This window comes from Peromyscus eremicus, chromosome 5 (genome assembly GCF_949786415.1).
Source record: "Peromyscus eremicus chromosome 5, PerEre_H2_v1, whole genome shotgun sequence".
NCBI lineage: Eukaryota > Metazoa > Chordata > Mammalia > Rodentia > Cricetidae > Peromyscus > Peromyscus eremicus.
This window is the reverse complement of record NC_081420.1, coordinates 136,225,072-136,294,210: the sequence shown is the minus strand read 5'-3', so window position 1 is coordinate 136,294,210 and position 69,139 is coordinate 136,225,072. Positions and strand designations below refer to the sequence as shown.

The window sequence follows — 69,139 nt, the reverse complement described above, 5'->3', positions numbered from 1 at the left end:
CATCTGTTCTTCCTAAGATCTTTCTACTGAGAGTTTGAGTTTCTGATGAGTAGAGGTCACTGCGGGTCACAGAACACACCTTACTGGCCACAGCAGGAATGAACTGAAAGAGCACGCTAAGGGAAGGAAGCCATTTCCTGAGTCCTGGCTGTAAGCTGGGCCCTTTTGTGGCATCCTGGTGAGTTTTGGGTCCTTTTGCCTAGAGGCCAGAGCAGAGCAGAGAGGCAGCTACCACGGCAGTGATCACAGCAGAGACAGCCCCTGAAGGCTTTCTCTCCCCCTGCCCTGCCCTCTCTAACCAGCCTCTTTGGCTCATGAACCCAACCTCGGGCCAGCCTGGGCCATCTTTGCTGAGCAGCTCCATGGTGCCTGAAGAATTACATCCTATCACATCTCACCTCCACCCATGTCACCACCCCGGATCCTGCCCTGAAGTCCAAGCAATCAGTCTAGAGTGCAAAGTTGACCAAATCCTTCTTAACTTCAGACATGCCATGTCCCTGTTTTCCATGACGGTCTCGTTAACACGGTCGGTCACTCCTGACTCGCCGCTTGTGTTTCCAGTTCTGTCCTCCGCCTGTCCCATCTTGACATGGTCCCCTCTGTCCCCTGCACTTCTTTGCGCTCTCACAATTCAAACATTGTAGGCCTCCCCTGTACCATGAAGTTAAGCAGCCATATCACACACCCTGTGGGTCCGCTGGAAAACTCTTCTGGGCTCCTCAAAGCCCTTTCCCAGGCCGCCTCCTGGAGAAGGTCTTGGCAGACTGCCTCTTCTGTGCTAAGCAGGCTCCTTGTCCACACTCTGCCTGGCCACACTCTGGAGTCATCACTATGTGCGTCCCTTTGTCCCTCCACTGCTCCCAAGGCAGAGATAGGATGATTCGTCTCTGCAGCCCCTAGTCCGGTGGTTCTTAACCTTCCCAAAGCTGCCCACCCTTTAATACAGTTCCTCATGTCGTGGTGACCCATGGTGACCCCCCCTCCAACCATTGTTTTTATTGCTACTTCATAACTGTAATTTTGATGCTGTTGTGAATTGTAATGTAAATATCTGTGTTTTCTGATGGTCTTAGACCACTCATGTGAAAGGGTCATTCAACCCCCAAAGGATTCATGACCCACAGGTTGAGAACCACTGCCGTACTCAGCAGGGACTCTGATTGCCAGGGTGGGGCCAGGCCAGGGAGAACATGAAGGGGTGGAGAAAGGCGCAGCATGTTCTAGGGCCCTGGGGACCTACGGCCTTACGGTTTCCCAGCAGACCACTCCTCCCATTCCTCCCAGACTCCTCTCTCCTCACCTCTGCAGGTTCCGCACATCACAGGGGCTGTGCGCCGACCCCTTGCACATGGTGAAGCACGTAGCGATGTCATTCAAATCGAAGGTGCCATACTGGCGGTCTTTCTTGAATTGGCAGGGGTTCCTTGGTTCTTCAGTGGGCTTCTCATCTAACGGAGGAAGCAGAGTCAGACAAGGCAGGTAGCGGAGGGCCAGGGGACTAGGAGACGTGGTAGCTGCATCTGTCATCCCTGTCATCCAGCTGGCTGGCCTCCAGCAGGCTCCACCCTCCCCAATCCCTGAGTTCCCAAGGGAAAGAGTCGCCCCTACCTCACAGGGCTGCTGGGGGTGACTTGGGGGAAAGCATGGCATGCGAGTCTCTAGACAAAGGCCTTGCATGGCGCGTGATAGTGTGCAATACAAGGCTTTCTCCATCAGTCACTTTCGAACTGCATCCTCCACAAAGCCTGCCTAGTTTCCTCCCAGGCCCGGCTGCTGTGGCCAGCTCTAACGCACAGTGTTCTGGCTTGACCTTAGCCTCCCAGCTTTGCCTGGAGCGGGTAGAGGCTGCAGCAGGCTGAGGTGCGGGGGTGGGGGGTGGGCACACAGAGTGGCTCCAGCGGTCAGCAGGTGGACGCTGCTCCGAGACTAGACAGAGACTGGCTTCTGTGACTTCTCGTGCAGAACCTTGAGCTGTGGAGCACAGAGGCTTCCTGTCACAGCCTAGTGTTTGTCCTCAGGAAAATTACTCAGTCTCTCTAAGGCTTGGTCTTCTCACCCTTTATGTTTTAGGGGATGAAAACAGATGATATACCTGGGCACATTGTCCGTCTTATGTATGCTGGACAATGATGGGGCTTTTTTTTTTTTTTTTTTTTTTTTTTTTGAGACAGAATCAGTCTGTCTACATAGCCCTGGCTGTCCTGGAACTCACTATATAGACCAGGCTGGCCTCAAACTCACAAAGATCTGCCTGCCTCTGCTTCCCGAGTACTGGGATTAAAGGCGTGCGCCACCACATCTGGCTACAGTGTGACTTTTAATTGAAATAAAATTGATGTGCTTGAGTGTGTGTGTGTGTGTGTGTGTGTGTGTGTGTGTGTGTGTGTGTATGCCTGTACAGGATATACTTGCCCACAATGTCGATGGCTTCCTCTACTGCTCTTCATCTTATATATTTTAGGCAGAATCTCTCAACTGAACCTGGAGCTGGTTTCAGCTAGACTATCTGGCCAGAGAACCCCCAAGATCCACCTGCCTCTGCTCTCCACAGCACTGGGGTTACAGATGTGTGCTGCCATGCCTGACCTTCATATGGGTGCTGGGGATCCGAACATGGGTCCTCACACTTGAGTAGCAAGCACTCTCTCACTGAGCTGTCTCTTTAGTCCCCAAAGTCAGTTTATTTATCTCCACTTCTACTTATGTGGGATGTATGTGGGAGTTTGCCTTTTTATCTGCCCTTGAACAAAGGCAGCAGAGTTCCAACACCCAAAACAGAGCTGACAAATGGCTCATCTGTGATGGCGAACGGCTCCGCAGTGCAAGCGCTTTCTGGGCAAGCGTGAGGACATGAGCTCGTTTGATGGAAGAAGAAAGCTGACTCCCCAACGCTGTCCTTTAACCTCTACACACACACCACGGGCAAGCACCCCCGATAATAAGAAAAAATTAAATCATACACAAGGGCATGAAATAGGAAGAGGAAGTCCCTCTTCCTCCAGGTCCTCAGCCAGTTTGGGGTTTGTTCAGACTTGCAGACATTTGCCATGTCCACTCAAGCACTGGTGTGTGGGAATTTATATCAGAGATACCGTGGAGCAGTGTAGCACCGCGTCCTCAGACCTTTCTCCCTTGTTCTTTTCACTATTGGCAGATGCTCCCTCCCTCCCTCCCTCCCTCCCTCCCTCCCTCCCTCCCTCCCGCTGCCTGTGTTGTGTGTGTGTGTATGTGTGTGTGTGTCTACCTTCCATTGTCTGTATCTTTGTCAGCTTCTGCTAAGACTTCAGAAAATGCTCATATCACAGGAATCTGTGCATCAGATTTTTATCAGGTGTGTGGAGTTGGAGTGTGGCTCAGGAGAGTGTCTGCCTGCTATGTGCAGTGGAGCAATCCTAGCATCCAAGGCAGTGAGTGTGGGCAGGGATGGGGCTCACTAGGTATGCAAATCAGCATGTGGGAAACCCTGTCTCCAAAAATAAATACAGAAACCGCTATTGCTAGGCTTTGTCAAATTTCCCTTCAGAAAACACGTGTACGCACTCCCACTGAAGGTGGCAAGAGTCACCATTCACACACATGCTTCCAATACCTATATTTCACTAGACCTTCCAGTCTCTGCCAGTGCAAAAGATCAAAGCCAGCCTCATTCTAGTGTAAGAAATCAAGTGACATCATTCTGTGTATTTGCTGTTCATTTCCATGTCTCTCTCTGGGAACTGTTGGTTGGATCCTTTGCACTCTTGGCTGTGGGAAGGGTCACTGCAGTCTGTTTCTTTCAGGCTGGTCCACCAGGAGCTATGATAGAGCTAAGATGTGGAGTCCTGGAGAAGAGGAGAGGGCTGGGAACTTGCTTTTTAAATATCCTTTGCTGGTGTTTGATTATATATATATTGGACATTACTACTTTAAATTCAAAGGAAGCTGGTTCATTTTCCAATATTAGGACAGAAAAGAAAACTCATGATAAAGGAATGGCAGAACAGAGTAAACAGCGTAAAACTCACTGGAGTATGTGTTATAAAAGTCAGGTCTGTAAGTGACTATGTTGTTTAAATTCGCTTCAACTTTCAGCTAGGAATTGGAGCTATCGAAGATGCACTGAGGCTGGGTGCCAGGCTTAGATACAGAGCTAGTTAACATTTGTGTTCACACAAAATTGGAGGAGGGGTGGAAAGAAGGGGTGGAGAGGAGGAGGAAGGACCCAATGAGGAGGAGGAAGGATCCAATGAGGAGGAGGAAGGACGCAATGAGGAGGAGGAAGGACCCAATGAGGAGGAGGAAGGACCCAATGAGGAGGAGGAAGGACGCAATGAGGAGGAGGAAGGACCCAAAGAGGAGGAGGAAGGACCCAATGAGGAGGAGGAAGGACCCAATGAGGAGGAGGAAGGACGCAATGAGGAGGAGGAAGGACCCAATGAGGGAAGGTAGTCAGGGTTAGGAAAGGAGGCGGGGGCCTCAGGGTGGGTGAGAACACAGCTTTCCTCCATCCTGCTGTGATTCCCAGCAGGGCATCTGTAGGGGTGGTTGTCTGTGCTTCACCCCTGAAGCACCAGGTAGGCAGCAGGTAATTGCTAGGTACCTGCCCCTGCCCAGGGCGTGGCAGAGACGGAGACCCCTTAAGACCTGAGACGTGTATATGCTCGCTCTCTTGGCTACCTCGTGATCCTGGATGCTGGATGCTGGACCACAGACCAAGTCAGAGTTCTCCAGAGAATTGAGTTGGACTGCACCTCACCTCTCCTGGATCCCTTAATGGACCCCTTTGCTTGCTGTAAGTTTACCCAAAATAAACCTCTTTTGACTATCAGATGAGCTACATGGAATTGCCTCATTAATTGCCACTGTAGGCATCCAAGGGAAGCTCTTAGTGTCCAACACAGAAGTACAGAGATGAGCCCTTGTGGTTCCGCAGCTTCATCCCTGTTGTATAGGCAAGGCTGGCCTCAAACTCAAGTTCCTTTGGGAGGGCTGGAACAGCAGGTGTGTACATCCACACTCAGGGGAGAAGACTTAAACGTGTGTCTCATGTTTCCTGAGGACTTGGGAAAGTCTAGCTGGGAGTTCAACAGCTGTAGGTACAGCAGGTGGTGGCAAGCTAGAGGTCAGAGGCCAGAGGTGGCCCATGTGCCCCCTGTGTCCCGACCCTTGTCCCTTCAGCCCCTCCTGCACTCACCACCAGCCTCTCCCTTCTGCAGCCACAGCCCATTCCTCTCCCTTCAGGCTCAGGGAGCCAAGAGCCTCCCTCAGGGAAGCCGCTACCACTTTTGTGCCCCCTTTGGCCACCGCGCATGCTTCTTGAGTGTGTGAGCAAAGAGTCAATGGGTAAACGGACAAGTGGCATCTGATGCACCAGTGACCACAAGGGACAGAATAAAATGTCTGATACAAATCTGCCAAGTCCTGTGTCACTCAGAGGATTGATGTCACCCAGTCCCAAGCATCCCTGCCACCGCTGGATTCACATCACCGCTTGGAGAAGCCTTGTTGGCCAGCCCAGGGTTGCCTGACAGTCTGCTCTGCCCCACAATGTCCTCTGGCCACGAGGACAACACTGTCGCTTTCTACCCAGAGTCTCCAATAGCCCAGGCTGGCTTCAGACACGCTATGTGGCTGAGGCAGAACCCAAACAACGGATCCTTCTGCCTCTACCTTCCAAGGACAAGTATGCATCACTATACCTGTCCAGTTTTGCGCCAGGAACTGACTCTGTCCTTTACTGACTCCATCTAAAGAGGAGATTTTTTTGAACCGAGAGATGCTGATCCATGTGGCCAGTCACATGTCCACAGTGACAGACATGCAGAGAGGTGGGCACCGAGGATCCTTGTCGAAGTTGGAGCAGACAAGGAGAGGCAGGGTACTGAGACGGGAGCACCCCACCACTCCACAGAGCCACCAGTCAGCAGCCGAGAAGGACACGGGGCCATCCACGGAGGTGAGGATGGTAGCTGGCTGTCCTGGGCAGAGGCAGGACCAGGAACCCCATGTTGGTGTCCGAAGCCGAAATGTGTATGACAGGAGTGGTCTGGCTCCTGTCTCCTCTCACTGATGACACTCAACAGTGCTGACAGAGATGAGGAGCCTGTGATGGATGGGCTATGGAGCACCCACCCCTCCAGGCTCAACTTCCAGCGGCCCCAACACCTCTGCCTGGAGCCCAGAGGTCAACTGAATAGCTTGTTTGGCCTGCCGTGTCCTAGAACCAGGTTCTAGCCAAGCCAGGATGGATGGACACTTGTCTTCCTCTCCTCCTACAGCACATGTGGAGTGACAAAGGGAGCCTGAGACCCAGCATGATGGGATTTGTGAGGACGGGGATGACCCAACAGCACAGGCCAAAAGAGAAGATGAGGTGATCACTCTGATTTCTCACTTTCCAAGCCTGTCTGAATCCCTGGGTCTTTCCCTATGCTTCCCAGGGCCCTTTGCAGCATAGGATCTCGCAGGCTTAGCAGGAAGGTTAGAGAAACCCGCGCGTGCTCACCTGAACCCAGTAGCAGAAAGAACAGGAGGCCCAGGCTCCTGGCTGGTGCCATCAGTAGTCAGCAGAGTCCGGTGGCTGTGTGGCCGCCTGCTCTCAAGCTCTGTCCAACTGGCCTTCCTTCTGGCTGACGCGCGGCCACTGTTTCCTGTGGCCTCTTTCTTGTTCTTCCTGCCCAATGAATGGCGCCATCGGTGGGTTGTGAAAGGTGGATGTGGGGAACTGGGCGGCGCTCTGTGACTCACATGTCCCTGAGACCACTTGCAGATGGAACTGGGCTGAACTCCCATCACTCTGCCGGTGGGCACAGTGGAGGTGAAGCCCAGCAGCCACAGGGGTCTCCGGCCAGAGAAGCCCTCAGGCTGAGAGTCAGGCATACCTTCCCCATTTCCCTAGCAAGGCTACCTGAAGCTCATTCCTGCCTCTGCGTGTGTGTAAGTGTGTACGTGTGTGTATATGATTCCCCTTCTTCCTGCCTGAACCAGCAGTGACCAGCTCGCGGAGAGGGTGACTGTAACTTCACAGAACTGATAACCATCATCTACTAGAGCTGGTTAACTGATTATATATGCACCTCCTCCACATAGCAGCTCCACACACCCCATGTCACAAGTCCTTCCCATGCCTGTGAGAGAGGCCAAGCAGCAGACAGCTCGTGTAGGGTCTTGCACAAGCTGATTGTCAGTGTGTGGATTTGACGAGACCTGTAACCAGCCAAGCACACCCATGAGGCCAAAGACACGGAAGGCATGTGAGTAAGGCCAGATGCAAACCTAACCTTCTGGGCCCTGAGAAGAGAGGAAAGTTGGCAGGAAAACAGAATAAACTGCTGGGCTAGCATCAGGAACAGGAGCGTGGGCCCTTGTGGAGGTAGCCAGGGTCTGGGGGAGGGGATCAGCCTGGCATATCTGTTGTGGCCACTACCTGGCCTGGTGACCCTGCATGAGCTGTCTGCTGCTTGGCCCCCCTCATAGGCATGGGAAAGATTCGTGTCATGAGATGTGTGGAGTTGCTATGTGGAGGAGGTAGCCAGCCCCAGCATGTGATGGTAATCCGTGCTGTGAAGTTACATCCTCCCCAAGCTGGTCACTGCTGGTCCAGGCAGGCAGAAGGGGAATCATACACACATACACACAAACACATTCACGACATACACACGCTTAGGGAAGAGGTGGACCCTACCACTCTGCTGACCCCAAGGAGGTCATGGATAAGGCCCGGCCCTTGGTGTCACAGCCACTCAGATGGACAGAAGACCCTCTTTTCTAGCTCCCCTCTCAGATCCAAGCTAGCTCTGCTCCACTCTGGGGTCTTTCTGGGGAGCTGTCCTCTGACTCCCCTTCCTTCCACATGGCTCCCCTGCTGGGCCCTGTGGACCTGAGGGGGTGTGAGAAGGGATGATGGGTCACACTCTTGTTCTGCAGAAGGTGAGTGGGGAATATAGCCTGGATTCCCAGGTCAAAATCCAGAAGTTCCTGTGTCCCCGAGCTTCCTCTGACGGGAAGATGAGCCCACTGGGCCTGCCCCTCCTCCACCCAGCCTCCCCTGGCTGCCTCTGCCCCCTCTCCTAGCTTCAGGCAAGGGCAAGGATGTGTGAGATGGTGGGCCCTGACATGCTGGGACCACCCTAGAACCCATGCTGGCTCCATGGGCCTCATGGGTCCCTGAAAAAGGCCTGGTGATCTGCAGACAGAGAGAGGCATGGTGTCCAGTGTTCCTGGGAGGCCGGACAAGGACAGCTAGGGAGGTGGAAGAGCCAGGCTCTACAGAGCTTCTAGAAAGACCCCATGAGACCAGGGACTGGCCTGGGGCCCCCACATTTCAGGGGTAATAGAAATGTAACAACCTCTTCTATCACTCCCACCCCAACTTATCCCAATGTCTCCCGATCAGCAAGGCCTCAAGCCCTCTGCCAGGCCAGTCAGCATCACCCGGCTACCCTGGTTGTATCACAACCCAGAAAGGTGTCTTTAGAGGCTCCTTTGCTTGTCTTACTGGGAAAGTGTGTTGTCTACAGACCCCCAGCCTAGAAAGAGCCACCAGGACCAAAAGAGCTCCTTAAAGCCATTAGGGGTCCCGTCCCCTCATCTGAGCCAGCCTTGAAACCAGAAAGAAGTTCAGGGAAGAGGAAACTTGAGGCGATGCTTTCTGCTTGTGAGGGGAGAGTGTGTCAGTCAGTGGGGCTCAAAGAGACCCTCTCACAGAGACCTCAAGGCCTCCAAGCACTAGGATCCTGCTGGGTGGCCAGCAGGATACTGTTCAGGCAGAGGGGCTTGGGACGAGTTGGTTCTTTCCTCATGAATAGGGACCTAAGAACTCCAAAGCAAGCCAGGCATGGTGGCAAATGCCTTTAATCCCAACACTCTAGAGGCAGAGGCAGGCAGATCTCTGTGAGTTCGAGAGCAGCCTGGTCTACATAGTGAGTTCCGGACAGCCAGAGTTACATAGAGAGACCTGTCTCAAAAGACAAACAAACACACACCAAACAAACCCAAAGTAGAATCAGGAGCCACTAAAGTTGTGGAGCAAGATCGGAGAGATACGTGGAGCTCCCACATGCCAAGATCCCTGCAGGTCCCCAAATCTGCCACATTCATGCCATGGTGTGGGAATTACCCGTATATCTAGAGCAGCCAAGACAACTTCCCACTCACCTTGTCCGGTCACAGAGTACCTGGCCTAGTTTACTTCCCAGCTTCTCCTGGAGCATCGAAGGGTGGGGGTGGGGGGTGAGTGTGGACCTGGGTTGATCTCAGGCTTCAAATACAGAGGAATTACCTTTCTCCCTCCCTGCCACCATCCCTCCCTCCCTTTCTTGACTGCCTCACTATACAGCCCAGGCTGGTCTTGAACTCTCAACCCTTCTGCCTCAGCATCTCAAGTGCTGGGATTGCAGGAGCACCACACTCTGCTTTTTATACCTCTTTATACTTGAACACAGATGGGGACAATCACACATGTCTAATGCGTGTTGCATAAGGGGGAGGGGAGATTTGAGGTGCAGGCTGGAAGTGGGGTTGGGAGAAAAACTGAATCATTTCATTTTAGCAGCCCACCTGCTCCAGACTGATGGCCAAACTGGTCTGTGTATCACATGACCAGTCAGAGTCTGAACTCAGCTCTCAAGAGTGACCTCTTTGGCTGGGGGACGTTTCACAGGTCCAAAATTGTAAGATCAATGGATTTTATGTCCCAGTCTGGACCCCATGAAAGGCCAATGATGTGGCTACCTAGGTCCTCCTCCACATCAGCAATGTCCAGCTACAGCCGATAGTCATGATCTCCAGTGCACTGTGGCCAAGCCTCTGCCCAGCACCACCCCAAACAGACACCAGCTGCCCATTTCTCTGTTTTCCTGACTGAGAAAGTGTCCCCAGGTGCCTTCTTTCCCACACTGCCCTCTCTTCTTTCCTGATTGGCCAAGACATCTGACTCAGCAATGTTAAAAATAGAAGAAGCACAAAAAAAAAGACAGAAACTCTCCAAACTGTGTTGCTTTGCCATGGCAGCAGATAACGGCTTATTTTTATTTTTCTTCTTGACAATCTCCTACAATTTCCAAACTTTCTACAAAGATCTTTAATATCAAAAGACAAATGAATTGGTATTTAAAAAAGAGCATTCTTCCCAACTTGAAGGCTGAGGGCAAGATGAAATGCTACCTCCTGCAGGAAGTCCTCCTGGATTCCCAGTCACGAGCGGTGGTTCTCCAGCCCTATAACTAAAGCTCCAGGACATTGTGGAAGCTTTCAAGGGCTACTGCCAGGTCTGGTTATCTATGTTTTTACCACCCGGCACAAGACCAATGTGTGTTAGTGGGTCAGAATTCACAATAGGCAGTGAGTGTCCTCAGCGCCATCTGCTGTGACTGGAAGATCTCCCCTCAGGAGACCATCAACCTCCGCCAATGTCACCAGAGAGGGCTGTCTTGCTCTTCAGAATGTTGGGTTGAAAAAAGCCCCATTTCCCACAGTTCTTGCCGGAGGGAGGCGTCAGAGAGGCGGAAACTCCTCTGAGGTGTGAGCAAAGGAGGGGCAGCTTGGAGAGGCTCAGACAGGTTGGCCTGGTCCAGCCCAGGAACCTGCCCTGAGCCAGAGGTGGCGAAAGGCCAAGGTCCACAGCAGATAGACGTTTATAGCAGCTCCTGGGAACTGCTACCCCAAAATCACAGCATTGGCCTGGGACCCCAAGCTGCAGGTGGGGGCTAGGGGACCACAGAGGAGGAGGGGGGTGTGGAAGGAAGAGGAGGCCTGGCAGGCAGGTGGGGGGAGGTGCAGAACCTCCTGAGGGGTTCTGGCTTCAAAGCTTCTCCCAGCCCATCAGTGCCACCCTGGGGATCAAAAGTCAGAGGCAGGCAGAGGGCTGCATGGCGACCACAGGGACAGAGCGGCAAGAGCCAAGGCAGCTGTGTCTCAGGCAGAGGCAACAGTTAGGATGAGTCATCCTCCAAGATCTAACCTGACTCTAGCTTGGGCCTGCCAGTCTCAACACCCATCAGCAACAGCTGGGCCCAGAGGTGACCAGTAAGGCAACGCCTCAGCCTCAGCCTGATACAGCGGTGAGGACAGCCCCACAGCCAGCATGGCAGTGTGCTTCGGGGACCAGATCTGGGAGCGGAGTAGTCCCCAAGGCCAGCTAGGTGTCTATCTATCAGAGCAACCGCCCTATCCTTCCAAGGACCAGGGCCTTCTCTAGTAATGCCTCTAACCAACCAAGGCTGGGCACAGCACCGAGCCACAGACAATGTGAGCAGACGCCATGCATGTGTCCTCCCACGGGGAGGTGGGGCGGTGGCCTAGATGCGGCTGGAAGAGGTGCTGCCGGAGCTGATGGGGAGCTTGACGCTGTCCGAGTTGCTCTTCAGAGGGGAGGGACCACCTCGGGCCTGGAGCCGCATGGACCAGTACCACAGGAAGATGAGGAAGCCTGTGGGCAGTAAGGCACATGCACCATCAGTGGCAAGACCCCAACTGGCCCTTGGTCCCTTCTCAGAGTCCCTCTGTGCCAAGGGTCCAGCCATACACTCATGGCCCTGGAGCCACTCAGGATGATTCGACACACCGAGACATATCAGTGGTTCAGCATTGGCCTTACTCAGAAGTGCTGGGAATCTCTGATCCGTACCTCATAGGGGACAAGATGGAGATGTCTAACAACAGGACTTTGGAACAAATCCCCTCACCCCATTCCATCCCACGGTGACTCCATTGACTCCGACATGGCCATGTGACCCCTGTTCAGTCAGCACAGCCAAGTGCAGAGATGTATAGTCCTTTGTGTCTGAATATGGGAGGCACAGGGTGGAGGGGTGTGGACCCTACTGGTCTCAAGCTGGGGCCTCCAGGATCCTACCTCCAGCCCTCACTGCCTGACCTTCAGCCACACTCCCCTCCCCATCCTCCCAACACTTGTTCTAACCACAGGGCTTTTTCTTTGGACCTGGAGCTCCTATACCAGAGCTCCCTGACCTCTACCATAGACAGGACGCCCTAGGCATCTTGTTAAGAGGCACAAAGGATCAGTGTGTCTGAGTGAGCTACAGTTTGCCTCTCCAACAAGCCCCCTGTGATTCTGTCACTGTTGACTCAAGACCACTGTCCACTCCAGCCTGGATGCCACACTTGTCATGGCCTACCACAACTCTCCTACTCTCTGAGTCTCATTGGTGGCTGCACACTTTCTTGACCACACTGTCTCCTGCATGAGGACTGAGTGGGCTGCTCATGCCACGACCCTGGGGCTTAGCATGGGGCCTGCACATAGTAAGTGCTCAATAAAGCCCTGTCCTACATGTGGCCTGGTGCACTCATTTTGGAATGAGACAGCTGAGGCCCAGAGAAGGGAGCATTTGGGGTTCCCTGGGTATCTCTCCCCTTTGCTCCACGTGTGGACAGCATACACCAGTTGGGGGAGCAAGGGCAACTGAGTAGGGGCAGGGCCCTCATCATGCCTACCTTGGAAGGAAGTTATGATACTGAAGAGGTACAGGATGACAAGCTGGAAGGTACCGGAAGCAAAGGAGAAGAAGATCAAGGCCCAGGGAAGGCCGAGGACCAGGCTGAGGCCCAGCAGAGTCAGCATGTGGGGCCACTTCTGGCTGTGTGAACGAAGCCGCAGGATCTGCACCACCATGGTGGCCAGCATGGCCGTGTTGAACAGGAACACCAGGCTGAAGAGGCCCAGGTTAGTGACGTAACTAACCAGCGAGTCCCGGATCCAGCACCTGGGCGAGAGTGGGAGGCTCAGCACGCGGGAGGCTCAGCTTACGAGTGGGAAGGGCGGCCGGGCCCTGGAGGGTGCTGGGCTAGGCGTTGGGGCTACTCATCGGTTACAAGTATCGCTGGCTTTCTGTCCTCGTGCCATTTTTAAAGTTAACTTAGCTTTATTTTTATTATTTTTAATTATGCGTATGTGTCTACATGTGGGTATGTTCCCGTGAGTGCGGGTGCACATGGAGACCACAGAGGTCAGAGGTGTCAGAACTTTTGGAACTGGAGTTACATGTGGTTGTGAGCTGCCTGATGTGGGTGCTGGGACCCAAACTCAGGTCCTCTGCGAGAACAGTACGCACTCTCAACCACGGCCATCTTTGGTGGTGTTTTTAAAGACATACCTAGGTATCCAGTCAGATAACTTAAAAGAAGGAAACCACGCTCTTGACAGTACAAGGTTGAGGCAAACCCACCAGGTCTGGTGCTGGGGTGGGGGAGCACAAATGTCATCTACATGGACCCAGTGGAAAGCATTCCTTCCAGGTCTGGTGCTGGGGCAGGGGAGCACAAATGTCATCTACGTGGACCTAGTGGAAAGCATTCCTTCCAGGTCTGGTGCTCAAGACCCCTAGCTTCAGGTCTAGTTTCAGGACGTCCACTGCCAGCTGGCATAAATTAGGAGGGCAGAGAAGGGCTTCTCCTGACCCCACCTCCACATCAACCCCACTTCCGTATCATCTGAGCCACAACGTGGCCAAGAGTAAGCCCCCATGCCCTCAGAACCAGTGGATGTGGCAAGGGAGCCTGGAGGAAGGCCGTGTGGCCCAGCACCTCTCCACTGAGGTTCAGAGAAGGGCCAGGCTCTGCGCACAGGCACCTGACTGCTGAGGGGCAGACTTGGCCCCTCTTAGTCCCTGTGGTCCTTGGCCCTGGGTTCTGGCCACTGCCAGGCCCATTTCTCCAGTTCACTGGAGCCGATAGCTTCCTGGTCAGCGTGACAGGTGAGGCTGCTGTCCCCGTCCCTCCCTCGAGGCCCACACTCCTGCTCCTGCCACAGCTACTCACATAGAAGGGTAGATGACACGCTCCGGAGTCCGGCGCACAGCCAGGATGATGGGGCCATAGTTATTCACATCGACCAGCGCCACCAGAGTGACCAGGAAGACAGGAAAGCCTGTGGGCAGCAATCAGAGGCTCTGGCTCCACCCTCTGAGCCCCTTTCCTCTGCCCCCAGTGGACCTGAGCAGGTCCACTCTGGTTTCCCATAACGGGTAGGTTCTCTTTCAACTTTGTCCTGTCCCTTCCTGAGTCTCCCAGGAGAAAAGGCCTGTGGTTGAGGCATGGTCAAACAGGGAAGATGGGAGGATGCTGGGGCTGTGGGGGTGCACAGTAAGAGGACACCAGGGACTCTGGCAGGGAGGACAACTTGGACTCACTAATAAGTAGAAATGGGAAGTGCCATGGGAGCCCCTTCACAGAGCCAAGGCTGCCATAGCCAGTGGGACTTTGGTGAATCCTCGGGAAAAGGTGAATGAGAGGGACACAGGAAGAGCAGCCAGTGGGGTCAGCGGTGTGGGGAGGTCAAGGTCTGTGCAATGTCCGAAGTGACCCACGGTAGGAAACTCTGGGTCGCAGTCTGACTTGAGTAGTCCGGGTCACAGGTAAAGTGAATTGTCACCAGCCAAGAACAAAGGCCAAAGCCACAGAAACTCTGCCACGTAGGTTTTTGGGGATCCATTGGAGTCATTGCTAGCCTAAGTGTCCCCAGTCCAGGTGGAGGAACTGGTTGGTCTCCCTCACAGGGAAGGGCAGAGCCCGCTGTCTGTGCTTGCCCAGAAGCCTCGTGGACAGTGGATGAGATGGTGGGTTCTGGGGTCCACTCTCCCCTGCCACTTACCCCAGCCCACGATGCTGAGCTTGAGCAGGTAGCCAGGGACGTAGGTATCGAAGACCTCTACCACCAGTCGGTAGAGATTGTAGCCCTCGAGGCCCATCCAGGAGAGACAGGCGAGCAGGGAGAAATGCAGGAAGATGGCGCTGGTACGGCAGGCTGCTTCAGAGCCTGCCAGTGCCACGGGCTCGCTGAGCAGGAAGCTCACATCCAGCAGGAAGACAGCCAGCAGCAGGTTCATGTGCACCTTAATGGTGTAGTCACGCGACTTCCTCCTACAAGGAGCAGGTGCAGGTGGGCCGGGGCGGGGCCGGGCCGGGGCGGGGGGTGGGGGTGGGGGTTGGGGGGTGGGGGGGGCCCGGGGGCCGGAGGCGGGGCCGGGGGCGGGGCCGGGCCGGGGGCCGGGCCGGGGCCGGGCCGGGGCGGGGGGTGGGGGTGGGGGGGTGGGGGGGTGGGGGGCCGGGGGCCGGAGCCAGGGCCGGGGGGGGGGGGGGGGGGGCCGGGGGCGGGGCCGGGGCGGGGGCTGGAGCGGGGCCGGGCCGAGGCGGGGGCCGGGGCCGGGCTGGGGGGGGGGGCGGAGCGGGCCCTATTTTGTTCTCCCACCTTTTTTTCCCCCTCTTCCCTATGCCCCTCTTCCCAAAGCCTTCCATGTCTGCTTCATGGCTGTCTGCCCGTGTGACGATGAGTAAGTAACTGCGGACATCTGCCCAGCAGCACAGTGTGGTGTACCTGTACCCCAGGATTCTAAGGAGTTCCAGAGTTGTAGACACTGGCCCCAATATAATCATCCTCTATACTGCCCTGGGCTGGTCCAGTCCACCTCAGACCGCCTTCTCCTCTACACAGTCCAAGGATGGGGCTGGCAAAGCGTCTGATGCAGGAAGCATGCATTTCCTATTATTCCCCTGTCCCTGTGCTCAGTGCTCTGGCCACCTCAGCCTCCACAAAGCCGGTCCCTGAGCTCAGAAGTGCATGCCTAGCCTTGGTGTACAGCTGCAGATGCACCTGGTCATGATGCACCTGCTTATGACACACCTGTACCCAGCCCCACCCCTCCTCCTGCTTCAGGACCATTGAAGACCTGCTGAGTGTCTCCTAGAGCCAAGGGTATTTCTCCTCCACCCAGGCAGGCCCGGGGCCTAACTGACCTCAATGTAGGCTACATCACACACTGACAATTAGACAAGCTCTGCCGTTCCCTCACTGCGAGGCCTCAAAAGTCTGCTACCCCCTTTGAACAGTGTGTGGCATGTGGCTACTCCATGCGAAGTCACCTAGTCCGTTTCCATCCCCACTGTGTTGTCGTTACCCTGTGTGCCCTGTGCTTTGGGTTCTAATTGTGCAGATCCTCAGTGCTAACGCTGCATCAGCTAATGTTACCGTTGGCATCCAACGGCCACCGGGGGAGGCGGTCAGCAGGCAGCCCACTCACGGCTTCCCAACAATGCACGTAGTTTGGATAAAGCAAGCCAAAGTAGGCGTCCTAGCCTACAGGGATGAAGCAGAGCTACCCTACTTCCTCTGGCCTACCTGGAGCAGAGGTAGGCAGCAATGGTGAAGACACAAGCCAGCGCAGAGATGACACAGCCCACGTAGGACAGGAGCGTGAGGTAGTGCTTGTGAGTGGCTTCTACCTCCGTGGATGACACCTGTGTGGGGACAGGATGGCGGGCTCAGCATGCTTCCCTCCCCACTGGCCAGTGTGTGCTCCTGAACAGGCTGGAGCTAGCAAGGCCCTCCCACCTGAACGCCCCTCTGGAGGCCTCTGTGACTTCCTCCCATCCCAGGCAGTCTCTGACCCACAAAGACCAGGAATCATCATCACCCAAGAAGTGGGCTCTGGCCCAGCCTGAGCCGCACAGAGCCCTAGCTGAGGCAGCGTTAGCTGGGGATTGCCCATTTGACAATGGTATCAGGCACCAGCTGCCAGTAGAAGCTGTGACCAGAATTTGAATTCTTCTGGGACCACTGAAGCTGCTTCAGGCCTGTGGCCCAGGAGATGCTCACCATGTGTGCTTGGAAGAGCTGGTGTCAGGCAGAGTATGTATTTTTGACTTGGCATATTTTCTCCTCACAGTGGGTTTATCGGGATGTAACCACATTGTGAGTCAAGAAGAATCTTTGCTTCTATGGTGTTCAACACAAAGGTAAGCTCCCCAGCTTCCCACGCCAAGGGATTCTGGGAGCATAAGGTTGGGTCAATAAAGCCCTTGAGATTTGGAGACTACAAGAGCCCATCTTGGGCTGGAGAGATGGCTCAGAGGTTAAGAGCACTGGCTGCTCTTCCAGAGGTCCTGAATTCAATTCCCAGCGACCACATGGTGGCTCACAACCATCTGTAATGAGATCTGGTGCCCTCTTCTGGCCTGCAGGCACACATGCAGACAGAATACTGCATACATAATAAATAAATAAATCTTTAAAAAAAAAAAAAAAAAAAGAGCCCATCTTGGTGCCTTCTGGTTGGAGGCACATAAGAAAGAGTTTCCTGGCCCAGGCCTGTGGGTGGGGATCTGCATTTTCATCACGCACCAAAACTTGAGAACAAATAACGAACAAGAACTTAATAGACCATCAGCTAATGACCTGTGAGGCCTCAGATGTGTCACTCGGGCTCCTCTGAGTAGGACGGTGATGGGAGCTACCTTGGATGGTTACTTGGGATTAAATGAGTCAGTGGGTTCCAAGTACATAACACAGCACACGAGCTTGGCCTGTGGCCGGACCGCAAGAGAGTTATGGCGGAGATACCTACCATCAACACTGCAAAGTAGGTCAGGTGGCTGCACAGGCAGGACGTCTGTGTGTCTCTGTGGACCGTCTCACAGCCCGCGCTGCTCCAGCTCCCGGGGTCGCTCGCTGAAGGGAACCCATGCGACTCTGGTCAACCACCATGCCCTCAATACAGACTGGACCATTCCTGCAAGCTTGTCCTCCACCAACAGACCCCTGGCCTCCGTCACTCCCTCCTCTCATCCATCCCCGGGGATCCTCATCCCTCCCGGGGACCCCTTCATACTCACATGTTGGGTCTTCAACCCAGAACACACACTGTAGAGTCACATTCTTCTGTGGGGACAAGAAGAATGGGCGCTCCATCATTCACCCTGTTTCTTCCATAGTCAACTCCCCATGTTTCTCTACAGCCCACCCTGTGTTCTCTTTGCCCACCTCCTGTGCTCCCTCTATAGCCCGCCTTAGTATTCTGTCCAGTCTACCTTACCTTTCATTCCTTCTATGGCCCACCCTTCATAGTCTCTTCACAGCCCACCGGGCACTTCTTCCCCTCCCCCAATCTGGGACCTGGCTGTCGGGTGCTCTCAGCCAGGCCACCTTTCCATTACAGACAAGTGAGCTGGGAGGGATGGGAGCAGGAAGGGACTCTAGCCCTACGGTGTGCTTGCTCACACTTACCGGCTGTGGCTGGTGCCTGAAGGTGAGTACCACGGGCTCTGAAAGGTTGCTAATTTTGGTGTTCTGCACAACAATACCCAAGACCTTCTCACCCAAGACTTGGCTGGAATTCTTGTCCTAGGTGTATGAGGTTGGGGAACAGGTCAGAGGTTTAAGGCTGAGAAGAAAAGCTAAGAAGGCCTCCACCCACTCTTGCTAGACTACTATCATTTCTAGGACTTTGCTCTGAGAGCCTTGTGGGTCATTCACACTGTCGTGAGAACAGCACCACTTACACCTCTCCCAGGAGATTTGTGCACGGCAGTGCCCTTTCTGCTTTTATGGGAGAGGCCTTGGCTCCTGGAGGAGAGAGATTAGTTACTGTCTTCCCACCTCTCTGTCAGATATACAAAATCAGTTCCCCAAGGGGAGACTCCATACCTGGAACAAGGCTTGGCTGCTGAAGTCCACTACCAGGAGCCTCTTGGCGGCATCCCCACGCCGGCCTCTAGTCTGCTGGAAGAGGGCCCGGGGCAGCAGCACTGAGTACGCCTGGACCTCACTCTGCTCCTCCTGCAGATCAAGGACCCTTAGTGCCTGGCCCAGCATATGCCCCAGGTTCCCCACAACCTTGCACCAAACAACCTCCTTCTAATCACTGTGCTCTGGGCAATCCCACAGAGGTCAGGGAGTCAGGTGACGGGAGTCTAGGCTAGGAGGCCCTCAGTGGAGTCTTATAATCTGGGTCTTCAAACACCAGCTCTCCCATGGGCTGTGGATTGTCCCTGGACCCAGGGAAAGTCAAGGTGTACCATGCTATATGGAGTGCTCCCATCTTCCCTTTTGCCCACCCCACCCTAGGTCACCTGACCTCCCGCTGGGAGTGGATTTGCAGATCCTCTAGCCCGGCTGTGGGTGGCAGCTTCCACACTGTGGCATTGACCAGGTCCTCCTCAAAGGATACTGTGTCTCCCACGAAGTTCACAGAGGTCAGCTTTGACTCTAGGCTCTGTAACTGCCTGGTGTGGAGGAGAGCATGGTAGGTAGCAGAGGGAAGGGCCAGGGCAGGGGATCTGGGTACACGGGACAGGCAGGAACAGAGAGGAGAGGGGGCCAAGAACAAAGGACACGAGGCAGCTGGGTATGGAAACGAGGGAATGGTAACAAGGGACATTGTTCTGGAATTCAGTCCATGGCTCTGACCCACTTATGCCTGTGCTGGTCCCAGCCTCTCAGAGATGCAGTGTGCCAGACTCCAGAACGGAGTCCCTTGTGGGGAAGAGGCTGGGCACTGCCTGACTGTGAGCTCTATCTGTCTCTGCTGACATCGCAGCAGGATCCAGTCGGGGAGATCCAGCCTCAGGGAAGGTATCCCCAGCTTCTCCAAGCCCAGATCTCCCTCTAATCCCTAAGACGGTAATCCCCACTCACTGGCTGATGAGCGCAGCTGAGGGCCGCCTGGGGGCCTTCTGAGGATGCTGCAGGAACCTGTTGAGCAGCTGCAGTTCCTTCTTCAGATCACACAGGTCCACAGACGAATTGTGGGAGACCTTCTGTGGGGCATCTGGGAAAGCAAGAGACCACCTGAGGTTGCCACCTAAAGCAATGGCCAGCTCACACCCCTGTGTGACCCTCATGTGGTACTCCATGCTTTCATTTACTTTACAGAAGGAACCAAGGGTCCAGGAGGCAGAGAGGACCACAGGTCACTGAAACATGAGCAAGGCTGTGTCTCCTAGGGTCTGCTGCACATGAGCATAGAAAGCTCTGAGGGCCCGGGCTCAGCAGATCTTCTTTGGAAGAATGTGGGTTCTGTGTGCCAGCTCTGGGGACCTCACAACCTCTAGCCTGTCTCCAGGACCCCTCTACCTGAACCTCTGAGAACTCGGGCATCTCCAGGATTGAGGAGACCCAGGTGGTAAAGGCAGGTGGGAAAAGCATCCGTTCCCTAGCCCACAAGGGCATGGTCCCCAGGCCTCACTGCTTTCCTAATCTTTGACCCTCTTAAGTCTTCCTGTCCCTACCAATCAGCTGCTAGATTCACATCCCAAACCCCCAACGTGTTAGCTATGTAGTTCTCTGTGCCTCAGTTTCCTCTTTATTGACACGAAGGCATATGGAATGCCTACAGTTCATGTTGCTTCTATCTGTACTTTGTTGTTGTTGTTTTTCAAGATTTTTTTTTTTTTTTTTTGGCTTTTCGAGACAGGGTTTATCTGTGTAGTTTTGTGCCTGTCCTGGATCTCACTCTATAGACTAGGTTGGCCTTGAGCTCACAGAGATCTGCCTGTCTCTGCCTCCTTGAGTGCTGGGATTAAAGGCATGTACCACCACTACCCGAGTGTACTTTGTTTTTTTTAAATAATTTAATTAGTTAATTAATCTATTTATTTATTTATGTGTGTATATATATATATATATATATATATATATATATGTATGTATATGTGTCCACGCTGCAGAGACTAGAGGAAGATGTGGGGGCTCCTGGAACTGGAGTTACAGATGTTTGGGGGCTACCCGATGTAGGTGCTGGGAACTGAACTCGGGTCCTCCGCAAGAGCAGCAAGTGCTCTTAACCACTGAGCCGTCTCTCCAGCCCTTGTACCCTGACTAGAAGCTGGACTGTGGCTCTCTGCCAGTGCTGACATTTTCTAGTGTTACACCCCCAAGTCAGGTTGTGATCCCCACCACCCTCCACTCCCTATATCCTGACCTGCATGTGTTTAGAAGTATGACCTCCAGGTGTGCACTGTACCCCAAGACTCGTAAGTAATAAACTCCCTCCATCTCTTGCTCTCTGTGAGAGTTAATATTGATTAACTACCTGACAGGATCTAAATCGCCTAGGACGCAAGCCTTGAGGCGTGTCTGTGAGGGGTTATCTAGGTTAACTTAACAGAGGTGGGAAGATCCACCCTACAAGTGAGCAGCACCATTCCCTAGCCTTGGGTGCTGGGCTGGGTAAACAGGAGGGAAGCTTGCCGAGCAGAAGTACTCATCACACTGCTTTCTGACTGCGGATGCAAATGACCAGTTGCCTCCAGCACCTGCCGCCAGGAATTCCCTACCACGATGGATGATACCCTAGAACTGTGAGCCCAAATCAACCTTTTCTCCCTGAAGTTGCTTTGGTCAGAGTATTTCATCATAGAGAGGAAAAGTAACTAAGGCACTCTCCTAATGGCTGAAGAGATGCCATGGCCGTCACAAAGATCTTAGATCATAAGAGGGACAGACAAATGGTCCAGGGCTGATGTAGGTGTTCTCCAGTGTCACCCTCTACCCGGCTCCACCTTCCTACCCTCACCTCTGCCTTTTCACAGAGCTTCCAGAAGTTCTCCTTGGATCCCACTCCTCCCCTCCTCAGACACCTTTCATGGCTCCCAACTGCTAGAGGGCTGCTCAGGTTTGGTGACCACAGCGGCCATCGGCACCCGGGTCCACCGTGCCCCCCATCCCACCTGCTTTTGTTCCTTACCGTGGAAAGAGAAGAGGAAGCTGGCAGCCTCAGGCAGGCTGGCGTTCTGGGGGCTCCGCCAGGAGCTGACGGAGGTGGCGAGCAGTGGGGCCCCCTGCTCCAGGCTGTGCGCCTGTTTCCGGAAGCACAGAAGGCTGGAGGCTCGGCTACTCAGCAAGTAATCGTTCTTGCCATAGCGCAGGTGGAACCTCCCGGTGTGGCGGCTCCAGTAGAGGCAGAAGTGATAGAGCCCTCTGGGCTCTGGGAAGGCGTGGGAGGAGCTAGGGGCTGCAGGGAAGGGGGCGCGGATCGTGAGGGCCTCCTCCGTGTTCCACACAGAGATGTGCAGCTCTGAAGTTTGGTCGTAATGGAGGAAGCTCCGTGTCGTCTGGTTCCGCTGGCCACAGAAGCGGAAGTCCTCTCGGGGGCTGCCACCATGGGCACCTGAGGAGGCAGAGGCTATAGATGGGACCATCCATGGGCAAGGACCTGGGATTCACACACATTCCAAAGCTCTATACTTCAAGGGTCTATATCTTGTATATACATTGTCTTTCTCCTGCTCAAAAATTACTGGTTTCAAAATAAGAAGAAGAAAAAAAAAAAAAACCCTGAAAACAAAGAATGATTTCAAAGTCAAAAACCCAAGTTTAATAGAAGTTATTTAGTGAGACCGTAGTTGCCATTGACTGTTGCACAAGTGTGCACGGTCCAAGAACGTTCCCTGCGAAGGAGTGAGAGGCTGACACCCAGTCCGTGATCCCCATCCCAAGCTGTGCTCTGTGGGGCTGAATCTCGGAAGGAAGAGCTGTCCTCAACCAGCTTAAGCGGTGCTTTGCAGACCCACCCCTTACCCTAAGAGTCCACACACAGACATGGAGGTATTAAAGTCACAACAGTCCCAGGGCCCCAAGAAAGCCTACCTGGAGCCAGGAGGAACAGACTCAGTAGGAAATACCCCATCGGCCACAGCAGCTGGACAGCCATTGTACTTCCCAGAAGTCAACACCTGGAAAAGAGTGAGAGCATTATAGGGGGCCGCCCCACAGTGAGAGGCCTGTGTACAGGTGGGGTATGAGCTAGAGGTCATACAGAAATGGTCAGCCCTCTCCAGAGCAGCCAGAGGCTATTGAGGCACAGCCACCACTGCCTTTTGTTGTTCTGCCACATAGTCTAAGTGGCTCACAGAGGGTCCCAGAGGCCATAGAGTGGCCCTGTCTAGAACCCACCTACAGCCACCATCTTGCAGCTACCAGGAGATACAGGGCAATGGGCTGTCTGAGTTTTCCCTAGGAACAGCGCATCACAGTCCCCGAGGTCTGGTTACTGGAAGCCTGCCTCTGGGACCAGTCTTAACTGCATTTGATACCCCCACCCCTACCCCACCCCACTGCCTGGGTCTTCTATCCCCACACCACCAGCTGGCCCAGTCACTCCTCATTCAGCCTGCTTGTCCCTGGCCACCCAGAAACAGTCTAGCACAGGAAAGCAGCAGGGTGAACTAGCAGGAAGGACGCTTTCTGTCATGACCACCAGGGGGAGCCAGCCACCAAGGCCTGGGAAGCTGGAGCAGAGAAGTGTGATTTTTCTTTGTGGTGTCCCACCCCCCACACCCACCTCCACTCCTATCCCTCCCTCCCGTGCCCGATAAGGGTCAGTTCCATCCATGCCGCACTGACTCCATGGGCCACTAATTAGCTGAGTGCCAGCTGGCTACCAGCCTGGGCACCTCTTTACCCTATACCTACATGAACGCACATCAACACTGAAAGTGTCCTCATTGTTGGCTCTCCCAGCTGGCCCAGTGACCAAGCTGGGTGCTGACATCCCCAGACTATCATCCCTCGGCCTGTGGGGAACTGTGTCAGACCACAGTGACAGACACTCCTCTGCCACAAAACCAGGCAAAGGAAAGCCTAGGAACTTGGGGCACAAAAGGAGTCTGAGTTTGGAGGAAGATTAGAAAGGCCTCCTAGAAGAGATGGATGCTGAACTCAAAGCCAAGGTGGTCCAAGCAGGACCTTACTGTCTCCTTCTCGGGCTAGCCTCATTCTGGTCATGCTGGCCCCGCAAGTGAGAGCCAGTCCCGTGCACCCAAACATGAGGAACAGCCAAACATGAGGAACAGAACTTCAGTTCCTGAGGCCGTGGTCCTCATCTGGTGCTGGAGCATCACACAGAGAACAGGAAAATGGTGGGGGCAACTAGTCCTCCATGTGGGCATAAGGCTTCCCTGTATCCTATCAAACCACCACCAGTAACCTACAACCAGCAGAAGAAGGGCCAGCATCTGGGAACAGGCCAGAGCCCCCCTTCCCTTCTCTGGGCAGTCCCTGTCACTGTCACTCAGCCTTCCGTCCAAATATCTCTTTTTGCAGGTAGATGCCTCACTTCAACTTGAAGCTCACAAATCACTTGAAATTTCGATCCAAAATCCACTTTCTGATGTTTAGCTCCGAGGCCCAGAGATAGCCAACAACAACTTCATGAGGTCGCACAGCTGGCCAGGACGCATGTCCCTCTCAAGGTGGGCCACCGCTGTCAGCAGAGGACCCAGGACAGGACAGAGCCATCTGTCTTGTACCAATCCTTCCTAATTGGCCCTTGAGAGCAAAGGAGGCCAGGAATGGAGTGAGCTCCCCCTCACGGGAGGGACACAGTGAGCCTGGATCACCCTGGATCACCCTGGCAACCCATGGAAGGGATCCAACACAAACAAGGGGCTGACTGCCCCTCCACCTAGTCCCTGCTCCAGCCCAGCTGTGCGGAACCACTCTAAAGAGGACAAGTGCCCCTGTCAGCATTCTTGGGTTTTGATGAGGAGGTGTTTGTTGCTTGGATCTCTTAGTTAGTGGACTCCAGAGCCAGACCACCGGGTTCAAATCCTAGCTCCTATACTTTACTAGTAAGCGTCCCTGAGTAGTTACCATATTTGAGTGTCATGTCCCTCTCTTAAAAAGAGGATTGCAAATCAAGCCTACCTCAAATGTCATTGTGAGAATTAAGTCTGCTGTTCTCCATAAAGAGCTTTGAACCGGAATGCACACAGGGCACCACTGAAGTCAGACTGTCTCTGCGTCCCTTCCGACCAGCGCTGCCTGCCCGTGACCCAGACCCCTCCCCGCCAACTCCCTAGTCTATGCTTTCCTCCTCAGTGCTCTGTCCTTTGCAGGTGGCCAGCTTGGCCTTCAGAGCATTGAGGGGAAATTCCTAGAACATGAGCCTCCCTTCCGGACAGAGTAGCGGGAAGGCTGTGACCCCACCCAGAGAACTTCCCTCCTCTTAGCTGGCCCTGAGTGTCACAGACTCCCAGGGGCTGGAGAGGGAGGAAGGTGGGGGTGGGAGCTGCTCTTCAGATGACTGAGGGATAGCCACGTGGGTCAGGGAGAACACTGTCCTGTTTACCCACTTAGCATATTCCTGCCCTAGCTCCTCCCAAGGCTGTCCATATATGTGCACCTGGCGCCCACCTTCATACCCCAAAGGGCACAGGCAATGCCTATGATGGAGCCCCTCCCCGCTGCCTGCAGACATCCTAAGACCTGGTCACCCTATTCCCCACAGTCTGCCACCTGACCAGAAGGAGGGGCCTCTGTGTAAGCAGAGGCCCACCTCCTGGGGACTGCCTCTGGCCTGTGTAGATGAAGGACGGCAGAGCAGACCAGCCTCGGCCACCAAATACCAAGCCACAGCAAAGCTGTGCCACCTGCCACAGCACTGCCAGAACCAACGGTTACTTAGAAGGTGGGTCCGCAGCCTCACCCCAATAGTAATAGCAACATCTGGAGAGTAGCAGGGTCTCACGGTGTACCATTTCACAGATGTGGAAACTGAGGCTTGAAAAAGGCCACCTCTCTCAAGAGCACACAGGGCTTCTACTGAGCCCTCTCTTCAAAGGTCCCTAACGTACACACCCCCTGGTTTGGGGTTCCCCAAAGAGAGTAAAAACAGGAGCTGTGGAAGTCACAGGCACACAGTAGGTAAGCCCAGGCTAGAGTAGAGCTGCTGGGTTGAGCCCCCTATTCCCCGTTCTTTCAGAGTGGCCATCCTTGACCTCAGCTTCCGGTAAACATGCAGAGAACAGAACAAGCTGAGCCAGCCTGACACAATGGAGAATATCACAGGGTCCCCAGGGATCCTGCAGAGTAGAGGGGGCAGGGCTGTGTGACCCCACACACCCCCATTCCTAGCATGACTGGTTGCTGGAGGAGGTCCCCCACGGTCCCAGAGCTCACTTTCTCTTGAGGCCTGAGTCACTTCCCCTGCCATCCTGCGTGGACCTGCGTCACCTAGACACGGCCAGCTCCTGGAAAACCCATTTCCTCCTAGGATGGAGGTGGAAGTTGAATGGTTGGAACTAGGAGAGCTCTGGATTAACAATTCCCAGGCAGCAACCTCAAGTGTCCAGTGGGACCCATTCACACACACTGGGGTTACAGGTTATCCCAAGGGTATATACCATAGCCTCGGGCCTTTGCCAGGATTTCCTGGATTCTGAATGGCAGAATTCCACTGTGATCTTCCGCTCAACGCCTGAGTCTACAGGAATACCAGCTTCTTCCCAGGAACACACAGCCCTGTGTATTTCCCTGCCAAGGGCTGGCCCCATTAGAGGTGCCCCAAACCGTCAGTGCCCTGGGACCCACCCCAGGAAGATGCTTTGAAGGATATGGTCTGGGTCCTGTGCACCACAGCTCAGGTAGAACTCAGAGCCTGGCTCTGGCTGCATCCAGTGATTGAAAGGCCACATGTGGGAACCAGGAGTACCCAGCAGCTGGACTTGGGCAGCATCAGAGCAGGCAAGGGACTGCTGCATTTACTCAGCTGTGAAAGAATAAACCCTGGATAGGGACACAGGCAGCCCACCTCTCCTGATTCCTGTCTCTTCCTCATGACATGGCGTATGGTCCCAGTATTTGGCAAGGGGCTGGTTATCTGAGGTACCTCCCATGAGATAGCCCAAAGAAGGAAATGAAGCCCATAGGAGGAATGAGGGGGCCAACTAATTTCCAGGTCTGAGCCTCCTGTGACCAACCCAGGGAGAATGAGGAGAGGCCCAGCTTACCATCAGCTACTTTCTAACACAAGGCTGTAGAATGTGTTCCTTGAGAGCTCTGGAGGCTCAGAGAGGGAACAGGAGAGACAATAGGGATCTTCAGAGTATAAGCCTGGAGAGCTGCAGGTGTGTGTCCACAGGCCCATGAGCGTGAACTTGCAGTGTGCACTGGGTGAGGAGGGAGGGGAGGAGGGCTGGAGTGGACTACATTATCTCTGCAGAAGAGGAGGCTCGACACATACCAAGGCCAGAGTGGGACCAGGGTACATGAGCTGGCTGACACAGGCCTGAATGTGCAGCCTCATAGAGCACAGGGCTGATCCTCCCTCCAGTACTTTCCAGGCTTGGCTCATCAGGACAGCTCCCTAACTCACAAATACCAACCACGGCACATCCGATGCTCAAAGGAGATGCTTACGAAACTCGAGGGACCAGAGCTGCCTCCCTGCTCAGCCTCATTTGGCTATGCCCCCCGCCCCCCGGCCTCTGAGCACAGCACTTGTGAATGCCGGGCCCTGCTTTCTTCGTCTGCCCCCGCACCACAGTTGGGTGACTGACACCCAAGCAAGTTGACCCCTCCAGAACCTACCCCTCACTGAGAAGGAGCACTGGGGTCACAGGGCAGCACAGTGACTTCAGACTTTAGGAATCTGTCTAGACTGCGTGATAATAAAAATCAAGTTGGCACCTGCAGGAAGCTGGCAGCTTCCCAGGCCTTACCCACCAGGGCAAGGCTCACTTTCTGTGTTTGTTTGTTTGTTTGTTTGTCTTGCACTTAGGCTGGGCTGGCTTCGAACTCACAGCAATCCCCCTGCCTCAGCCCCTCCAGTGCCAGGATTACAGGTTTGAGTCGTCTCGCAGGGCACAGTTGCCATTCTAACCCCAGCCTCGCTATAGGACCACACAGCTAGCACAGGCTTGACCTTCCTGTGATTTCCTGCCCATGTCCATGAGCTGCAGCACCCTTTGCCAGCCCTGCCCCATGGGGAAACTGAGGGAGGGGAGATGTGGGCAGTGAGTGCCAGCCAGCAGTGGGCCTGTGGGTACAAAGGACTCTAGCCTCAGCAGCTGACCATTCGGCAGCTTCCTGCTCCTACAAGCAGACATGCACACGGGAGGCCCTAGGAAAGTCAAGAATCATCACCAAGCAAGGGTGAGCTGGCCTTGGCCACTCCCTTCACTTTCCTTACACACAGGCCCTTCCTGTGATGCTAACATGAGACATATCCACTGTCCTGGGCTCAGGCCTCTGCCTCCTCCACAGCTCCACGGTGACCAGTAGGAAGCAGACAGCGTGTGGGGCTCAGCAGGGGTCTATCCAGGTTGGGGAAAGGGACTCTGGAGTCCGAGTCCCCTCTGGCAACACTCAGCGCCAGCACCAGCACCAGCAAGGTCACTGCCACGTAGTGGCCCAGAGCGCTCGACTCTGCAGTCAGCTCACTGTCCACTAATTCTGGAACAATGCTTATCCAAAGACAGGGAACTTAGAATGCGAAGGGCGTACATCACAGCCCAGATCACACAGCAAAGAGGGAGCCATGCTATGACTCAAACCAAGTCCGGCTAACCTCAGAGCAATGGTTTCAGCCACTGTGGTTACCGAGTCCCTTCCCTCCCTCAGTCTCCCTGGCCTTTCTGTGGGGGAACTTGCTCCTTATCTTCTGATTAGAGAGACCTTTGGACCCTTGTGCCTTAGCATAGCAAAGGCTCGGGTAAGTCCCACAAGGAGAAACAGCACAAAGCTTACTGGAGCCAGTCCCTAAACCAATGTGACAGTAGGACCTTCAGCATGGACACCGCGTCATCCGTGTGAAAAACAAGCCCTCAGATACCTTGACACCACACCGTAGCCTATCAGCACACACGCTTTCATGTAAGTGCATACGTGTGTACACACATACACAGTCTCCAGCCCCTGTCCTTCTCTGAGCTGTCCCCAAGGCTATTAGCTAGCACAAGATGGGCCACTGAAGCCATTTAGATTGCAGTGATCCCCAGGGCCCCTCATTACCATCTCTGATACTTCCAGGCGATGGGTCCCCTGTGAGCTTGGGGTGTACTCAGGCTGGTTCTGCCTCCCTTCACAGGCAGTAGTGGCTCATGGGGAAAGGGCAATGCCACGTCTGACTCAAAATGCCCTGGTCCATTACAGCCTCCCCTAGCTGACTCCGGTCCACGTCTTATCTCCAGCAGCTAAGATACTGGGAATGTTGGAGAGAGCAAGGAAAAGCAAGAGTCGAAGGATGTAGATGCTCAAAGCCAACTAGAGAGTTAGAGAAGCTAAGGGAGAGGGAGTGGGGTAATGCCCAGGGAACCCACATCTGTCATACCATAATTAACCCAGTATGGGCTAGGGCTTGGGCAGTCCAGGGACTCTGGTACCAGCCCTCCTCAGCTTCTGGTCCTGGGTATTCCAAGCCAGGCCAAAGCCAAGTGTCCAGCACATGCTCGTATCCAAGGAGCCACTGTGGCCAGCCTCTTGCATTGGTACGTGGGGCCGCATCTGCCTCTCAGGGCTGGGTAGCAGAAGCAGTTACAGACACAGAGGCCAGCTAAGTCTGGAATCTTAGGCCAGCCTGCCTCTCAGCGGGCCTCAGTTTCCTGCTTTGTCAATGAGCAATTATGACCCCTATCCTCTGCCTGTCACTTGGGCAGACTTAGGGTTCTTGCAGATGAAGAAAGACCTTACCTCTGCGCTGGCAGTGAGGGACAAAGAGGATGCCCAGCCCTGGCCAGACTTTCTTCCCTTTCCGACGACAGCAGTCTCTATGTCTGCCCGAAGTTCCCCTTTCCCATCTGCTTTCCTGAGCTGCCCAAGGCCACCCGCTGGCTTTCTGGGGGCTACACTGGGCTCCCCTGAACCAGGCAGAATGCCCATCTGTAGACTGTCGGATCTTTCTGTTCCCAAGGTCAGCTACCAAACCTCCCTTTTTCTCCTCCTCCTTCCTGGCCCGGAGGCTGCCAGCTCAGGGACACAAAGCCCCACGCAGCTCCCAACTGTGACCGGTTCCAAGGCCCCTGCAGGGAGGAGGCAGGAGGCATTGCCCAGAGCCCCCTCCCAGCTCCCTGAGCACACAAAGGTTCCCTCAGCTCCTCTGCGATACCCACAAGCAGGTGCCGGCCCCTGCAGTAACACAGCGAGAGTCAACAAAACACTTCAGAAAGGCAGGGCAGGACTCAACGCTCTTTGAGCAACTGACACATTTATCTGCTTGTGTTTTGAGATAGTGTGTCTCTCTCTGTAGCCCAGCCTGGCAGTGAACTTATAATCCTCCTGCCTCAGCCTCCCCAACTGTTCAGATTATAAGCCTGAGCCACCAGGACTGGCTTATATTAACACAGTTAATCTTCTTAAAAAACCCACGAGAAAAGGATCACGACCCACTGAACAGATGACCATGAGGCCCCTGGGAAGCCAAGTCACCTGCCAGAGTCACACAGTGAGGAGGGAAGGTTACGTGGGAATCCAGGCTAGCTCCAGAGAGGTCCACTCTTGAGTGGCAAGCTCACCTGCTCGTGAGAGCCTCTATTTAGAAGTCACAGTGAAATGGTCTCCTTGGGTTAAGCTGGCCGCCATCTGTATAAGGCCTCAGTTCAGGGGACTGCATGAACTTACCCAGGTGACCATGGATCACAGCTCCTCTACGGCTCTTCCGAAGGCTGTGTGTGGTGTTTCCAGCCCTCCTCGTCGTCTGGTTATCTCCCCCAACCCTTCTCTGAGACCTGTGCTGTGACCACAGCTGCAGCTGACTCAAAACGTTCAGCTAGAGCGGGAGGGAGTGTGTGGCTACCCCCAACCACTTCCTGGTGGTTCTCCAGACGGCTGCTGTTTGAGTCCCCTTAGAGGACCAGCTAGGATGCCCCCAGGGTCCCTGGCAGCCCCACCACTGTTATCTGCATGTCGGAGTCAGGGAAAGAGGAGATGCAGGGTTACAGGAGAGAGAAGAAAGGAGGCTATGGAGGAAGGAGGCGTCAGGGAAAGAGGAGATGCAGGGTTACAGGAGAGAGAAGAAAGGAGGCTATGGAGGAAGGAAAGGAGATGATGGGGGGGCAGTGAGAAAAGGGAGGAAAAGGGAGATGAGAGGGCAGGAGTGAAAATCTACCTGGCTTCCTCCTCCAGGCAAAAGAGTGGCTGGGCGAAGACTCCGTTTGCCGGCAGCCGTCTCCTGGAGTAAGGGACACTTTCCCCTAGCACAAGGGGCTGAAGGTCGCATGGAAGCCTGCCCCCCCACCCATCACCACCCCCTCACTAGAGCTTCAAACAAAGGGGGCAGGCGGGAAGCTGGGCTGAGAAGACGGGGCCTCCAGCGCCAAGGGGGAGGAAGGGGCGCAGGTGACAGCAGCCCCTGGCAACCGTTCCCTTGGCAACCGTTGGCAGCTGCATGGACTGCGTCACTGCCTGGCTTAGAGCGCGGGCCCTCTGACTTGTCAGCGCCAGAGTGTGAGAGCTTCCATCCCAAGGCTGCCTGGCTAGGCAGGCACTGGCAGGGATGAGCTGGGTTCGTGTACAAGAAGAAAGCAGGTCCTAGAGCGTAGGCCATCTGTCTTGAGAGGACCTCAAAACCCCAGAGCACCCAAGTTCTCTACAGAAGCATAATGGTAGATTTTTGCATGAAATCTTCCAGTTTGCAGTGGCTTTTTGTTGTTGTTGTTGTTGCTGTTGTTGTTTTTAAGGGAAAGGCTTGAGGGAAGATCTTGCAATGCAATCCAGGCTAGTCTTGAACTTGCTGTCCTCCTGCCTCAGCCTCAAGGACTGGGATTACAGGTGTGTGCCACCACTTCTGGCCCTCAGCAATGACTTTAACACCATGGTTTTGGAACACAGTGGGAGCCAGACCCTTGGCCGAATGACACCTGTTGGAAGCTGGCACTTGCTGGATGGCCCCTATGGCCTTGACCACAAGCCAGGTGAAACATTCTCTAATCCCTACCATCAGCTGCGGTGAATAGAGTGTATGCCATGCTTCCCTAAAAATGCCAGGAATCTGTCTCCTCCTGGAAGCCTTCCCAGATTGCCAGAGCTCACTCATAATCTCTTTTCTGAGCCAGCCTGGGGCTGGGGCTCCTCCTGCCTTTCTTCCAGAGCTCCCTGGCTGGGGTGGGAGCTTCTAGGGCCCTCTTTACCTGGCTAGGAAGAAAGCAGAACAGCATCAAAGCTTCTGGCTCCTTCACAGAGAACCCAGCACTGGGCATTTTAGAAGTTCATTTCCACCACGCTGCATGGTGAGCCAGGTTTGAGCCTATGTTGAGATGGGACCCTAGAGGCTGGGGAGGGGATATGATTGCTCAAGACTACCAACTGGGAAGGGCAGGTTATAGAATGCAAACACAGATGCCTGAGCCTCTAAGCAACCCATCTCATTCTGTCTAGTCCCCTCGATATGCACATCCAAGCTCTATTTGATCTCCAAGACAGGACGCTCACTTCCTTCTGAGTGGGCACAGCTCTGACCTCTATGGAGCCTTCCTACCCAGTGAGTCAAAAGGGAAAGACTTTTGACACTCGGGGTGGCTCCTGAGCTTCAGACAAACTTGAGTGAGAATGGAGAGGTGGGCGAAGGCCTCCAGCTCCAGGCCAGCAGCAGGTAAGGACAGAGTGGGGCCGCCAAGGCGGAGGCACAGGGTCCCAGGTCTCCGCTGAGTGGTGGCAAGCCCTTGCCCAGAGCACCAGTGGGAACCCCAGGGGATCCCACGCCTCAGGTGGAAGGGCTGGCACGGGCCCTGGGAAAGGAGCAGGACTTGGAGCCCTGGGCACACTAGCCCAGTGCCTTCAGCCCATGGACCCAGGCCAGCAGGCTGCCGCGGTCAGGAGGCCACTATTGTCCCGCTGCCAGAGCCTGGGACCGTTCAGGCTCTATTTTGGGCCTGGAGGAAGAGGAAAAGAAAGCAAAGAAAGGAGCTGCTGTCCTGGGCAGGGGTGGGGGAAGGGGGTGGAGACACCTCCCCTGCCTCCAGAAAGAGCTCCAAGGCCCACTGCCTGGGAAGGGAGCCATGTTGGATCAAAGGACCCTGAGACCTCAGAGAAGCCGGCAGGGTGCTGAGGCTCTGAGGACCCTCAGGGAGGGCCCCCCCCCAGGCCCTTCACACACACTGGGTGCTTGCTCACTTCAGCAAGAAGCAGGGCACAGCCTCATTCCCATCTGCAGCCCCTGAGCCTCCTACCCATCTCCCACCACCAGAAACCTGACGCGGCTAATTGATGCTCAGGAACCACAGCCGGAGTTAGACCAGCTTTGCTCTCGCTGAGCTTCTACCATGCCTCTGAGCCAAGGGGAGGAGGGGATCAGAAATGTCTGTCGGATATCGGAGACGCACAGACCAATACGGCTCTCAACATAAACCAGTGACCCCACTCTGCCCCACCCCCACCCCGCCTTCCTCACACTCACCAAGCCCAATGCACCTCTAGCTTCACCCCAGGGCCTTTGCACACGCTCCTCCCTCACCACGGCGCGTTCTAAGACCTCCCCTCTGACTGGCCTTCTTGGGCCTTCATTCAAATGCTCCCCTCCTGAAATGCCGTCTGTGACTCCCCAGTTCAAATTGTCTTCCTTGTCCATCATGGTGTTTCTAGTCACCCGTTTTATTTGAAGGCTCTTGGTCATTTCTGAAGCTCCCCTGCCATGAGCTTGATTACTATTCTTTGGTGGCATTTGCTGCCTTTTCTGAGTTATTATTGTTGTTGTTGTGCTTTTTTCAACTATACGTGTATGCATGTTAGTTTCTCTGTACGTGTCTGTGCATATGAGCACAGGTGCTTTGGCAGCCAGGGGTATGAGATGCCCCTGTGGCTGAGTGACAGGTGGTAGTGAGCTGCCTGGCATGGATGTTAGAACTCACACTCAAGTCCCCCCTCAAGAGCCACTGAGCCGCATCTCTCCAGCCCCGTCTGGCTGGCTTTGTACCTCTGACGTCCCTGCTGATGCAACATGAGGACCACAGCAGCTGCCCGGTGCTGCTGGTGGAACAAATGAGTGAATGAGCTGAGCTGAGCTCAGGCCAGATGCTACAGATCCAGGCTAAAGGTATCCGCTCCAGGGGCCGAGCACCGGGCTGTCCCCAGCCTCTGCCTAGGGAGGGAGTGCCAGCATCTCTACCACGTGTTGGACCAGTGCAGGGACCCCAAGACCATGCACAGCCTGAAAGCCGAGAGAGTCAGAGACTCTAGGCTAACTTCTCCAACACTCAGTAGCCTAATAAAAGCTCTGAAAAGACCTGAAGCCCCCAGGTTCTCTTATTCCTACCCCACCTGGGATGGGGTGGGGGGCACGCTGAAGGCTTCTGGATGACATGGCGTCTGAAATCCGACTAGCAACTGTGAACACCGAGCCCCAGGTTTTCTCTTCATACCCAGGCAGTGTTACCAACCTGTACCCCTCAAGGGCCTGCTCCTGTGGCTTGGGATTAGAGAGCCCAGGAGCAAGACTCACTTACAAAGCAAGGTCACAGTACTATTACTAAGGACACATTCCCTGCTGGGCTCCTGCAGGAAATCTGAGGTGGATCAGGAAGAGGAAGTGGGTGCTGAGGTATAGGAACCCCTGGTGGGTGGGTGGGTGCCTCTGAGGACTAGGACTAGGGACACAGAACCGAGCTAGGTCACGCAGGGATGTGCCTGGGAGCCCCACGACATGCACCTGCCTCCATACCTTCACTAGCACCTGTGAGGAGGGATTCTCCTTCCCATTGTACGGCTGAGGAAACAGGGGAAGCTGTTTGCCCAGAGCCATGGGCCCCAGCCCAGTCTGTGACTCCTTCATCCACGTGTCTCTGTTGTATTGCTGCAGCACCACAACACAGAGTGTTAGCTGCCCATGCCACCCTGCAGAGGCAGAGATGGAGCCTCAGAGAGGTGGTAACCACAGCCCTGAGGTCTCACGGCTGAGGGACTCGGCCAGACCACTCCTCTACACTCACGTGGTGTGTGAACACCACTGTCTTCACATATCACATTTACTGCAGCTTTGAACTCTGGTTCCCCTACTAGAGGGACAGAGTGGGGACACCTGCTTGTGCTGATACCCACGGCAGGGTCTCCGGGAGAAGTGCCAACTGTCTTCCCCAATCATAGCTGGTACTGGTGAGCCCTGTGCCAGGAGGTGAGCCCTGTGCCAGGTTCGAGACCCAGACCCTACCATCAGGGATCCAAAATGCGTACAAGAGGCAGAGGCCAGAAGAGTGTGGGACAAGTGTCAGCAAGAAGTTTCCTTACTGCCCTGCCCACTGCCCACGACTCCCATAAGGTGGTATCACAGCTGGTATTGGGGAGGAGGAGAGGGGCAGCCTGCACACCTGCCCAGATTCAAGACCACAGGGTAAGGATGACCAAGAGGTCCCAGACTCTGCAGGTGCATGTGTGCCCTTCCTGCACAAAACAGCCTCCCTCACCCCCAGCTCCTCACGTGCTGTCTTAGAAATCACCCTGAAGATGCAGTCAGATGCACCCATGGGAGAGCGAGGTGCAGTGGCCAGCAATGTAGTGGAGGGGCATTATGTCTTCTCAAAGACATTACCCATGTACTGGTAACACTTAACAACTCTAAAGGACACGGTCATTGGTGCCATCTCCCCAGGGTTTGGAAAGCTCATCTAGCTAACTATGAAAAAGAGCCTCACGACCCCCCAAGGCCCATCCATGGCTTCTCTGACCAACTTGAATACTTACAAGGATGGGGTGCTCACAACCTCCAATGGGAACAGCCATTGTGACAAAATGGGAACAAATCCAACCAGAGGCAAGTGACCAGGTTCCTGCTACCATGGACAGTCCAGGGACCCTCCCCCCAACCTGCTTCATCGTCTCTGAAATGTGAATAAAAATGAAGCCTTGGAGAAGCAGAAGTACCAAAGACAGCATGAGGGCCTTGGGCAGTGAAGTGGAGACAGGAGACAGGCTATTGGCCGGCCCAAGCCATTTGGCCCCTGCCCAGATGATGATACAACAGGCGGGAATCAGACCCAGGTTCAGCATGACTCAGCTGCCCTGACCAACCCCTGAGGTCCACCCCTCACACTTGTCAGCATCAAAACAGGTGGGTCGGGGCAATTGTCACCACCACAAGATCAGAAACCCAGGCTTCCAGACACAGAACCATACCGTGCGAAATGGGCTCAGCTGGAGATGCCCACACAACCCAGGCTCCAGGGACCAAGGGAACTCCTTCCAAAAGAGGAGTGACCACAGAGTGCTGCTCAGGGACTAGCCTGACTGGAACCCAGGCATCCCCTCTGAACCCAGGAAGGGGGCCGAACAGGTCAAGATCTGACGGTAGGCAGTGCCTAAAGGTCACCTCCCTTTGTTAAGCCTTTTGCAAAGGAGGTCTTCCATCCCTTTTCCCTGCACTTGAAATTCTAAAGAGAAGCCCCAGACAAATGACGGTAACGCTAACTGTGACGTCATCTCTCCCGAAGACCGCAGAACACAGGGAATCTGATGACCCTGGGCTGTGTCAGAATGGGCTGCACCCCCACTGCTACTGAGCAGCTGTGAGTCAATGAATATAAGCAATAAACTACGGTAAGATTTCTATTGCAGACAGGTAACATCTGAGGGGCCATGGGGGTTCTAGGAGGGCAAGGTCAGCAGTGATGTTCTTCAGAAAAGGAGGACCAGACACCGTAGATGGCAGGGACTGTTCATCATGGAGTCTGTTGTCCACCGCTCACTGCTCCTCTCCTCCCTATGCAAGAGTTTCTGTGCCCCCGAGGACCCCAGATGGAACTCTGAGGAAGACAGCCTCAAAGCAGGTGGCCCTTGACTAAAACTGATTGGCTGTCAAGTGACACACAGTGGGGAAGAGTCTGGAAGTAAGGCCCCGGGTCTTAGGAAGCAGGATCGAGTCCCAGACAGGGCAATTCTCAGAGCAGCAACCAAGACCCTCTCAATGGAATATGTAAGGGTGTGGGCTGTCTACAGATTGGAGTCTTCCCAATGACATCTTTGATAAGGGGCAGACTGTTGCTCTGCTATTCCCCCAAAGAAGGTTCCAGAATGGTACCAATAACAGCGGGGTACTTACAGAACTGGGAATGATGCGCGTAAAATCCCATGGCTCCCTCAATCCTCTCAAGATGCCATTTTCACTCCTGTTTTAAAACTAAAGAAAGGCCGGGCAGCAGTGGTGCACACCTTTAATCCCAGCACTCGGGAGGCAGAGGCAGGTGGATCTCTGTGAGTTCCAGGCCAGCTTGGCCTACTGAGTGAGTTTCAGGATAGCCAGGACTACACAGAGAAACCCTGTCTCGAAAAACCAAAATAATAATAATAATAATAATAATAATAATAATAATAATAATAATAAACAAGGGACAGAGTGGCTAACACACCTGTCTAAATTCACACAGCTGCCGGCACTGAAGGAACCAGGCAGCCCCAGAGCCCACCCTCCTAATCACCTGTGCAACCTATCCCAGGGCACTGCCATCCTGGGAGACGGAGAAGGTCTGGGAAGATGGGGATGAGGCCTGCTTTTCCTGAGCTCCAGCAACATGTGACTACCCCCTTCACTCCCTACAGGCCCTCCTGGAGATTCGGGTATCTTTATTCTCTATAAACGAGACTCAAGGCAAGGAAGTTACTTGCCAGATGTGGCGGCACATATTTGTAATCTTGGCACTTGGAAGGCTGAGGCAGGAGGATCACGAGTTTGAGGCCACTACATAGTGATGTCCTGTGTGAAAAAGAAAAAGGAAAGGAAGGCTGCAGAGGAGGGAGAAGGGCAGTGAAGAGAGGAGAGGGCCTTTTGCTCAAGGTCACTCTTCAAGGGTCAAGCACCCCGAGTATCTGAGCAGAGCTTCCTGAGGCCTCTCAAAGCTGCAGCATGCTAACTACGCATTTGCAGCCCATGTTGCCCCGAGTTCCAGCAACAACCCTTACAAGAGGCGGGTCTGGTTATTTCCATTCACAGACAAAGAAACTGAGGTCCAGAGAAGCTGTGGTCTTGGGCAGTGTAATATGAGTCTCTGGTGCCCACCTACTTTCTGCCATGGGAACTGAGAATCCAGACCGATATTACTGGAAGGAAGGAAGAGGGCCGAGGTCAGAAGGGAGGGATGAAAAGGCCAGAAGGCCAGTCTTCTACCTCACCATTTTGGAGACAAAGTGGCCCTGAAACAGGGAAGGCAGGCTGAAGCTATTAGCCACAGAACCCTGGATGCGTCAGGGGACTAGAGCTGGCCCTAGGAGAGCCAGCCCCTAATTCCCAGCCCATCTCCCATTAACGTGTGAGGACTGCCTGATGATGGTGGATGCTGGGCCAGCTTCCCAAAGTAAGGCTCTTATCTCTGCCTGCCTGGAACTGCACTCCACACATCACCAAGGTCAGTGCCAGCCCAGGAGCCTGGTGCCCAGCCACGCTCCCCTTCCTGCCGACACACAGATCGGGCTAGTCGGGGCAGGCTGACTTGTTCCAGTGTCCAGCTCCCCCACAGGCGGTGGAGATAAGAAAAAGTGACGTCTCTGGCTTCGGTATGCCCATCTATCCAACGGGAGCTAGAGAGCCAAATGCTAACTTCCCACGATTCACGTGCCGTTCTAAACGTATTCACGTTAACTCTGCCATGCTCAGAGAAGCCCCTGAAAATATAAAGGTGAGGAATTAGAGGAACATGTCCAAGCCCGCACAACCAGAAAGGGGTACCGCCAAGTTCTCTTTGGGCAAACCTGCCCAAATCCCATCACCAAATGCATGGGCTTGCCAGTGGCAGGGAATGGGCACACGCCCTCCAACAACTAGCTTAGGACCCAGACAGGGACCTCTTTGCTTCCCGAGAGAGGCAGAAAAAGAGAACGATGAGACCTGGAGCCCCAAAGATTTGGATCCCTCGCTGGGGAAGCCTCCTCACCCACATTCTTTCTCTCTAAAGGAAGTACTGAGTCCAGCATGGAAGGGTTAGGATTGTTCCAGGATCCCAGGGAACCTGGAGTTTGGGGCACATGGGACCCAGGATTGTGTCTCAGACCACCTCACTCCAGGCAGGCCAGTGGTTAGCAGCAGGCTGACCTTAGTCCCTCTCCTCGATAGCTCAGACCTGACCTCAGAATCTAAAAGCTCCCCAGGGGCCCCCAGAAATTCCAGCTGGGGATGGAGGTCCAGAGACTGGAGCAGGGACAAGCTCTCAGCCGAGCAAGGGATGGCTTGCCAGTGTTCCACCCACTGCATCTGAGAGGCCCCTTTGTGCCAGCTCTGCCCCACCCCCTACTTGCCATCTGCCAGGTCCCCGGAGGCTGCTCACCCTCGGCTGCCGGGTGCACTCACATGATGCCCCCATCTGATGTGAGTCAGAAGGCAGGGCCACCCTGAGGACCAGGATGGGAGTATGAAGCCCTACTCAATCTTAGGAAAAGGATGCAACACTGGGGTGTGGGTCCTGTGTCGACATACTTCCCCCAACCTCCCCACTAATACCTCTAACACCCCTCTCAGGGCTCTGCCCCTTCCCCTGCTGCCTAGAAGCTCATCCCACATCCCAGTGAGGGCTCTGCATCCACTGGATGGGGAATCACCTATAGTGTCTCCCTTCACGGCTGTCCAGCCCATGTTGCTGCCTACCCTTGTCATGCAGGATCCTGATTGAGCGGGCCATCCCCACAGAACACACGACCCCGTCTCAACTCTACCTGCTCTCTTCTCTTCCCTTCCTGGCAGCTAGACTCTCACCTCTACTCCTTCCTCCTCAGCCAGGAAGCCATCCCTAAGCCTGAGGCTCAATCTAGGAGCCAGGCCAGACCCACAGCACTCATCCTCTGCCCTTCCCACCCTGCTGCCCAGTCCTCTCACCCTTTCCCTGCACGGAAGACTGAGACCCTCTGGCATGACATCAGTATGCTGAAGTGACCCACGTCAGGCGGCAGTTCTGTGGCTGGCTCATGCCTCCAAGCTCTCATTGTTCCCCTAAACTCTTTCCATACTACATTCTCTGCCATGGACATTCCACCCATCCATTCTCAGACACGGCCCCTCCCCCTTCCCTTCTGCCCAGTTCAGAGCCCGACTCACTCCTCCTTTCTCACAGACCCCTAGCTCCTGCTGTCTCCTCTGGTTCACTCATCTCCCTCTGGAATCACACCTCCTAACAGGATGGAGATGCCACACACAAGCCACCTCAGACAGCCTCCTAATTGAATATCAGGAGCCGGGATCCCTCTGCCTGGGATTTTGGAGTCAAGTCGTTGGCCCAGGAGACAGGGTGGCAAAGATACCCCCATGCCAATTTAGCATCCCGGAGAGGGCCAGGTGAGGTGCCTTTGACCAAGGTGGGATGTATCTCAAGTTCCCGGGGCTCCAATAGCAAAGGGAGATAGTCTGGCTCCAGAAGCTAGTACAGTCTGAACGAGGCAGGGATGGCCACCCAGGGGCCGGTCTGAATTCTGGGGACCCCTCAGTAGCATGCAGCCCCGATGACCAGAGCTGCCCCTTCCCACAGTCTCTGACTCCTGGGGCCTGCAGGGAGGGGGCCACCTATACGTTCCAATTGACCTTATTTGCCTTATTGCTCACTGTGCCCCTAGGACAGTAAGGAGCGCTCAGTAGGCAGAGTGAACGCTTAAGATAAGCAACCTCCCTCGGCCTTCCGAAGAAGGCACCTGATTTTCCCACCACGTCACCCATCCCTCGCCATGGTTGCCTAAGGGGGACAAGAGGGACTCTGCTTCTACTCACCCCACCCCCTCAGTAAAATGAGCCCCTTGGAGGCCCTAACAGTCACCACCAGATGGCTGGTTGGAAAGTGGGGAGGCCAGGAACCCCACCCCCATTTCCTACACCAGGGGAAGGGGGACTAAGGCCCTATGAGGCCCAAGCAGCTGGGGGCCCTGAGGGCTTGTGGTTAACGGGTGAGGAGCTCTTGGCCCCTCAGCCTCGCTCCCAGGACCCTCACTCCAGGTGCCTCCTGTTCAGAGCAGATGCTGCACCGTGCCTTCCTTCCTGGGTTTCAAGTTGTTAGACGGCCCTGGTTCCCTGGAGGCCCTGTCCTGTCCCTAAGGGAAGCCACGGGGAAGGCCAGCTTCAGGGGCACCGTACCACGTCCACCACAGCGCCCTCTTCTGCAGCCAGAGCCTGGCTCTCCATCTCCGGACCTGCTGTGTGACCTCAGGCAGGCCGCCTGCCCTCTCAGTCTCCCTTCTCCCACGCTGGCAATAGGAGCAGAGATCTCTGTAGCCTAGGCAGGCCTCAAACTCGAGAGCCTCCTGCCTCTGCCTCCCCAAATGCTGGGATTACAGGTGTGTGCCACAACATCTGGCCGAGAACAGAGACTGAAAGGCCCAGAGCGCAGATGCCACACTGCTGGGCCCAAGACTGGACCATTCGAACAGTGAATGGCTCCAAATGTTCTGTTCCTCCTGACGGGTTCCCTTTCTGGCAGCTTCCAGTTTACACACATCTCTGCACTAGAGACACCCCCCTCAGCTGTGCTCATCTGAGCCAACCCCACCCCCACCCCGCCCCCAAGATCCCTTTACATTCTACACCCTCTCCATAGCCTCCACCTCTCTTCCCACCTACTGGCCGCCCTCGGTCGGGTACCTGGTGCCAGGCAGAGGGCTCTGGACGGAGCCAAGCAGCTGGACCACCTTTCAGGGTTCACCTCCAAGGCTGAATCTGCCCGTCTGGGTCTCTCATGCTAGCAAGTGCACTGGCTGGGGGCGGGAGGGAGGCACTTGGCAGCCGGCAGCCCCCTCTCCTGCAGTCGCCAGCCTGTGTGGAGCCTTAGAACCGGAGGGAGGGCCGGGACACCCTCCTGCCCTTGCTCAGCTCCTCCCTTCAGGCTGGAGATGACTGGCTAACAGTGAGTCATGGCTTTTTCAGAGGGAGGCAGGAGGAGGCAGGGCTGACTGACAGAGATGAGGCAGGCAGGGACCTTGGGGGATGCCCATGACTCAGGTCTGGCAAGTGGGGACCTGGGTTTTACCTCTAACCATCTCAGAGCCCCGGTGCCAGTTTCAGGGATGGGTATGAGCCAGGGTGACTGGGCCTCGTCGCCCACCTATTACCAAGGTCCCTGGGGGGCTGCTTCCTGAAGTTCTGTCAAAGAAAGCAATTTGCCATGGCAACAGGCCACTCAGATGCTGCCCCCTTCTCCAGGCCCAGTCAACCACTGCCCCTTCCTGAAGGACAGCCTAATCTCCTCGGCAGCAGGCAGAAGCCAGCACTGAGTGGCAGAGCGGAAGGCACTCCTGGAGGAAGAGGGTGTCAGGCTGCCTGGCTTGAGGCCATGCGTGGCTGACTGCTGACCCCTGTCTCCGTCTCTGAGCGTCTTCCTAGCAGAGAGCCAGGCCAGAGTTCCCCGCTGTCCTTCAATTTCAACCTTTTAAAACCCATGTCCTAGAGTCTGAGACCCCAAGGACTTCTGGAAATAGCCTTCTTTAGTCTGTCTGCTGAGCCAAATGGGAAACTGAGGCCCAGGTAAAGAGCCCTTCTAAAACCTCAGAGAGAGCAATTTGGAAATAGGCCAACCCCACCATGCCCATTACGCTCGCTCTGTCCGGTCATCCGTGTTGGCTGTTCCCGCCACTTCTGAGGTTGGGGGGGCGGTGAGAGGGTAGGGGGTGGAGGGAGGATGAGCATGGGCCTCCAGAGTGAAGTCTCCAGTCTTTCCTGTGCATACAGTGTGAACAAGCGAGTCCTAGGTGGCAAGAGCTGTGAGGATTTCACAACCTAATGAGGGCAAGTGGTAACAATAACAATAATGGCAGTAATAGAATAACAGCAATCACAGTGACTGCATTCCAGCCTTCCCTCATGCCTTCCTCACAGCACCTACCCAGACGCTGAATGAGCCTCAAGAAATATTCTCCAGGCATGTAGTAATGAAGGAAGAGGGCAAGGCAGAGACATGAAACTCAGAGAAGGGAATTAACTTGTTCAAGGTCACACAGCTGGGGACATAGAGGGGTCACACCTCACAACAGCACCACTATGTGAGGTGAGACTACCAGGCACAAGCAGGGACTTGTCCAAGGCCACACAGCTGAGATGCGGGTGGGCCCGTGGCTCTCAGCAAACATCTAGCAGGTACAGGCCCTTCACTCATTTCCTCCATGTCCCCACCATACAGAAGAGGCCCCAGATCTAGAGAAAGCAAAGGGCTCTCGGCCACACCCTTCAAAGGCTAGAAGCCAGGCATGAACCAAGTGACTCCAGAGGCCCTGCTGAATGTTGACAGGAACGTCAATAAACAGAGACCCACGGAAGGGCCTTCCAGGGGACAGGAGCAGGGGTGGAGAGGTGGGGAGAGCCATTTTTGGAAGGAAATAGGATCTGTTGAAGAAACGGAGGCAGATGGTGGGAGATTTTGAATGCATGGAACTGGAGGGCTGATCAAAGGCACTGGGGGCCATTGAAGGTGTTTGAGTAAGGGGTACCTGTGCTCAGCATGCAAATTATGGTCACAGATACACAGATTATGAGAACTTGTTGGAAACCCCAGATGTCAGATGTGCCCCCAGAGCTGTCCCATGGGAATCTAAAATTTAATCGGCTGTCCAGGTGGTTACAGTGTGTGGCAAAGCTTAAGGAGCCCGGTCTCTACTCTAAGGGTTCCAGTAGGGGCCTTGAAGATGGAGACAAAGGAAAGCCGGGGTGAAGACTCTCATGCAAGAGACCAGAAACAGAGCTGGGGGAAGTCAAATAGGGAGAGAGGAGGTGTCAAAGCCATTCCTGAGGTGTATAGTTAGGGGTGGGAGTGAGAAAAGGTTGCCTTAGTGCCCGCTGGGATGGGAGCCACGCATCCTTTCTGCTTCTCATGGCCACTGGAAACATGGCACCAGGGCTCAGCCATCGAGTTGTGACTCCACAGGAAGGATTGTGGGATTACAGACTGGCAGCAGAACCAGGAATGAGGTAGGGAACACAGGAAGCAGATGGTCGCCCCTTCTTTATAAGGGTTGGAAGCGAGGCAATACTGATGAGGATCCAGAGCCAACTGGCTACCGCAGACTCTGCCAGCTGGTGACTTGGGTAAGCGTCTCTACCCAGCCACCTCTTAGCTGTTGGCTGAGGATAAAAAAGCACCTGCTCCCTGGGCACTGAGGCGAGACCTTCAAGGGCCATGAACCCCAGGGTATGGATAAGAAACCAACAAGGCTTGTTGCCTGCTGCCGCTGCTGCCTGAGGCAAGGTCTGGGCACTGAGAAGGCTGGAGTGGGGGGCTGGTGGAACTTCAGGGGACCTCAGACCTCGATCTCTTCCTAACCTGCCAGATAGAACAACAGGTGCCCAAGCTGCCTTGAGAACAGCAACAAGCTGTGCCCACCCAGACAGCCACTGCCTGCTTAGAGGTGGGTTTTTACTGGACAAAAAGAGTTCGAGTACAGGCTTCTCATGCAAGCTCTGTGATCTTGTGTATTTTGGAGCACAATACCCAGCATCCGGATGCTAAAATGCACACAGGCACAAAGCTCCAGCTAGTGAACATCCAGCGTCCCCTCTTTACAACAGGAACACCTGCTCCACTTTTCAGAGATGGAGACTGAGGCCCAGAAAGAGGACCTCCCCAAAGCCACCCCACCATCCTATAGCCTGTAACCCAGAAGATGTGTTAGTTCTGTGCTCCCAGCCACCTCCCTACTCCCTTTATTCCCGTGGGAAAGCCTCCTGCCCACAAGCATGGGGGAAGCCACAACCCGATGATAACGCCACCTCCCGTCATTGCTGCCCCAGGGTCCGGCATGGATGGCGGTGCCCATGTGACTCAGCCACCCTCACAAAGGCAGCTGTGTGCCAGTGCCCAGAACAGATTTTTCCCACTGAGGGACATCCCCTAGCCTGGGAGGAGTATGGAAACCAGGCTAGTCCAAGATGAGGAGAAAGGGGGCCGCTCTCAGCCGTTAAAATGGGCTGCTGAGCCTCATGGGGATTCAAGCCTGGGCCTGGGGTTCAAGGACATCGTGCCAGATGAAATGGAATGAAGGCTAGCAACAGCATGTGAGTTGAGCCCGCCCAAGCCTGTTTTCTGAGACCTTATTTGGAGTCCACTCCAGCTCCCTGGGGGCGGAGCCAAGCAGACACCTGCCTATATTTACCTGCCTCAGATTTCCAAAGCCCTGGGGTTGTGGCCTGGGAAGAGTCACAGCCCCAGATGCTAGCAGAAACTCTTTCAATCCCTCCTGACCACAGCTCTGTCCCTCTTCACCCCTTGCTCCAAACAGCAGTGGCACACTTGTCATATGCCATCCAAGTGGCTGGTGTTTTCTCCTATAACCCTGATGAGGGCCTCTGCCTTATTTACAGTAGGAGAGGGAAAGAGATTGCCAGCCCAGTGCCATGACCTGAACCAGGGTCTGACTTTCAGGCCAGTTCCTTGCCCCAGGTCCCTCTTCCTGGTCCCAGTGACGCTTGACTGGATGCCTTGGTCCCTGGCATGGGCACACATCCTTTCTTTCTGTTCTCCCCTCATTCCAGCCTACAGGGAAGAGGCCACTCCAATCTCCTGTTCCCTAGACAAGTTCAGGCTGGCTGCCTCCAAGGCCGCCCCCACCGGCTGCCCTAGGAGGTGGGCATGCCTGGGTGCCCAGCTACCTAAGACAGGCAAACAGGACCAGAACCTCCTGTTCATGTTGTGGCATGACGGAATGTCTGACCCTCAGCTTAGCCACCCCCACCCCAAGAGCATTCAGCAGGAGGGCTGGATCCAGCCAGATCACACTCAGAGAGGCAAACTGGCCATGCCCCCTGCCTCTTAGCATGTGAGCTCTGGGCAAAGAAGAGGCACCTGGAATGAGCCCTCACCAGTCCAGTCATATGTCTGCCAGCCTGGGCCTGTGATCCAGGGATTCGAGATCCAGAGGCCTCGGGTCCCCCTGTGAGACCCTGCCCATCTCTGCAGCACAGGTGATCAGGGGAACTGTCATGATGAGGCCTTCCTGCTCTGCCCCTTCAGGGTGTGCCTCCCTGCCCTGCACTCTGCTCAGAAGCAGCCTGGCCCGGGGAGCCACTGGTGGACTCCAAACAGGTCTCCTCACTGCTCTGCTTCCCCACGGTATTGCCCCAAAGCCCCATAACTGCCATGGGAGTCTAGCATCAAACTGCTGGACTTTGATTTCCCTGTGCCTCAGCGTCCTCACTTGTAAAATGGGTACAGCACCCTCCTGGGTTTGCTTTTGAGCATGTGATGAAGTATATGCTTGCATACATGTTTATGTGGATGCTCATGTGTGCACACGTGTGTGGAGGCCAGAAGTCAACTTCCAATGTGTGTATCTTCTTTTTTGTTTGTTTGTTTGTTTGGTCTTTGGTTTTTTCGAGACAGGGTTTCTCTGTATAGTTTTGGTGCCTGTCCTGGATCTTGCTCTGTAGACCAGGCTGACCTCGAACTCAGAGATCCGCCTGGCTCTGCCTCCTGAGTGCTGGGATTAAAGGCGTGTGCCACCACCACCCAGCCCAATGTATGTATCTTCTTCTATCACTCTCCATCTTATGTGTTAAATGTCTTAGGAACTACATTTATTTATTTATTTGTTTGTTTGTTTGTTTGTTTATTTATTTATTTATTTAGTGTGTGTGTGTGTGTGTGTGTGTGTGTGTGTGTGCTCACGTGCACATGCCCTCATGCAGGTACCAGAGCCACTGCATGCATGTAGAAGTAAGAGGATAACTTGCAGGAGTTGGTTCTCTTCTTGCACCATGTGGGACCCAGAGATCTAACTCAGGTCACTGGGCCTGAAGGAAGGTGCTTTAGCCTGACTGTCCCCCTGGTGTCACATTACTCTTTGAGGCAGGGCCTCTCACTGAACCTGAAACTCATGGTTCAGCTGGACTTGCTGGACAGCAAACCTGGAGACGCTCCTGTCTCTGCCTCCCCAGGGCTGAGGTCCAGCATGATCCACCAAGTTTGGCTTTTTATGTGGTACTGGCCACTCAAACGCAGGTCTTCATGCATGAACAACAAGTTTGTTACCAGCTGCACTATCTCCCTAGCCACATGGGTCTGCTCTTAAAAATGTCCCCGGTGTGCAGGAACAGAGGGACTTCCATCCTTTGTGGAGTCTCCCTGTCTCAGCTAGAAACCCAGACCTGGTCTGAGGTGACCAGCCTTTCCATGCCAGCTGCTGCCGACTGTTCCACACTTGTGCCCATCTATGCTGCCCCTTCCCGGGTCCTGCCCTGTGAGGTTTCAGTGGCAGCTGCTCAGACAGCAACTCGGGCCATCTGTCTCTGATGAAGCAGACAGGCATTAGCTCACCTGTGCCAAGGCAGGCCAGGGAAGCCCAGAGAGGCTTAGTGACTACCCACAAGGTAGTCCAGCAGTGAGCGAAGATGGGGTGAAGCTTGCTTCCTCTTGAGGAAAACACTATGCCAGGTCACTTACTGCTGGAGTCTCCAGGACCGGGATCTTGGCTGTGCCCTCCTGCGTGCTCACATCCATGTTTCCATACGTACATTGCACAGTGTGCTGAGGTATTGGTTGTGGGAGACTCACTTGGGAATTCACAAAGAGGACACATTTGTTTCCATGCCAGCTGCTCCGACTGTTCCACACTTGTGCCCATCTATGCTGCCCCTCCCCGGGTCCTGCCCTGAGTGCCCAATAGGCTGCCATCACTCCCTCCCGGTTTCCCTCTCCCTCTCTTTTGAGACAGGGTCTCTCCATGTAGCCCAGGCTGGCCTAGAACTCAGAACTGACCTGCCTCAGCCACCCTAGTGTGGAGATTACAGACTCCTCACGTAACCCTGCCTAGCTCCAACTTCTCTTTTGGTACAATAAAGAGCTGGAATCCTACATACTTTGTAGAAATCCCACAGAGCATGGGGCTCCCTAGTCCCAGGAGACACCCCCCCCCCCCCGCAACACCTCCCACTTTCTGCATGCCCCTCTGCTCAGCAGCCAGGGAACACCCCCCCCCCCCCCGCCAGGGTCTCCCACTAAGTGCCGGGCGCAGGTGGCGCAGGAGGCATAATGGAGTGACGGCAGATGCTCATTAGCAGGGGCCCACTATGCAGCCCACATGCCTCGGGGAGCCAGGCTGGCAGGATCAGAGCAGTGGCGCCAGACGCCCACCTTTGTCTGGCTGGGTGGGAGCCATGAGCTGGGGCTGGGGGCTGGGCACTGGGGCTTTCGAAGCAGTGTATGCTTTCATATCTGGGGCCCTGTCTACCCCTATCATGGCACAGCTGGGGCCATGGCCAGACAGAAGGACTGCCAGGGTCCCACCAGAGGCCATGGTAAGCCTGAACTTTTCCTCCCTGTCCAGGTGCGTCTTTGGCCACCACGTGGGGGGGGGGGGAGCAGCTGGTAGGAGAGGGGAACCTTTGACGCTTGCAGATGGGGTTGACAAACCTGGGCTAAGAGGCAAGGGGACCCTTGGCTGGCTGCAGCAGAAACAGACATACCTGAGCTCTGCCCCTTTGCTGGCTCACCAGGAAAACCTGCCTACTTCCTCTTCCTCCGCAAAAATCAAATAAGTAGGATGGCCTGCTGCTAAACCGGTTCCCCATGGCTCTCAGAAGTAAACTGCTCTGGGAGCACCAGGGACGAAGGCGCAAATGGGATTCATGCCGCCATTCCCCATCCACACGCCAGGGTCCAAGCTTCACTCTGGCCCTCACATCGGTGGTCTCCTTCTGAGCAAAGAGAGATACACTTCATGCCCTGCCAGTATGTTCCAGTGCCCCCGTGTGAGCATGCTCAGGCCACACTCTGAGCAGCAAGGAGTGACCTCGGAATAGCCACAGCCTTTAGCTCAGTCATTCCCTGGGAGACACCAGGGATCAGGCACAAAAACCCCCAAGCATTGAGCTGAACCTGAGACCAAGGTCAAGTGAGCTGGGCCAGGCTCAGGCTATGCCATACAAGCTGCCCTTTCTTACCTCTGTCCCCCTCTCTGGACAGCAGCCCCTCACCTCCACGTCTAGGCAGGCCCTTCTGTTGACAGCTTTTGCAGCCTCCTCCTCCTAGGTGCCCAGCGCCTAGCCTGAGCCTGTTTAGGCAACGGCGGTAAACTCAATCCAGGTGAGGCTCCACCTACCCTTCTAGCTTCCGGTGCCGGTGGCCCTCTGACATTCCTGAGTTTCCTGGCGAGGTTTGAATGGTCTTCAGCCTCCGTGGACTTTTGGCGTCTCTACCCTGGACGGTATGAGCTGTTCTGTGTGAGGCTGGGCTCACCCCGTCTCTGGGCTTCAGAGACCTTTCCAGACAGTGGGAGGCACACTGCCACGCCCCCACACACCTGCAAACTGCCAGCCAGCCCTTTGTGGCTTCTCCCCGCCTCCACTGAGCTGGGGCCCCACCTGAATCCTGCCCCATATCCTGTCTGCAGTGCAACACAAGGAAGCCACAGGCTGGATGCAGGAGGCCTCCAGGGCTGTGGGTGGGGTTCCCAAAAATATCCTGCTGGACTAAGGTGGAAGCTGAGCAGGCAGAGGGTGGGAGCAGACACAGAGCTTTTTCCTAGGCATGGGTGGTGGCAGCTGTCCCAGGTATCTTGGGAGGGTGCCAGGGGAGAAGTCCAGGCAAGCTCCACCCTGCAGTGGAGAGGCTCTATGCATACATGCCACACACCACACACACACACACACACACACACACACACACACACACACACACACACATACGCCAGCCCCTGCCACCCACCTCTTTTCAACGTTCTTACAATCAGGCACCAGTATCCCAGGGGTCCTTCTGCTGTACACCCAGCCCCCGACACTGAGACCTGCTGGCTGAGCCATACTTCCCCCAGGAAACCAACTCAAGAAAAGGGTGGTCCTCCGAACAGAGTAGTACCAAACGCTGTTGTGGCCTGGAGCTGTGGGGGTGTCACTCCTGCAGGATTTACCTTGGGAATCCTCACACTCCACTATGTTTCCTGCGTCCACCCAGTTCAGCCTCCCTGCTCCTCTTGTCTATGTACTCTGGCAGGTACCAGAGCAGGCCCAGAGTAGGGTCCAGTCTAGAGGAATGATGGGTAACTGGTGAGTGAATAAGAAAAGAAGATGGATGGATGAATGGATGGATGGGGTGGATGGATGGATGGGTGGGTGGGTGGATGGGGGTGGATGGATGGATGGATGGATGGATGGGTGGGTAGATGGATGAATGGATGGATGGATGGATGGATGGATGGGGGGGTGGATGGATGGATGGATGGATGGATGGATGGATGGATGGATGGATGGATGGATGGACTGGAGGATGGACGCACCCACATGTTTATGGAAAGCCAGCTGTGATCCAAGCACTGTGGTAGGCATAAGAGAAACAGCTACAAAGCACACACCCAAATCCCTGCCCACTCAGAGCTGCAGGGATACAGATCATAAACTAATAAGCAATAACTGTGAAATCTATCCAGAGCTATGCTAAGAATTGTGGGAAGAAAACAAGGTGAGGGAGTGATAAGGGGGCGGGGTTAGACTCTCCGTGAGAAGTGATGCTTGAGTATAGACGGCCTTTGGGGTACCTAGAGTAGAACACTCTAGTGGAAGGAGGGGCCTGTGCAAAGGCCCTGAGGTGGGTGGTCCTAACTTAAGGGCTGGGGAGGAGGTTGCTCACTGCTGTGCGGCTAAATGAAAGACAGAGGTACAGTCGAGGCCACAGAGGAGAAGGATGGACAGATGGACAGACAGGATCTGGGAAGGACAGGAGTGGTAAAGTGTTGTAGGGAGATAATGTAAGCACCTGTCTGCTAGAACAGCTCAGCAGAGGCCCTGCTGAGACCCTCGACCCCACCATAACCCCGTCCACATGAGAACCCCTGGCTACCGCAGCCTCCTCAGCTACAGTGTGGGCACACGCTCCTGCTCTGCCCGGTCCGAGCTGGGTCCCCTGAGCTGAGCAGACGAGGGGTGTCAGGGAATGGAACATGGCTGTCAAACAGAGGGCCCACAGGAAAAGCCTGACTACAAAGTTCCCCATAGCTTCGGAGATACCATCTGCCCTCATAAGGACACAGGGGAGTCCCAGTGACTTCCTGTATGCCCACTGGTGACTCCCTCACTTGTGACACCCACACTTCACGTCTTCCCATGTGTCCTCGGGGCCCCTGGTATGTGATGTAACCACCATTCTCTGTCACTTAACAGAAAGGCTGGTGCTAGAGTCCCAGGCTTGAGCCCTCTTCTGCTGGGTGCACTTGGGGGAGATTGATTAGCCTCTCTGTGCTTCCGGTCATCTATCGAATGGGGAACCTGCCTTCTGCAGACAAGCAAAGAGCTTTGTTCTGCTTGCCTTCCAAAAATAGCAAGAATTGGGAAGTTGAGTGTGCCCTGGCAGTGTGGGCGCCTGAGGAGCACTTGTGAGTCTGAAGGCCTGATCTCTTGGCCACCCAGACCATCCCCTGGGGCAGCCCGTGAAGTAAATGAGATGTAACAAGAGTGTGTCCAAGTCCCAGACCTGCCAACTGCAGAGATGGCTGTAAACACCGTGATCCAGGCCACCAGCCCTGAGACAAAAGCAGGTTGTGGGTCCCACTGACTCCCCCCTCATCCTAGAGGGAGTAGCCACCTGGTGCTGAGGGCTGGGGTACTCCCAGACAAGGCAGAGTGGGGTCCAGGAACAGGCCTGAAGTCACACCCAGGCAGATGGACTCCAGAATCTGTCCTAAGCCCACCACCCTTCATTGAAAACAGAAAATACAGATCCCTTCCCTTCCGGGCACAGGAGGGGTGGGGTAAGAGGGTCCTTAGGTCTGCACCCCATACTTTCAAGCTAAGCTTCCACGTTCCCTCTCAGAGCTGGTGAGGCCCACAAGGTCAGGGTTCGAGCCCCCATCTTGGTGGAGAGCCACGGATAAGCTCATCTTGGGCATTGAGAAGGCACTTGCTTTACCTGTGGTGACGAATGCATGAGCTCTGACAGGGCTTCCTAGTCACAGATTAACCAGGTTGGGCCATTTTTCACTAGTTCCTGTATTTAATCCACTGAGCTAATATTTGCCTAGTAAGTACTAGGTGTGGGGCCTCTGGTTCAGAAAAAAAAAAACAAAAAAAAAAAAAGCACCCTGGGCAGCCAGTGGAGATGGTATGGCCAGGGCCCTGGAGCACACTGCCTGGAGCCCAGCTCCACCTGCTGTTCACTCACCTCCCTTAGCTTCAGGTCCTGCACACAGCAAGTGTTAGGGACACCTGTCCATGCTGTGAGGATTCCACGGGAAGATGCTAGAGCCCTCTTGACAATGGCTGACATACGTTTAAGTGCCCCATAAATGCCCCCCATCCCCAGAGCAGAAGGTAGATTACTGGCTTTTGGCAGGCAGCCCTTCATGTGCTCAGCGCCGTCCCTGCTGTTGAATGGAGGTGGCCCCTGCCGCTTCCGGTGGCCGCCCCTGGCAGAAGTCATTCTTCACGGCAATGGGAGTGTGCAAAGTCACTGCGCTAGAGCCCACCCCAGCAGCATCCTGGGCAGCCTCACCATGCTTTGCAGAAAGGAGACAGGGTGGAGAGCCGATGGCATTGCCTAGGCCTTAGTAAGTTTGTGGCAGGCCAAGAGTGATGACTGTCACCCCAGCAAGAAGCCGAGGCAAGAGGATGGAGAGTTCAAGGCCAACCTGGGCTGTGCTGCAGACTCTGACTCAGCTAAGTCTCAGTGAGCTCATTCTCAGCTTTGTGTCCTTGGGTCACGTTCAAGTCTAGCCTTCTAGGTCCTTCCGTACAGAGTCACCCACCTGTGTGTCCAGTCCAGAGACAGGACACCTCACTGTGGTCTGAGTGTTTGCCACTCAGTAGTACTTCAGTGCTTCAAAGCTGGAGCCTTTCTCTGACCCTCAGTCCATAGTGGAGACTAAGAGGTCCATCCTGAGCTGGGCACTGGTGGTGCATGCCCTCCCAGCACTTGGGAGACAGAAGCAGGTGGATCTTTGTGAGTTCGAGGTCAGCCTGGTCTAAGAGTGAGTTTCAGGACAGGCTCCAAAGCTACACAGAGAAACCCTGTCTTGAAAAGACAAACAAACAAACAAACAAAAAGAGGTCCATCCTGAAGTGTTTTCCAGTGAGTAACATGAGGAGATGGGGTGGGGACGGGAGACTGCTGGAAGACACATCCATGCCGGCAGATCCAAGAGCAGTATCTGTCCCCGTTTTATACATAGAGACACTGAGTAGGCAAAAGAGATGTGCCAGTCCGAGAGTTAATCAACGCTATCAGGCCACGTCCTCAATGTTTCGTGAGACTGCTTTTAGATGGCCCTGTCTCTTGAGGTGGCTGAGTCACATTTACAGCCCCTACCCCAACCTCAGCCTGGAGATAGCACTCATGGTGAGCCCACTAGACAGACACAGGAAACTGGGGAAAACCAAATGTCACATCTGGGTCCCCAGCAGAGAAGCATAAGGGGAGTTGGCACTGAGAAAGAGTTCCACCCACACAGGGGACTCACTTCACTCCTCCTCGGCCAGGAAAACTCCACCTGTCCTCTCCCCCAACCCCACCCTCCTGAGTAGGAAGTTAGTCCTTACCCTGGCAGCCCCCAAGGTCCTACCTGTAAGAACATTCAGATGACCTCCCTGGATCTGTGCACCAGGTCCCTTCCAAACACTTAGTCTCAGGCTGCATGTGGATTGCATCAGGGACTGTGGACCAGGAGGCCAAGACCAAAATGTGACTGCATGGCCAAGCAGGGCCAGTCGCAGGATCTGAATGAACTACTGACCCCTGGCTTATCCTCCTCATGACATTTCATATCTGATGTATTTTATTTGTTCATTCAACATTTTCCAAGTGTCAAGCTGGTCTCTGTGGGACCAGACAGACACTGTGTCTGCTTTTAGGGTGCTCGTGCCTTGATGAAGAAGTCAAGTAAGGAATTAAAACATAGGAGAATTGGTAACCCAGTAAATATGAAGGCAAATATTTACATGTAACATAAAGAGTGATGGAGAGTATGAAATCATGAACTCGGGTTACCTAGGAAATCAGGGAAGCCCTCTCGGAGGAGGTAAGGAGACAGCAGCCCTGAGAAGAGTGGACCCAGGGCACAGGCGGGCAAACAGTATGGGAGATGAGCTTGGTGGGAGCTGGGGGAGGACGACTCCCTCCCAGTCACTCTGGGAAGCTGGAAGGCAGGCAGCCTTGGGCCTGTCTGTCCTGAGCAGGCCAGAACCGGCCACTCTACCCTGAGTCAGTGCAGAGCTGGGGAAGGGTGGTGACAGTCTCTGAGTGCTGTTCTGGTCTGAACGTGGGTATTTTCGTTTTCGTTAAGTAGGATGAAACCTGGTGGAACTTCCTTTGGTTGTTTCAGCGACACAAACTTTTTCTTGTCCTGAATTAGAGAAGAGTTCAAGATACTAGGTCACTTGGATGGATCATCATTGTTTCCATTGTCTGTCATTATTCATGATGACGATGGTGGCTACAGGCATGACAGTCACCAAATGTGCCTTATTTAACATTCTCTCCACCACTTCCTTGAATCCAGATGATTGACAAGCTAATGACCGAAGCCTGATTTCTATCTCTTCAGATTACTATGCCTCAGCCTCATCACAGACAGCTTGAAGAGACCAAGCTTTGGGCTCAGAACCAAGGAAGATGTGCAGAAGCTCGGTAGTCTACAGTATTGCCTGATGTCTGTGAAGTAAATGTCACCAACCTCAAGAGGTAGATAGGAGTCTGCCAGGGATTTGTAACAAAGTACCAAAGACTGAGTGATTTAAAGAACAGAATGTGTTGTTGGTTCTGGAGTCCAGAAGTTGAGGATAAAGGTGTCAACAGGCTAGTTCCTTCTGAGGGCCCCAAGAGCCTTTCCACAACTCTTGCCAGCTTCTGGTGGATGAAGGCCATCTTTACATTCCTGGGCGGGGTAGCATTGCTGATCTCCGCCTCCACCTTCCCTGAATGGCTGTCGGGACTCACATTCCCTGTTTCCTAAGGCTCGACCCTAAGAGCCTCCAGCTAACTTGACTAACTCCAGAAGGATCCTGTCCACACACTTGTAACGCCATCTCGCGCTCAGGTGCGTGAGTGAACCTTGACAAAGGAAGCAAAGGGAGTCAGGACTTGAACGATGGTGACAGATATAGCCAAATGCAATCATTACAAAGTGCTACATTGTGGGGCATGGTGGCACACACTTTTAATCCCAGCACTGTGGAAGCAGAGGCAGGTGGATCTCTAAAAATTTTCAGTCAGCCTGGTCTGCATAGGGGGACCCTGTCTCAGAAAGCAAAGAAAAGGGAAATTTAGAGCTCTGAGTATTTACTACTTTGCAATTTTGTTTATGCCACTTAACTATTCCCCCCTCTCATTCCCCCCCTTTCCCCCTCCATTCAGCCTTCTTTGTTTTTCTTTCTGTGATCAAGACTTGTTGTGTGCAGACCGGTTCCAAACTTCCAGCCTCAAGCAATCCTCCTGTCTCATCCAAGCACGTAGTTGGGACCACAGGCACATGCCCAGCTTTAATTCTGTGTGCGTGTGTTACTGGAGACGGAACCAGGACCTCATGCATGCTCGGCCGTCACACTACCACAGAACTCCCTACAGCCCCTGCGATTCCACAGCCAAGCCACAGATGCTCCAAACATTTACCAAGCAGTCTTGTGCGCCAGCACAAGCAGGTCGACACCTAGCACTGGTGACCTCCCCTCAGCTTATCCAGGTCCCCAGGTGGCTTCCTGTGGGCTCCGGTGAGAGCTGGGTCATAATGTGAGTTTGAGTCTCACGTATCTCCTCTGAGGTGTCCTCATCTCAGGGAAGACCCCAAGGAAGGGATACTCCGGTGACAAGGGACCATGACAGGGCCATCAGGCAGACAAGCAAAGAGCTAGAAATAGTCTACATGCCCAGTGCCAGGAAAATACTCACCGCAGCTTTCACCCTGAAAGTGACCAGCTGTCTCATTTGATCCCTAATTGTCCTTGCCTGGAAAGTTTTGCATTCTAAGAAACTGCTCGGTCCTAGACAAACCCAGACAATTGGCCACGTGATTATCTGTGTAGCCAGCACAACAACATGCTTACTACAGTGGTACATCCGGTAGGAATAAAGAGAACACAAATGCTATGTCTTCACCGGTCTCAAGAGTGTTTCTCCTCCAAGGCAGAGCTGATACCCAGGGACCCCAGAAAGTCTCTACATAGCAAGAATGAGAGGATTTGAGCCAAGCCTGAGGGGGGCAGAGGTGTGGGGCAAGGAGAGACACTCTGAGGAGGAGTAGTAATAGCTAAACCCTGGAACTAGGTTTGACCTTGAGGAGGAGACCTACCACTGAGTGCCTCAGTTTTTCCGTCTAAGCAGGTCCTTCCTTCCACCTTGGCAGTGCCCTGCTTGTTACAAGCTCTCAGGCGATGCCGTCAGGGTGCAGAACCACTGGGCCAGGGCTGTGGGTACTTTTTAAAAACCACTTTAGAATTATTTCCATCGTGGCTATGCAAATGATGTTTGTTTAAAACAAAACTCATGAGTATCTAGGTACACAGCTTATCTAGAAACGGAAACCAGATGTGGGTTGTGGTCGGGATGCAGCGAGGACTAAACCCAGTTCTGAAACATGTCATTCCTTGGAACAGCTGATTCAAAAGCGAACTGGGTCTCCCCAAGGCTATACCAGCCCAGGCCATAACTGAACCTCAGCAGGTAGCCCCAAGGGCTGGAGGAATGCAAGGCCTGCGGCCCTGCTCCCGTACCCAAGAGTGCATTTGTGTTTTCAGGGCCTCCCAGCACAGCACTGCTCGGTCTCCACTCCGCAGCCTGACAGCGGCTGTTCACACCACAGAAGCTTTAGCACCACGGTGCTGCCATAGCCACAGAGGAAAGAAACGGAAGTTTGGACAGACCTGGTGGCCACAGGCCCACAGGGGATAAAGACTTTTGCTTTCCCTTCGTCCTGAGTAGCCATCACATCTGGTACAGGTTAGGAGAGCTGACACAGTGGACATCGACTGTCAGGGGCCCCACCTTGAGTCCAGAGAGCTCAGGCCCTGCTGCCACCTCACCAGAAATATAAAGTCTGAAGATGAGGCTCAGAGAACTGATGTCACTTGGTCTAGAAGGTGACAGAATCTAGGTGGGACCCCAGGCCACCAGACTCTCGCCTACCTGTTTATCCACTAGGACACCCTTCCTCCCAGGCCCAGAAGCACCTGGCTGGGCCTGGGGTGTCCTGTGAGGCAGAAGGTGTGTGCTGAGCTCTTCCAGGGTGCTGGTCCCTGGCCTCAGTTTCTTCGTCTCTGGATGCTGGCACTGTACTAAGGCAAGAATCACAAACTGTGGTGCTCATAGGCCAGGCAACCAAGTTGGCCAGTGCAGGGGGAGTGGGGCAGGCAGGAGGGGAGGGGATGAACTGGAGAGCACAGCCCCACGGCAGCAGTGCTCTGCTCAGAGAACACGACCGTTGCACGGAAAATCCCAATTATTAGAGGTTGGGCAGTGGTTGAGGGGTCGAAAGCCATCGGAAGTCAAATAAAACCCATCCAAAGTCAGGGCCGGGTCCTGGCTCCAGCGCGGCCCTTCTAGAGTCTCTGTTGATGATGGCTGCTTCCCTAGGCCATTGCCACTGCTGGGAACAGAGCCGCTGCATTTCAGCTGGGCCCCGACATCCTTGGCTAGGTCACCTTACAGTTAAGGATGGGCGTGTGACTGAGCCCTGGACAACAGGTGGCCACTGGAAGCTGAGTCCGGACTGTTGGGCTCCCCAATCCTGAACAGAAGGTCCAGGAAGTGAGAGGGTCAAAGCAGCTGCCACCACTGACAGCCCGGGTTTGGTCCCTGGGACCCCATGGTGGAAAGAGAGAGCCACCTCCCATATGTTGACCTCTGACCTCCACATGCACATGGTACGTGTGGCCAGACACACACATACACACACACACACACACACACACACACACACACACACACACACACACACTAAACAACAAACAAATAAGTAAATGTTTTCAAAATTTTTAAAAGGAAGTGTCAAGCCCTGTACTCCTGTTCCCCACTTGCCCATCTAAGTGGAACATGTGCTATTGGCCGTAAACCCAGATGAAGGCCATATCCTGGGGTGGGGAACAAAAGAAGGATGTGTATCTGGCGCCCTGCATGGCCATACTCACCCTGAACAGCCCAGACCGTTCCCTGACTGACGATTGCCTTGTCGCTGTTAGCGTAGCCCTAGTAACAATCCACCTAGCACAGGTGCGAGAATCTTCCTCAGCTGTCGTTAATTGTTTCTTCTTAAGTGTATTTATTCATTTATTTTTCGTGGTGCTAGGGATAGAACCCAGGATCTTGTGTGTGCTAGACAAGTACTTTACTCCTGAACCAGCCGCAATTCAGAATTTCAAAGCCAGAATCCTTGCTGTGGCCTACATACCCATTCTACAGGTCAGGGTGCAGAGGCTCGGAGAGGTGGAGAGTCTGTAATGTAATGAGTGAAGAGCCTCTCTGTGCTCAGACCCACCAACAGGACCTCTGCTCTTCCCTAAGATAAAGAGGCTTTAGGGAGTCCTGTGCCCTCAGCTGCTGTGTGGCCTTTGCCCATCCCTGTCCTGTCTGGGCAGCTTGCCATCGGGTTGGGCGTCCCAGCACAGTCTCAGACTTAACATGTGAACTGGCACCCAGTGTTGACCCTGTCATTTGAAGTGCTCCTACCAGGTGGCTCGGCTTGCCAATGGAAAGGCAATTCTTCCCCAAGAGTCTCAGGTGCCAGGTGCCAGCCTTCCACCGACTTCAGCCACTGGCTTATCTTTCCTCTGGAGACCCAGGGCCTGTGAGCCGGAAGGCCAGATGTGCAGGAAGCCCTGAGATAATGTGTAGGCCAATGGTGGTGAATAGAACTCCTGACAGCACGCAGCTTCACCTGCCCATCTCCAATACACCTGCCCACGCCTCTGAGTGGCAGGCGACCTTTGCCAGCCTCTAATAGTCACTCATGGACACCTCTAATAGACACCCACACAGCTGTGCCAAGCCCCTGCAGCCTGAGAGTCCCTTAGAGAAAACAGCCTGGCCTAGGGGCTGGGTAGACCAAGCTCTCCCTCCACACTGACCCCATCAAGGCCAGAGCTGTTGACCTTGAACTAACTCAGAAGCAAGGTTGCAAATGCCCCGCCCAGGGTCCAGGCAGGAGCGGGTGAAGAAGCAAAGCAGTGATGGGAAGGGGAAGTAAGCTGGCTTTCTTGAGTGCTTGCAGAAGTTGGCAGCTGAAGTCCAAGGTTAATAAATCAAGCAACAGCAGGCTGAGCATGTTGTTTATTGCCGAGAGGCAGCCACAAAAGCCAAAGCCACGTGGAGGAGTGAGAACTCAGACTTTTTGTTGTAAGCCCTTTTTATTAGTTTAGGTTCTAAGTCCGTTCGGAGGGGTCGTTGTTTAAAAATGACAGTACTTTCCAGCGTTGGTTTGTGAGGTTGCTGCGTTCACAGACCTCTTCAGGTCTGGGAAGCCACACTCGGGGCTCCACGCTCAGGTTGTGCAGTCAGGTTGCACGGTCAGTCTCTCTCTGTAAGTGAGCAGATACAGGCTTTGGACAAATCTCTTAATCACTCTGGGCCCAAGTTTCTTCAGCTACAGAACTGGAATAGTAATTCCAAGCTCCTGGTATGTGCAGTAAACGGCCACTGGGGGCACTGTTCTTATTAACCCTTACCTCAGACCGTCCTTTTCTCTCTTCCCTTGCCAGGCTGAAGTGCCTGCCAATGCAGTTCAGTACAGATAATTCTAGGTCACCCTTTTTAGTTGGTGCAAGACTTTCACTGCACAGGATGTAAAATTCGTTAGAATGATCGGGCAGCTTTCACCTCGGTGTAATGCACTTCGCAATGATTGGCAGGTCTTTGGGGGCCGAAGAGTGGCTGTTTTTTGACAGAAACATTTCTAAAAGGGATGACTAGGCCACAAATTTTGTGTAATTAAAGTTTTTATTGAAAAGTGTAACAGTTTAGAGTCCACAAATGTCGTAAGAAAGCTTTAATTGACTCATATCCACACCGTGTGCTTTCATTCTGCGTTTTCTCTCTTTCTTTCTTTTTCTTTTTTGGAGACAGGGTCTCTTGTAGCTCAAACTGACCTTGAACTCTCTCATTGCAGAGAATGACCTTGAACTCCTGATCCTCCACTACATCCACCTCACGCTATGCATTTTCTAACTTTTGTCTCAATGTGTGACTGAACATCTTTTAAGTTCATCATCCATGTTCATGTCTCTTGTGAAATACAAATTTGCATCCCTTGCCCATGTTTATTAGACCTTTTGTGATTTTTTTTCCACTGACTCATAGAGCCTGCTGCATATTAGAACCTTAATTCCTTAATGGATATGAGACACACATACTCATAGGTTTTCTTGACTTACTCCAAAAGGAGTGATTGTCACACCTTTGCCCAGTGGGCAGAGCAGGTAGGCTTCAGAGCATGTCACTGTGAGGGGACTGGGCCCAGAGAAGGGTAGGGGCTGGAGTGAGATGTGGTAATTGTTTTATATTCTTTTAACAGTGTTGCATTTTTAGTCACATTCAGCCATCGGAGTGTCTGGGTACGCACATCACATGAAGGGGGTTTTGTTATTTGCTTCTATTGGAGAGCAGCTATCCCAGCTTCCTCCACTGGCAAAGCCACTCTTTCCCACCGACATGCTCTCCCTTTGACAGACGTCTCTCTGACGCTTTGAGTACTGTTGTCAAGATTGGCACATGGTGGAACTCTGTAAGCACTGGCTCTGGGCACAGCGGGAATGGCAGTTGAACGCGGGGCTCCAAATAGAGAACTGCAGCTGCAGATTGTGCCTTCAGTTTGGCTCTTATTTTCAAATCATCTTGATTTGTCTACCTTAAAATTTCCACATTTTATGTTTGTGCAAGCCACGGGGCAGTGACTAGGCGTGCGTATCGCTTGTGCAACCGGACCCTCGCCCGGTCACAATCCGCCCATCTTTCAGGAGTTCCTTTGTTTCCTGTGCAGTTGGTCCGCCTCCCCTTCCCCCACAGGCAACGGTGATTGTTCCAAATGTGTGTGTGCAGACCTTTGATAACAGTTTTCAGAGAAATCAGCAGCACCAGCCACTGACTTCCCCAAGGGCCTGCTCTTGGCGGATGGTGAAGGATCAGGAGAAGGGCTGCGGGGTAAACAGCCCCGGGGGGACTGAAGGCTTGAGGACTTCCCTCATGGATCTGACTAGTACTTTCTAGGCCAGAGAGAACCCAGATCACCTCAACCAGTTCCATTTTGGCTGGTACTTCCAGAGCTAAGACTGAAACCTGTTCCATAGTTCCCCACCATTATCTTCTGCGTCAGTTTTTGTTGGTGGCGCTATTATTGTTATTTTGTTTTGTTTTGCTTAAGGCAAGGTTGTGTTATGTAGCCCAAGCTGGCCCCAGACTCCTAGCAATCCTTTTTGCCTTAGCACCTGAGTTGTGGAGTTGAAAGTGTATAGCACCATGTCTAGCTGATCTATTTTGTGTTTGAGTCAAAACAATTGCTTTTTTTTTTTTTTTAAAGGAAACACAATATCCCCCACTTTAAACGATCTGGGACATGGGTCATGATTAAAGAAGGGGTTAATCATGACACTAAAATTAAAAGTTAGTCTTGTAGCCAGTGAGATGGCTCAGAGGACAAAGCAGCTGCCACCAAGTTCAACAACCTGAGTTTGATCCTTGGGACCCGCATGGTGAAAAGAGAGAACTGACCCCTAAAAGTCTGCCCCCTCACCCCACATGCATGGCATGACACGTGCATACCCACACAACATACCAACTCACTCACCTACCTACACACCTACACACACACACACACACACACACACACACACACACACACACAAATAAAAATGTAATTAAAAAAAATTTTAAGACAGGGTTTCTCTGTGTGTGGTCCCTGCTGTCCTGGAACTCGATCTGTAGACCAGGCTGACCTCGAACTCACAGAGATCTACCTGCTTCTGCCTCCCAAGTGCTGGGATTAAAGGTTTGCACCATCACTGCCTGGCTTAAAAATGTTTTATTTAAGTTAATAGTCTGGCTGGAGAAATGGTTCATCTGTTAAGAGTGGGAACTACTTTTGCACAGGGACAGAGTTCAGTTCCCACAACCTCCAGGGATCCTACACTCTGAAGAGACACCTGCACACACACACACACACACACACACACACACACACACACACACATTAAAATGATAAAAATAAATATTTTTAAAGTTATTCTTGAGGCTGGAGAGGTAGCTCAATGATTAAGAGCACTGGCTGCTCTTCCAAAGGATCCAGGTTTGACTTCCAAAACCCACACAGGAACTAACAACAATCTGTAACTCCAGTTCCTGGGGACACAACGCCCTCTTCTGGCCTCTGCGGGAACTAGGCGCCCATGTGGTGCACAGACACACATGCAGACAAAACACCTGCACAGATACAATAATATTTTTTCAAAATTAAGTTCATCTTGTGAGTGTGGCTCCATACTCTGCACTGGCAGAGAGCAGTGGGCAGCCAAAGAAGGATCTGGAAACTGCAAGTGGAAGCTGGTAGCTAAGGGGCAGATGAGGGCTGAGGGGGCAGGCCTGCCTCATGGGTCTGAAGTCCTGAGGGTTTCTTCTGTGGCTGAAGACGAGGAGTTAGGAGGAACAGGACTGAGTCCCTGTACCTACTGCCTACAAAGCCATGGAGTGCTGGGAAATATCTCCTTCACGTCCAGCCATAAGAGAAAAGAGGAGGAACCTGAGAGACCTCAAGGGAGAAGCATCACTTGCTGTGGTAATACATATATGTCATCCCAGCACACAGGAGATGCAGGCAAGAGGACCACAATTTTAAGATCAGCCTTAGCAACACAGCAAGTTTGAGTCTCCATGAGACTCTGTCTCAAGAAGAGGGGGATAACTTTGGAGTGAGGTGGACTAGGAACCATTAGTTCCTAGTTATATTAGTTCCTAGTTCCACTTAGCCGTATGACCCTGGAGAAATGGATAAGCTCTCCGTGGCTCAGCTCCTTCATCTGGACAATGGGTACAGCAATAGTGCCTTTCTAGATGGACTGGGAGGGGCAGGTTTATGGAGCACACTGCCTGGTCTCCAGCGGGCCTTCTAGAGTGACAGTCCTTTGCCCTTTGTCTCCCATAGGATCTTGAGGGATGCAAGCCCATCCACATCAGCCTTCCCTAAGTGGTTAATAAGGTTGGTCCCACTGAGACAAATGAGTGATTCTAGCAATTGCCACTTACTAATTAATTGCTCATTAAAGCCTTTGTGTTTTACTAATAAAGCAATTACCTGTCTATAACCTGGGAACCCTAAGTAATTAATTTGGCCCTTGGTCTGGAAGCAGGGCAGGACCTGGGTATACGGAAGAAGCTCCTGCCTGAAAAACCTCTGGAACCTACTCCAGAGCTCCCAAGCCAAGGCCATCTAGTTCCAGGAACTGGCTCCAATCATAAGTCTGATTGAGACATGGTGAAGGGGAGGTTCCTGTTGACTTGCTCAGCACAGATCCTGGGCCAAGCTGTGAGTGAATGACCTCCAGGAGCCCGTGGCTACCAGCAGTGAGAAGTTGGGCGGGGGGTGGGGAGTGACTCTGACAATATGAGGCCCAGAGAGGTCAGGTAGCTAGGTAGCTGTGCGACCTTGTCCCAGGTACCCACACTCAATATGTCTTCAACTCTATCCCCAAATGGGAGAAGGATCGGAGGAGCAGGGCCAGTCCCAAAGGACTGTTGCATTTTGCCTGGTGGGACTCTTGAGACTTAGCTACACTTCCCCGGGCACATTTCCCTGAGCAGAACCTGAGCCTAGAAAGTGCAGAGGCTGGTGGGAGGCCCAGTGAGTGGCCAGTTCCCAGTGTCCCAATGAACTCAGGACCTGGAAGAGCCCAGAAACCCAGAGAGGGAGATGTGCCTGCCGGAGGCTGCCCAGCTCCCACGGAGCAATGGTCTCAAGGTGCCAGGTCTTCGCCCTGTGAGAAGCTCCAGTGCAAGCTGGTAACACCCATATGAAGTGCTATGGGTGCAGCAGAGCTGAGGCTGGATCTCCTCAAGCTTTGTCCACTGCACACGCCACAACCCTGCAAGGTTCTGGGGTCACCCTGGCAACCATGATCCCTCTGATCTCCCACACAGTCCCTGACTTGGTCATAGTATTTGTCCCCAGGGGTCAGATGGAGCTAGGAGCTGGGGAAGAATGACCAGCCCTTCCTCTTGGTTGATCAATGGGGAAACAGAGGCCCAGGACAGTACAGACTAGGCCATAGCTGCACAGCATCACAGAAACAGAAAGAAAACCTTGGACTCGTACTTCCCTGGATTTCTGCTGGGTGGCCTTAGCTGAATCGGTGCCCTCTCTGGATCTCAGCTTCTGAGCTTTCAGATGAAGCTTGTAAGATGAAAACAGTAAGAGTGATGATAACACAGCTCAGTTCCAGCTGACCTCCAGGGACATAAAGAGGTCTACCAGAACGCTTTTCTAATTGATTGATTGATTTAACCGTGAGTGTTCTGCCTACAGGTATGCCTGAACACCAGAAGAGGGCATCAGATTCCATTATAGATGGTTGTGAGCCACCATGTGGTAGCTTGGAATTGAACCCAGGACCGCTTAACTGCTGAGCCATCTCTCCAGCCCCTAAAACATCTTTAAAATATGTGTTTTGTAACACTAACTCCACAGCAGCACCTTCTTAAAGAGGGATCACCTCGCGAATTCTTTCAGCTTTCTGAGCTAGTGCCTGCGACGATTGTCTCCTTGTCGCTGATCTAGACAAGGCAGCATGGAAGGACTCAGGTCACACCACCAGCAAGCAGGAAAACTGAGATCCCCACCAGACCAACCAGACTTCCAAGTTCAAGCTCAGAGCCCATCAACACACTGCTCTCAATTCATAAACTGTGGGAGAGGAGGCAGGAGGGACCTCAGAGCAATTGTCTGGGGACAAGTGGACACAGGAGCGGTCACTGGGATATGTGATCCACCGACTTGCCTCCCCAGGAGCCTCCTTAGCTTCCTCCCACTTGCCATGCACACTCGCGTGCATGTTAACTCACTTCCATTCACACCGTCTCAGGAAGCGTAGCACGGTGGCCCTGGAAGTGGAGCAGCAAGCTCCCGGCTCAGTGTGCATAGAGAACAGCACTACACCGATATGGTTTTCCTTCATGGAGCGCTGACCCAAGATGACCACTTAATGAATGGAGCCTTTTGGAGCCTCAAGCTCCAGGAATGTAAAACTAACTGCGAGATTTCCATATCTGGAAATGGAGGGCCTGGAAATGTGGACTTAGAAAGGATGCTGAAGAGCTAGAAGGGGGTTGGAGAACCTGCACGCTGAGTCTGAAAAGGAAACAAAGTCACTGACGCCACATTAGTGCCAAGGACACCCGCAGATGCGCACATGTGGGCTCAGGTTCCCCGCACTTACTAGATGAGCAAGACAGACAGATGTCAGGCCAGGGCCAGCAAGGGAGGGGAGTCCTAAAGCAGACCCTCCACATGAGGGCACCCCATGCATCAGAAAAGCTGGGGTGTTTACCATCTAGCACTTTAGACGGAAAAGTTTGCAGTAAAGGCCTAGAAATGGAGCTGCCGTTCCAAATTCAAAAAGCTAATACAACGATAAAATACACACAAATAATGTCTAGAAGCCAAGAAGAGGAGAAGAATAGGATGAGTGAGAGTCCTAACACAACGTAAGGCAACAGGGTTAATTTTAAATATTCACAGTAAGCGTGTATTATATTAATGTTTATGTGAAATATAAATGGACCTAATGCTCCAATGGAAGAAAACATATTTCTGACTCATTGGAGACAATTACAAAAGGAGACAGAGAGTTCTAAAACGTAAAAAGAGACAAATGATTTAAAGCTAGAAGATAAAAAATACTAGTTTAAAAAAAAAAAAAAGGAAGCTGGGCTGGAGAGATGGCTCAGCCCTTCCAGAGAGTTCACATTGGGTTCCAAACACCCACATGGGAAGGTTCACAACAACCCATAACCCCAGCTCCAGGGCATCTGATACCTTCCTCTGGCCTCTGTGGTCACCAGCATATCCATACATACACATAAATAAAAAAGCAAATAAATCAACCTTTAGAAAGAAAGTGGATATAGGTATTTCTATTGAGAGGAAACATTAGGCAAAAAGCATTACTAGAAGTAAAGATAATGGTTAAAGGGGCCTGGAGAAATGGCATAGTGGTTAAGAGCACTGGCTGCTCTTCCAGAGAACCTGGGTTCAATTCCCAGCATCCATGTGGCAGCTCACAGCTGTCCATAATTCCAGTTCCAAGGGATCCAACACCCTTATACAGGCGCACTTGTAGGCAAACACCAATGCAAATAAATAAATCATTTTTAAAAAACATAATGGTAAATGTTAGTCTTACTAAAAGGACATAACAATATTAGAGTTACACTCATATCATGAGCCTGAAATGTGTAAAAGACTACGTGACAAAATCGATAGATTTGATAGATTTTAAGACACCTTTTAAATTGTTAGAAAGAATACAAAGCACTGTAGAAGAATTGAAGGATCCAATAAACTAGATTGAATAAATAATACAAATCAGAGGGCACAATTTGGAGATACAAGTTTTTAAGGCCTCCCAGCACATTTATAAACATGGCTCATATTCTTTGTTACAAAGCAAATCTCAATAGAGTTCCGGGGACTTTAGTTATCCATACTGTTCCTCTGGCATGAGGTCATCAAGTTAGAAACCAATTAAAAATAATTGGGGGGCTGGTGAGACGGCTCAGCAGGTGAAGGTGCTTGCCGAGGCATGGCACCTGAGTTTGGTCCCTGGAACCCCCATGGTGGAAGAGAATGGACTCCCGGAAGTTGTCCTCAACCTCCACATATGTGCCGTGGTATCAGGGCCCATGCCCATACACAAACACACATGCACACAAAATAAGTAAATAAAATGCCAATAAAGTCTTTTAAAGAAGAGATAGAAAACCTGAAAAACCCATACACTAAAGAACTTGTAACTGGATTCACAAATCTTTCCACAATGCAAAGTCACATGCGGGCAACTTCACCGGCAAATTCTACTCACCATCCCCGGGAGAACTAACCACTCCAAGTTGCTCCAAACCCTTGTGAAGACTCAAAAATCTTTTTCTGAGGTAAATATAATCTAGACCCTCAATTCAACAAGAAACAGGAAAAAATTACAATGTCCCCTTTCCCTCCTTCCCTCTCTCTCTCCTTCCCCATCTTCTCTCCCGCCTTCTCCCTCTGATGCAAAAGTTTTTAACAAAATACTACCAAATGAAAAGACCCTGTCTGGAGTTCCCTCCAACCAAGGTAAGATAGGAAAATGACTGTGGCCATGGCAGAAACAGATCGAAGTGGGAAAATCAAGTAATCATCACAACACACCCAAGAGGGCTGTGGGCTGAAATTTGATGTCAATTCGTGCTTTTTGTTTCTTCGGGTTTCTTGAGACTGGACCTTATTATACAGCCCAGGCTGGTCTTCGCTCACAATTCTGCTTCTGCTTCTTAAGTGCTGGGGTTATTCACTCTCATACCCAACCCATTCAAGATTGAAAAAACAAAAAACCTCACCAAAACAGAAACAGAAGGGAACTTCCTAAATCTGATTTTTTTTTAATGAAAAAAACAAACCAAACACCTCATCAAAGATTATATTTTCAGGTGAAACTGTCAAGAACTTTCCCTTGAGATCAGCAGTGAGATAAGGAAGGCCACTGTCACCACAGCTGCTACACTATCCAAGGAGCTGGGGGTGGAGCTGGGTGGCATAGAGCTTGCTCAGCATGAGCATGGCCCTGGGTTTGATCCCCAGAACCAACACACACATGCACACACACACACACACACACACACACACACACACATGCACACACACATGTGTGTGTGTGAGCAAGCGTGCATGCACACATGGTGCTGTTCTGAGGTCTAACCTGGGCAGTAAGGAAGGGGAAAAAAAATCAAAAACTGGGAAGATAAAATCAGCATATCACCAGGATATGCCGAGTACATTAAAAACTCCAAAAGAACCACATGCAGAGCATTTGTCATGGGTTTTTTTGTTTTGTTTTGTTTTTGTTTGTTTGTTTTTCAAGATAAGGTTTCTCTGGGTAGCCTTGACTGTCTTGGAACTTGATCTGTAGACCAGACTGGCCTTGAACTTAGAGATCCCCCTACCTCTGCCTCCCAAGTGCTGAGATTAAAGGTGTGTGCTACCACCCTGCCTGACTTTGTCATGTTTTTTAACGTGTCTGTGTGTCTGTCTGTCTGTCTGTGGGGTGGCTAATCTTGGTTGTCAACTTGACACACCTGGGAAGAGAGAACCTCAAAAAAGAAACTTTCTAAAGAAGACTGGGGGATAGCACTAAGTGGTAGCATTTCCTGGGGGTACAAAAGGCCCTCAAGTTCAATCCCCAGTGGAGGGAGGAAGCGGGGAGGAGAAAGGGAGGAGGAGGAGAGAGAGTGGAGAGGGGGAGGGGGAGAACAGGGGACTTCTCCAGCAGGCAAAACCACACTGCATGGTTTAGGAAGGTAGACACAGGTGGGAAAGTTAAAATAAAACCGAGGGGATTTTTCTGAAGGCCAGGACGACCTCCATTCTGGTGCAGGGACATTGTGGTAGGAGGACAGAGCCTGCTGGGGTGGTGATACCAAGCTCTCTTTCTTCACTGGGTGGTGCTGGCATGTGGTTTGCTGGTCGTTTATGTTAAACTGTATATATACCCTGCATATTCTCTAACAACTCCCAGCACTCGGGAGGCAAAGGCAGGTGGATCTCTGTGAGTTCGAGGCCAGCCTGGTCTACAGAGTGAGTTCCAGGACAGCCAGGGCTACACAGAGAAACCCTGTCTCAAAAAACCAAACAAACAAACAAAAACCCCAAAAAAAACCCACAGAAAAATAAAAATAAAAATGAATAAATAGAGTTTAGTAGAGCATGCCTGTAATCCTGAGATTTGAGAGCTGGAGGCTGGAAGATGAGTTCAAAGCCTGCCTCAGCTTCATAGCCAAGTTCAAGGTCAGCCTGAGCTGGGACATGGGGATCATAAACTGAATCTGCTACTGCGACTGAGACAGTGAGGACCCCGATGGCATTTTCAGAATGGGTGGCACTTGTCCTCCTTGGTGACAGCATGGTTTGAGGGGCAGGCCGTGATCACAGCACCTAAATGGGACCTTCCAATGCGGCAGTCATTTCCACCCAGGTTCGTCAAGTTACTCGTAACGGAACTTGGGAAACAAGAGTGGACTGAAGGAGCATCTTTTAAAGCCTCCCTGCAGATCCATCTTCTTTTTTCTTTCTTTAGAGTAAATGTTTGTTGGTTGGTTGGTTTATGTGCATGTGTGTCTGTAGGCATGTGTATGCCAAGTGAATGCAGGATCTCACAGAAGCCAGAAAGGGGCGTCAGAGCCTCTGGAGCTGGAGTTACAGACAGTTGTCGGCTGCCCAACATGGATATCAGGAGCTAAACTCAGATCTTCTGGGAGAACACCCTTAACCACAGAGCCATCTCTCCAGCCCCCTAGAGATTCAATTTCTATGTGATTCAACATTAACTGCTAAAGTGTTCTCCCCCTCAATGTTTAAATAAAATGTTTTCTCATACTCAAATTCTCATTCCTACAAAAGAAACAGAAACTTTGGGCCATTTAGGGTTCTTCAGGCTGTTTTTTCTTTTCTCCCTGTCCTGAGGACACTTACCCAGCCCTTCCGTCCGGCTGTAATGAGCACTGTGGTGGGTGTGGATGTCACACCAGAGAGGTGTTGACATTTACCCAGATGGAAATGGCCCTTCCAGGAACTCACAGT

At 53.2% G+C, this 69,139-nt stretch overlaps 1 protein-coding gene across 3 annotated transcripts; it reads right to left on the bottom strand.

Moving 5' to 3' along the window:
• Positions 1-9,972: 9,972 nt before the first annotated feature.
• Adgrg1 (adhesion G protein-coupled receptor G1) lies at positions 9,973-48,398 on the bottom strand. Of its 3 annotated transcripts, none has more exons than XM_059264594.1 (14): positions 48,303-48,398; positions 22,364-22,449; positions 21,462-21,884; positions 19,412-19,544; positions 18,852-18,999; positions 18,422-18,553; positions 18,002-18,118; positions 17,611-17,656; positions 17,343-17,446; positions 16,118-16,236; positions 14,594-14,862; positions 13,762-13,870; positions 12,439-12,707; positions 9,973-11,410 (listed from the first exon to the last, which is right to left on the bottom strand). In XM_059264594.1, exons 2-14 carry the CDS (start codon positions 22,425-22,427, stop codon positions 11,280-11,282), a joined length of 2,064 nt encoding a protein of 687 aa, XP_059120577.1. In that variant the 5' UTR covers positions 22,428-22,449; positions 48,303-48,398; the 3' UTR covers positions 9,973-11,279. The 3 variants fall into 3 exon arrangements, with proteins under 3 accessions (XP_059120577.1, XP_059120575.1, XP_059120576.1); XM_059264592.1 differs by lacking the exon at positions 48,303-48,398 and adding an exon at positions 41,022-41,251; XM_059264593.1 differs by lacking the exon at positions 48,303-48,398 and adding an exon at positions 29,186-29,372.
• Between the last annotated feature and the right edge of the window lie 20,741 nt (positions 48,399-69,139).

What these genes read in the sequence shown, in the direction of transcription:
- Adgrg1 (XM_059264594.1), bottom strand. Translation starts at nt 22,427, where the DNA reads ATGGCTGTCCAGCTGCTGTGGCCGATGGGGTATTTCCTACTGAGTCTG. An exon ending in TCTGTTCCTCCTGGCTCCAG is followed by an intron (nt 21,885 to 22,363) that starts GTAGGCTTTCTT and finishes CTGCCTCCTCAG; the next exon opens with GTGCCCATGGTGGCAGCCCC. An exon ending in AAATCCACTCCCAGCGGGAG is followed by an intron (nt 18,554 to 18,851) that starts GTCAGGTGACCT and finishes CTTGATCTGCAG; the next exon opens with GAGGAGCAGAGTGAGGTCCA.